At 36.3% G+C, this 60,948-nt stretch overlaps 7 protein-coding genes across 9 annotated transcripts in view; 1 reads left to right on the top strand and 6 right to left on the bottom strand.

Moving 5' to 3' along the window:
• Window positions 1–226: 226 nt before the first annotated feature.
• LOC108330718 (truncated transcription factor CAULIFLOWER A) lies at window positions 227–8,114 on the top strand. Its single transcript, XM_017565232.2, has 8 exons — window positions 227–770; window positions 3,236–3,314; window positions 4,045–4,109; window positions 4,193–4,292; window positions 4,386–4,427; window positions 7,069–7,110; window positions 7,202–7,320; window positions 7,785–8,114. Exons 1-8 carry the CDS (start codon window positions 586–588, stop codon window positions 7,891–7,893), a joined length of 741 nt encoding a protein of 246 aa, XP_017420721.1. The 5' UTR covers window positions 227–585; the 3' UTR covers window positions 7,894–8,114.
• Window positions 8,115–17,633: 9,519 nt separating this feature from the next.
• LOC108330178 (xyloglucan galactosyltransferase MUR3) lies at window positions 17,634–18,149 on the bottom strand. Its single transcript, XM_017564684.2, has one exon. The coding sequence runs from the start codon at window positions 18,147–18,149 to the stop codon at window positions 17,634–17,636; it is 516 nt and encodes a 171-aa protein (XP_017420173.1).
• Window positions 18,150–20,044: 1,895 nt separating this feature from the next.
• LOC108331916 (hexosyltransferase GAUT11) lies at window positions 20,045–24,127 on the bottom strand. Its single transcript, XM_017566924.2, has 2 exons — window positions 23,652–24,127; window positions 20,045–21,868 (listed from the first exon to the last, which is right to left on the bottom strand). The coding sequence occupies exons 1-2, from the start codon at window positions 23,802–23,804 to the stop codon at window positions 20,417–20,419; spliced, it is 1,605 nt and encodes a 534-aa protein (XP_017422413.1). The 5' UTR covers window positions 23,805–24,127; the 3' UTR covers window positions 20,045–20,416.
• Window positions 24,128–28,340: 4,213 nt separating this feature from the next.
• Window positions 28,341–30,725, bottom strand: LOC108330177 (uncharacterized). Its single transcript, XM_017564683.2, has 3 exons — window positions 30,219–30,725; window positions 29,154–30,053; window positions 28,341–29,057 (listed from the first exon to the last, which is right to left on the bottom strand). The coding sequence occupies exons 1-3, from the start codon at window positions 30,723–30,725 to the stop codon at window positions 28,341–28,343; spliced, it is 2,124 nt and encodes a 707-aa protein (XP_017420172.1).
• Window positions 30,726–33,247: 2,522 nt separating this feature from the next.
• On the bottom strand, window positions 33,248–35,194 carry LOC108330176 (uncharacterized). Its single transcript, XM_017564682.2, has 2 exons — window positions 34,667–35,194; window positions 33,248–34,537 (listed from the first exon to the last, which is right to left on the bottom strand). Exons 1-2 carry the CDS (start codon window positions 35,192–35,194, stop codon window positions 33,248–33,250), a joined length of 1,818 nt encoding a protein of 605 aa, XP_017420171.1.
• A 2,564-nt stretch (window positions 35,195–37,758) lies between these two features.
• Window positions 37,759–41,004, bottom strand: LOC108331166 (isoaspartyl peptidase/L-asparaginase). Its single transcript, XM_017565806.2, has 4 exons — window positions 40,759–41,004; window positions 39,774–40,007; window positions 39,196–39,282; window positions 37,759–38,377 (listed from the first exon to the last, which is right to left on the bottom strand). The coding sequence occupies exons 1-4, from the start codon at window positions 40,918–40,920 to the stop codon at window positions 37,895–37,897; spliced, it is 966 nt and encodes a 321-aa protein (XP_017421295.1). The 5' UTR covers window positions 40,921–41,004; the 3' UTR covers window positions 37,759–37,894.
• An 11,891-nt stretch (window positions 41,005–52,895) lies between these two features.
• LOC108331894 (uncharacterized) overlaps window positions 52,896–60,948 on the bottom strand; it is an 11,000-nt gene continuing 2,947 nt past the window's right edge. Inside the window, exons 6-27 of one of the 3 annotated variants that reach the window (XM_017566895.2) lie at window positions 60,691–60,759; window positions 60,017–60,139; window positions 59,783–59,932; window positions 59,528–59,659; window positions 59,370–59,449; window positions 59,169–59,263; window positions 59,012–59,079; window positions 58,700–58,801; window positions 58,525–58,598; window positions 57,620–57,727; window positions 57,365–57,440; window positions 56,670–56,806; window positions 56,413–56,572; window positions 56,144–56,320; window positions 55,886–56,002; window positions 55,643–55,798; window positions 55,129–55,296; window positions 54,917–55,029; window positions 53,834–53,957; window positions 53,507–53,602; window positions 53,274–53,336; window positions 52,896–53,185 (exon numbers count right to left, since the gene is read on the bottom strand). In XM_017566895.2, the coding sequence (XP_017422384.1) occupies window positions 53,162–53,185; window positions 53,274–53,336; window positions 53,507–53,602; window positions 53,834–53,957; window positions 54,917–55,029; window positions 55,129–55,296; window positions 55,643–55,798; window positions 55,886–56,002; window positions 56,144–56,320; window positions 56,413–56,572; window positions 56,670–56,806; window positions 57,365–57,440; window positions 57,620–57,727; window positions 58,525–58,598; window positions 58,700–58,801; window positions 59,012–59,079; window positions 59,169–59,263; window positions 59,370–59,449; window positions 59,528–59,659; window positions 59,783–59,932; window positions 60,017–60,139; window positions 60,691–60,759 (2,412 nt within the window). In that variant the 3' untranslated portion in view covers window positions 52,896–53,161. Of the gene's footprint in view, window positions 53,186–53,273; window positions 53,337–53,506; window positions 53,603–53,833; window positions 53,958–54,916; window positions 55,033–55,128; window positions 55,297–55,642; window positions 55,799–55,885; window positions 56,003–56,143; window positions 56,321–56,412; window positions 56,573–56,669; window positions 56,807–57,364; window positions 57,441–57,619; window positions 57,728–58,524; window positions 58,599–58,699; window positions 58,802–59,011; window positions 59,080–59,168; window positions 59,264–59,369; window positions 59,450–59,527; window positions 59,660–59,782; window positions 59,933–60,016; window positions 60,140–60,690; window positions 60,760–60,948 lie in introns of those variants that run through there. The other 2 variants (XR_008248568.1, XM_017566896.2) reach the window with 2 other exon arrangements.

Here is a 60,948-nt window from a genome sequence, read left to right as displayed (position 1 = left end):
CATGACGACAGGGAGCAACGGACTGTCCCGATAGTGCCTTTGTCCAATCGAAGCTCGACAACGTTTTTGACGAAACCAGTCTGGTTTTTGAAAACCACCTTCCCATCAGGTTTTTTCCTACTTTTACTTTTCCTTTTCTTTCCCTCGAATATAATAATAATAGCCAATGATTTTCCCTCTTTTTAATTTTTATCTTATGTTTCAATGTTAACTTTATGAAAAAAAGGAAGAATGAATCATAGGGAGACTCGTGGTCAAGGCTCATATGTTAATGTTCGTCTCCCACACACACACACCACATAGCTCTCACGTACGTGAATAAAAAGATGTTGATAGCATATTATAAATCACAGAATTCCACACGCAGAAACAAGAACACCAAGAGAGAATCATAAAGAAAAAACATACCGATAGAGGGAAATTGAAGGGTGCTTTGCTGCTACGTCGTCTTTCTTGTGATCAGTTCTTTGATGACTGGAATTGGTGTCGGAATTGTGTTTTTGGTGTTGTGGTGATCGTGAGAGAGAGAGAGAGAGGATAAAAAAAGCAGCAAAATTTTGGAAGTAAGTGCGTGTGTGGTAGAATATGGGGAGAGGAAGGGTGCAGTTGAAGAGGATCGAGAACAAGATCAATAGGCAAGTAACGTTCTCGAAGAGAAGGTCTGGTTTGCTCAAGAAAGCTCATGAGATCTCTGTGCTTTGTGATGCTGAAGTCGCCCTCATAGTCTTCTCCACCAAAGGCAAACTCTTTGAGTACTCCAGCGATCCATGGTATGTTCCTTAACCTCACGTACCTTCAACCCTTTTCATTTCTCTTTCTATAATCCCACTATTTTTTTCTTCCTTTGCTTATGGATCTCTGTCAATTATGTTTACAATATCTATTATGCCTCTTCTTCATGATTCTTTTATCCCCTTTCTGCTAAATGTTATTCTTGTGGTTTATTGCTTTCTAATCCCCCTTTTGGTTCCCCGTAATTAGACTGAATTTGCTGTGATTAGACACTCAATTCTCAAGTTTTCTTTTTGACAAAACTGGTTTTTCAGATTTTCATTATGGTATGATTATCTAGAGCTAACTGTATGTTTATTTTTGTGGTTTGATGATTGGTTTTCTTGTACTGGAAAAGAGTGTCATCTCATCATCATCATCATCATGCAGTGGCATATACTTTTATTTTACTGTGTAGCGTATGTTATTGAGCATGAGTTTATTCTTATTACGGAGTAGTTTGTGGTGTAAGTGAGACTTACATCACTCTCTCCGCATGGCCATATAAAGCGTACGTGATTCGCTATTTGAAAGAAGCAGCCTGATCTGACAAACTCAGCCTCAGACACAAATACGAGAAAGGAGGAACCACAAAAGTGACCGATCACTGGGACACTAGGGTCATCAAAACACACACACACATAAAACAAACATAAAAATATATGTATAAGCAATTCGATTTAAAAATGGTGCTTCCACCTAAAATTCAATGTCACACTCGAGTGTGCACAACCTTTACCTCGCTACCTACTCCAGCATGTTATAATCCTCTAGCCCGTACTCTTGTCGAATTTGTCACATATCATACGTTTGTTATAACCTGGTTCCTCTTTGGTCCCCGAAGAAGATTTTACTGACATTTTTTCTAGGATGAATTAATAGGCGTAGTGTGGATCTTAGGTAGACTTCTGTGTAGCTAGCTGAAGTCTATATATGTAGTCCTATTTGCTATTGAATTTTAAAGCATTTTATATATTATACTAATTTTCAGAATGATGAGTTTAACTCCTTTTAAATATAACTCCTTTTTTTTTTTTTTTACAAAACATGGAGCATACACAAAATAAAATACACTGTGCAGTTGTAGTAATTTTTGTTGTATATGATAGATTTTAACTTACATTTTGAGTTATAAAACAAAACTTATAGAAGGAAACAGGCTGAAGCTCACAACTTGTGCTATATTTTGTGTTTGGATTAGAAACATTAGATTTAATGCCTTGTACATAAATAGAATCATCAGATCTCTTAGATGAGAGGTTCTATATGGTTTCAGAGGTAGAGTTAGTATGAAATCATATTTTTATTCTGCAGTTTTGTTGTGTTCATTATAGGCAGAAATTTCGGATAAAGTTATCCACACCTAACTTCTTTTTTATGGTAGGACTGTAATCAGTGTTAGAATGTTTTTTTAAAACCTTGTATACGGGGTGTACAAACCTTACCTATATATATGGGTCCTTCAAACGAGGGCTTATTTAGATTTTAACTTTGATTCTCCCTCTTGAAGTGCAACTTGTTAGTTTACCAACATTATGTGAATCATTGTTGATATAATATGATGGGAAAGAAGAAAAAAATCTTCTTGGATGACTTTATATGTGAAAACCGAGATATTTATTAAGTTAGAACTTCATATTTTCAGTCCGTTTATGAAATGATATGAATTATTGGAATGAAATACATGTACTTGGATTTTTTTCAACAAAAGAAACAAGTATTTCATTTCATGTTGTTTGGAAAATAATAGAATGAGTAATAACTTTTTAATTGTCATATCGTTATTTTAAATTAAAACACTATTGTTTAAGATAAAATTTAAAAAGATAAAATAGTCATTTTTTTGTTTATAACTTTTTTCAGCAAGAAAATCTTAAATGTAGAGAAAAGAAAATTGAAACTATATATGAAACATAATAGATTATGATCTATTTTTCTTCATTATGTTTATTTCTATTTTTACGTGAAAGAATATTTCCTTCTCTCCATTTTACCTTTAAGCTAACAAATTCAAAGATAGTGTCTAAAGTTTGGAGAAGATGAAAAAGGTACTCAACATAATGAGATGATATTTACCCATGTTCTTACTAACTTGGTTAGTATTTTGGATTTTCCGAAAAGTATGCTCTTTATTATAGATTTGTTCTGACAAATGTGGATTCTTGTTCTTGTCCTGTCCTTAAATGAACGCATAATGCAAATTTGTATGCTATAAACATGATAAAGACCTTTTATAAGGTTGGAGAATTCATTGTCCCATCTCATTATGTTATTTTGTTTTGTTTGATTAAAAAAATATAAAGTTAGAAACACACCCAAATTTCCCAAACCACCATGGGTTCAATACAAGTATTGAAAAATGTGATTTGATGGACGATCCTGGTTGGAACAATTTTCTTAAGACAAAGTTTGAATCTTTTACATGTTAATGGAATATGAAGTTCTCAATTTTCTTTGTCAACAGCATGGAAAGAATTCTTGAACGGTATGAGAGGTATTCATATGCTGAGAGGCAGCTTGTTGTAAGTGATCAACCACAAAGTGTAAGCTATCTAACCTTATAATAACATCAACTCGTTTTATTGATTCAATTTTAATTGATGATAATCTAAGATGAGAAAATTAAGGCTTAAATCCCTTTTTGTCCTTTAGTTTCTTAATGTACAATCTTGATCCCTTTAAAATCTTCATTACAGAATTTGTATTTATGTTTTATAAGTACTTCAATTAGCTCACTATTATTAATGAGTACATAACAATTTTTTTTTTATTAACAATGATATATTAATGGTAGATTAAAAGGGTTTAATTTTTAAAACTAGAAAACTAAATATACAACTAAAACTTCATAAGGATTAAAAGTATATATATATATATATATATATATATATATATATATATATATATATATATATATATATATATATATATTTTATATTTAAGTCAAAATTCACAAATTTTATAGGAATTTAGAAAACTACATGATCAAAAGTAGACTTAAGCTAAAAATTCATTGATATCTTCCCTTTCTTTCTCTAAACCCCGCGTAGGACTTTGTTTTTTTTTTTTTATCAATTTTACTTACTAAATAACTGATTTATTTAATTGTAATTTGTTCATTAATTTTGTTTCAAGGGAAATTTTCAACTTACAAAATCCATGTATTTCCTGTTTTTATCAGTAAGAAAGTAGATATATCTTTGGCAACTTGCCCTTGCTACACAGAACATTGCAAGAATCAGATAACACTAACTTTATTATAAACAATGTTAGGAAAATTGGACTCTTGAACATGCAAAGCTCAAAGCAAGGTTGGAAGTTCTACAGAAAAATCAAAGGTACTGAAATAGTTGGAGCAAGGGCTTTTGTGTTTTGTAATCACTAAAATATAAAACAGTAGAATTGTGTAATTGTTTTGCAGAAATTTTATGGGACAAGATTTGGATGGTCTAAGTATCAAAGAGCTTCAGAATTTGGAGCATCAGCTTGATAGTGCTCTCAAACACATTAGATCACGGAAGGTAAAACCATGCAGTAGTAGTGCATTTTTGTGAAAAAGTTTGAACTGAATATGTTATATAGTCCTTCTAACCATTTAATTATATGATTTGCAGAACCAACTCATGTATGAATCTATTTCAGAGCTTAATAAAAAGGTGAGTCTTCTTGTTTTCATCTTTTTGTTAAGTATATGTTGAAAATAACCATTGCTCAACGAATAAACAAAAGGTGGAAACTATTTTTGAAGAAGTTGGACTCATGGTGACCATCAACAAGGTGATAATGTAGTGTGTTTTGTGAGTTGAGAAGTTAGAAACAAAGATAGTTAACTATTTATATTATCAGAAACACTGGAATTTAAAACTACACTATCCCCTGGATTAGAGTGGAACAGACAAATAGTAGATTAAATAATTAATATTAAAATTATTTAATAGTCAGATGCCATATAGAAGAAGCATATGTTCATATACATTAGTAGTGACACATGCAACATGAATTTGGCTTCCTACCATTATTCCTCGCTCAACAACAAAATTGTATTTGTTGGAAAACTCCATCTTTGTGGACATGTTTAACTTGAAAAACACATATTACTTTCTCTCAGGAAGCATCAAACAATAAATCATAGGATTTCCCATTTATCTTTCCTAAAATTTTCCTTCCCTCTAAATTGTATTGGTAGTAACGATCCAATACAATATTTGGTTTGACACTATAGATATTGACCACCCAAAACAATTCTCCACATTGATTGGGAGAGACAAATAAAGACCAAGTGTTTATTTGTTTCTTATATCAAATAGAATACACATACCTAATATATCGTGTGTATTTTCCAAACACCTCTTCTCATGAGATTGTCTTGTCTCTATAGTATGTAGTCTATTTCTTGACAACTCTGATTAAAGAATGTTGTATTTGGTCGGACATGAATATTTCACTAGTTCTTGTAGACTTTGGTCCAATTGGCTATATAGTTCAAATCGTGTCGAAAATAGACAACCTTACTGTGTATATTTCACTAGGATCATGTTTCCACAGCCACCTATATCTATTAATTGTCTCTTGTCTCTGTGTTTTTTTTAACCTTCAAATCTTGTTTTCCCCTTCTCACACTCTCAAATCACTTATCTTTAAGCAATTTTTTTCTAGTACGTTGTAGAGTCAACTAAACTATATAGTATGGATACTAACATATATAATGAACATGATACATATATAGATGCTTTAACATGTGTAGTATCCAAAGTGTAGGATACAAGAATATGAATTTATATATTAAATAATTATGAATTTTAAATTAATAATTAATATTTATATATTTAAGATTATCTATAAATAAAGTTAATCAAATATAATAATATAAAGATATTGTCATTTAATAAAAATAATGAATACAATCTATCTATTTAACATCCAAAAGAAAGTGAGAAGAGAATATAATTAATTTAAAACCTTTCATTTCCTTCTTTATCATTATCATTGGAAAAGATATTTTATGTGACATTCATTAAAGGCAAATTAATAACTCTAAAAAATTCCAAATTATAAAGCTATAAAAAAAGATTAAATAAAATATTCTCAATAAATATATATATATATATATATATATATATATATATATATATATATATATATATATATATATATATATATATATATATATATATATATATATAATTTGAATATGTGTGATCATATATTTGTTCCTTATTTTTATAATCATAATATATACTTATACAATAAATTTATAAGTTTATGAGTTTTAAGGATATTATTGTATTTATTTTTATTAGCATTATATTGAAGTCATGTTAAAATTGTGTAAAAGAAAAGAAATATTTTTTTTTAAATTGGAGACTAATGTTGTACATATGTGGATCGATGTTTGATTTTGTGGAACACAGGAACACACCATTTGAGAGGTGTGTCCGAGCCTCATAGCTACTAAATCTTTTTATCTAACTTGTAGTATGGAGCTATATATGTATTCGCTCATAGTTTCTTACGTACATCCTCCCTATTCTTTATTCAACTTTTGTGACAGACTAATTCAGACTGTTTTCCTCTTAATAAACCTTTTTAAATTTCCACCAAATTCAGACTGATCCAATCTTTAAATTTAGATACTAGGATTTTGTACCATAATTCTTATTTTGGTATTTCTATTTCCATTTTATAAGAGTACTTCATTAAATGACCTTTAAGTCTTTTACTCCAAGACTTTCATTTTCTCCATTGGACAACACACTAGTTTTCACTTTACACAGTTTATCTTCCTCTCTCCCTGGCTACCCTAAAAGAAATAATTCTAGACCTCATTCAACTTACTAATTATCTTACTTGGTGCCTTCAAAAATTAACTCGTATTTTGTAGCATTTTTCAATGACTGATATCCATATTTTCTCCCTTATATTAGATTTGCCCCGAACTAGTATTCCTCAACTAAGCATAAATTTGCATTTTTACTATCCAATTATGCAAAATATTACCAAAATCTATCTCTTTAGGTAGTAACTTTTGCAACCTCCTAGCTAAGACTTTTGCCACAACCTTACACTTCAAATATAAATTGAAAAAAGCTGCATAGTCTTGATAATGTAAATTATTTTGTACTTATTTTCCGATAAATATTTCTTATAGGTTTTATTCCAGACAGTATATGTAACTTCAACTATTACAATAATCAATTGTAATGGAAAGTATTAATTTTTGTACTAACATAACGGTGATAATTTTGAATTTATTGCACACATGGATGGATTTAACTTGGTTAGGTTCAAATTATGTAGGATAAGGCCCTACAAGAACAAAACAACACTCTCGCAAAGAAGGTACGGAAAAAATTAACGTTGATCATTTACTTCTGATAATGAATACTAAATCTTACTTTATATGACTACAATTGATTTGAGTGAAAACTAGATAAAGGAGAAAGAGAAGGCACTAGCAGCACAACAAGCACAGTTTGAGCGACAAGCTGATGAAATGGATCTAGCCTCCTCTGTCCTCGTACCTCAACCATTGGAGACATCTAATATTAGGTTTGTATATCTAATTTCAAAATTTAACTTATAGTTTTATATCCTATTTAATATGATTATTTTCAAAATATTATTTATATACGTAAAATTTAAATTCATTTCTGTTTAGAGCAATTTGATCTTTAAATTTTAAAAATAAATAAATAAATATAATTCTTCTATTCAACTGCGTGAAAATTTTTTACGTGTTAAACTATGTTTGAGGCTAATGTTAAACTGTTACAACATGACACGTTCTAATTTAAATGTTAATTTAAAACATTATTTAACATGTAAAAAATCATTATCATTATTAGGTTTTTTAGTATTGTTGTTATATTGTGTCTTAAAAATATACTAATATAATTTTAATGTTTTAAAACATATGAATTTTTTATAATAATATTAAAATCAGAAAAGAGTTAACAAAATGAAAGAAGCTGAAGTGGAAAGTGATGCTAATTAAAAAAAGGTATTTGATGCAGAGGGTCGTCACAAGTAGGTGGTGATGAAGGAGACAATGATGGAATGGTAACTCCAAGCCGAGCAAATGCGATTCTTCCACCGTGGATGCTTCGTCCTACAAATGAATAGAAGAATATTAATAACATAAGAAAAAATGAAATATGAATATGGAAAATACAAAGCTTACCTTATGATAAGTTGTAAAACGTTCTGGTGTGTTGATATGTGAACAACACCCGATGATTTCAGTTGGAATGTCATCAGTTTGTAATATGTCTGTCACTACAACATTTCAAGGATGCTCAGTAAATTATATGCTATGGCCTGTCTCATACAAGCTTACAATACTATTTATGAATGTCTGCTTCTCACCAAAAGATAAATATTTTTTTTACAGGATTATTCTTGTTTAGGAAAACGATGCATTGAATCTAACATTAAAGAAAGAAAAAAGTTTAATTCATTATACAAATTAAATTTATAAAATTTGTTTTTATTGTTTTTTTTTTCTAAAGGTAGTATTTGGTTTAAAACATAAAATAAATAAATCCCATGATATTTATAATAAAAAAATTGAGCAAAAATATTAATGAATTGCATCAAAAATCTAAAAATTAAGTTAATATATTTTCACTTTTTGACTCATGAAGTTACTCCTAAATAACAAGTTAACAAACTCTTTTCTAACTATTTCTTTATCTCACCTTGAGATAATACACACATAATTAAGTTACTTCTAAGTTCCTTAAGTATGTGATCTCACTCATGACTTTACAACAAAATGTCTTTGCATGTGATTATAGAAAACTTTCACTATGATATTGTAGTGTTAGATGCAAGGTTGATCGGTTGTTAAGTCCAAGGATGATCTAGTCTTTAACTTAATGTTAGTGGGATCACTATGACGATAATATGAGGTAGTAAATGAGAATTTTAAAGTTGATAGCTCAGGTAATTGTTCAAGGTATGACAAGAGACATAAATTAAATAGAGAAATTTGATGAGCATTGAAAGAAAGGAGAATCCAAGGGATAAGATGAACATAAAGGAGAATCCAAGGGATAAGATGGACATAAAGGAGAACCTTGAGAGAGGAGGAGGACAAAGCATTTTGAGTGCCATAGTTGATCGAACCTTGAACCTTTTGGCTAGAACATCTTGTCGCCCACTGTGAAGCTGATAACGAAGTTCTAAGACAAACTATCAACCTTCATCAGGAATGAACAGTCATTTCCCTTAGACCTTAATTGGGGAGGAGGGCTTATGTTTCTATCACGCCCAATAGTTCCACGTTGTTTAGGAGTCAAGGTCTAAGGCAATTTAAATACTCCTTCCTCCTTCCACCTTTTGAGGTGTCTTTTAAAGACAAAATTGAGCACAAGCTCCAAAAGGCAAACAATATTTCAAATGAGGGGTAATTGACCCTAACAATGTTACTTAACAAACCTGGGATAAAAAACATTGGTGACACCCAAAATGTATTTTTTCTAATGGTATCACAGATATATGGTGACTGGATTACTTGTTCAACATTATGCATTGTGATAATTTTCTATGATCAGATGAGGATAATAATTCAGTTTGATCGTGTGACAATTTAGGATAACCTGAATTCTCCTTTTTCATGATCTCTCCTTTTTCTTCAATTTGATTTTTCGAGATTTGAACACCAAATGTGATAGTCAATTGTTATCTATTTCTTTGTAGTGACATTTGAAGGATGTTTCGTCATTCATCTCATCGAGCATGTTGAAGAATGATGTTTCCTTATGATGTTTTCTTTTTGTTTTGAATTTGGTTTATTGTTCATATATTTCTTCTTGTAATTTCTTTTGTTCCCTTTTACATGATGTTAATTGGTTTTTTAGAAAAATTGAAGATCAACTTAAAAGACAACAACTAGACTTGGGATTATCTATCAAGGTGCTAACCAAGAAAAATTAGTGACCCTTCAAGGTATAAAACCAAAAAATTAAGGTGACCTTTCAAGGCACTGAACTCAAAAATCAAGATGACCTTTCATGGTGCCTAGTGACCTTTCAAGGCACTGAACTCAAAAGTTAAGGTGACATTTCAAAGCACCTAGTGATCTATCAAGACATTAAAAAATATTGGCTACCTTTCAAGACACTCAAGAAGAAATAAATGGAGACTTTTCAAAACGCCTAAAGAAGATGAAAGGGGGTTTGAAGAGGATTGAGAACAACTTTCCAAAGCTTTTCCACCAAAAGCATTTAGGTCACTGACTCAAGAATGACCCTTCAAGGTATCATCCTAAGTATCATCATATCCATAAAAAGATGATCAAGTACCATTCGATCAAGGTATCATCCATCAAGTATCATCATATCCATATTTATCATGTATCATCCTAAAGGAGAAAGATTCATCTAATCTGAAAAAAAGATTATCAAGTATCATCCCAAATGATGATCAAGTACCATTTGATCAAGGTATCATCCATCAAGTATCATTTGATAAACTTAAGATCATAATGTATCATCTTATTAAGCTACAATTAAGGTAATTGCATATCATTTGGTCAAAACAACATAAGTGTGAATTTGAGGCATCTTGGAAAAGATTTGATTTAGAAACATTGAGGTAAGTATTCAGTATTTGATTATAATTTTATATCAATTGCCAATTGACCCAGTTGTCTGTTCAAAAAAGGAAATGGTAACATTTATGGGAAGTGGATATTTGGTAAGTAATTTTATTTATATCTTGTAAAGCGTAACTAAGATTGAAATTTTTTATTGTTGCTTTTAAATGTGGTGGTAGGAAAAATGTTGATAACATCATTAGGCCCAATACTGATTAATAAAGGAGTGATTTCTTTACATTTTTTAGTCTTTTAGACTAAAGGCTAGGGGGCTATGTAGTGTTAGGTCCAAGGTTGATAAATTATTATGTCCAAGATCGATCTAGCCTTTGAACTAATGCTAGTGAAATCGCTATGACGAGAATATGAGATAGTAAATAAGGAGTTTACAATAATTAACTCAAGTACTTATTCAAGGCGTGGCAAGAGACATGAATTAAATAGAGAAATTCAATAAGCATTGAAAGAAAGGAGAATCCAAGAGAGTGGAAATATAGGAATAAAGGAGAACCATAAGGTAATAGGAGGACAAGGCTTTGACTGTGATAGTTGATTGGACCTTGAACCTTTTGGCTTGAACAAATATAATTTATGAACTCACCTTGTATGAGAATAACTTCATGACGTGAATGTTTTAGAAATAAAGTTTAATCTTTTTGAGTCTTAACTATTTGTCATGTAAAAGATTTATGAAAACCTTTTTATGCATAATATATTCACATAAGATCACTTAGAATCCTTAATCATTCCTATGTAGGAAAGCTTTTATATATAGGCATCTTGAATACAATTAGAGCTCACAAACTCAACTATGTACTCATGTCACTAAAGTATGATTTCCTTTTTGTTTGAAACCTTTTCTAGTATTTAATACTCTATGCACATGACAATTTTATCTTTGTAAATTTGTCCAAAGTATTGACATTACCAAAATGAGTATACAATCTAAAAGTTTTAGTCCACTATGTTTGAAACATCTTAGAGATTTGGGTGTAAACACTAATAATGAGTATACGACCAACCATTTTAAATTGTATCTCATGATATCCACATGTACAGTGCATCTAATTCTTATGTTAACATATTCTAGACTTCATCTTATCTTTAAACAACGTCTAGTCTCTTCTTAAGCTTGCAACAAGCTAGACTTTTGACATAACTACTCCTAGCTAAGATTTGAGTATTCTTTGGACTCAAACAATCATGGGTAAACAACTTTTTTACACATAGGGTATGATAAAAGAGATATTAAGTTGCTAAACCAAATAGAATGATGTCTTTAACATTCTTGTCATGATTGTTGTAGAAATTTTTTCCTTTCTTTCTTCATTAAAGATATTTTCTTTAAAAATAATTGAGAAGAAAAAAGTTGTTGCAGATTCTTTGGAATCATTGTGAGATAAACACTAATATAAAAACAGTTTTTCACATCACTGAATTTACGTATGACAAGTTGGCAACAGACATAAAAAATGCATAATGATATTTTTGTAAATAAATGGTAAAATTTATATCTAACCTGTAAAGGACAAACTTAATAAAGGGTTTTTACTTCTGACCATTACAGGATAAACATAAATTTATGTCTATGTTTGACATGTATTGCACAAATGTAAATTTACATTTGTTATGTAAGGATCATACGTGAAAACCCTCTTTTACATATGTTTTTTACAAGTCAGACATAAGTGTTTTTAAAAGAACTTTTAACCCATTTCTTCCTCACTTTTCTCCCGGCGCAAAGCTTTCTCTCAACATTGACAATGCTTTTTTGCAAGTAAGGACTTTGGTTGCTAACTAGAAGTCATATTTTTTGGCATTCTCATTTGTAGTTCACTGAGAAATATATTTCCCTCGTATTATTTCTTGCATTGGGGTTAGTTTCCTATGTTTCTCGCTACTTTATGCGTGTGACTATTTTTGGAGGAACTCGATAATAATTATGGATGAATGACCTTCTTATTTGTCTTGAATGTGAGTTTTATGAATTTGGGCAATGAACACATTATTTTAGCCAACAATGACAGTGATATCGTGAAGGAATATCGATAAGGAGGTAGAGGGAAGGTGTGAGGTTGAGTTAAGTATCAACATTTCAGAGAGTGAAATTTGAAATTGATGGCAATGATTGTGATTTTGGAGTTGTGGAGAAAGATGAAGTAGTTGGCAAACTCAATGGTTAGGATGAGATGGCTCAAACCTAGACTTGAAATGACAGCCATGTGTATGAATTTTGACATCTCCATGAAACCGATTTGAGTAACATTGAAAAAGAAACTCCAAAATTTATGTTTGTTGTCTCTTCAACAAATGTAAATTTACATATGTTATACCTTTAACAAACGTAAATTTACGTCAAAAATTTTAACAAACGTAAATTTACATATTCAAGAATTACATCTGACCTATAACAAACGTTAGAAAACCTAAAATAACATATATAAAATGTCATTTTTGCTTTAGTGAAACTAAAGTTTTTCTTCTTTTACTAATGTATGTCCACTTGGAGCTTAGTGACTCATTAAATGTTTTTTACTTAACAATAATTGCACATTTTTTCTTTAAGCAACACTTTGATACACATAACATTTATTAGGCTAGGTAAGATAACTTTTTCTTAAAGAGAGAAAAATAAGATCATGCACGGTTGAAAGCCATTTTAGAATCGTCTTCTTGATACATTAAAGGAGTTGTCATTATGGACCAACTTTAAACACATTCTTCAAAAGATTTTGGTGTTGACACTTCAAAAGAAAATCCTCTTTAAAAGAATGAAGAAGCAAACATTCCATATATATATATATATATAATAACCATTAAAATACTTAACATGTACCATAAATGCTTAGAACTACATATTTTTTCTTTTAGCTTTTCAAACAACATTATATGAACACGTTACTGTGTGTATGAAACAAACAAAGTACTTACATCTAATATAATATTTTTAAATAAGTTCATGTTAGACATTGTTGACATTTCCTTTCAGAGATCTAAATTATCTAACTAGGGCATTGGTTTGATTATAATACAATAAAGTCGTATCCAAAAAGATTTAGTTTGATAAAACAATAATCTATGATATATTCGTGAACAGTGAAATAAGATGTTGGGATTGAACTTGACTACTCTTCCTTTAATGCATTGTCTTTGATTCACTACAAGCTATGTTCTTGACTTTAATGTTCCTGGAAGTACTTTTTCTGGTAATTTTAAACCTATCCTTGGCATTTAGAACCTAAGGTTAAATCACCCTAATTGAATTACTGATAACAGTTGAAAAACTGTTATTTTCATGCTTAAAATTGATATTAAAAGCAACCTTTAGACTTAGAAACTAGCTTGAAATCATACTTTTATCCATATTTTCAGAAATAAGAGAGCTGGACAAGTTTATGCTTGATTTCAGTGTTTTTGTGCAGGTTTTAAGGTGAATTTAGTGAAAGAAGTGAAGAAGGAGAGAGATAGAATCAGAAAAGGAATCGAAGAGTGCAAAAAGAAGAAGTCGAAGTCACCGCTCAGCGGCATTTTACCGCTGAGCGGCACTTAAGAGGTTGCGGGAGGTCCGCTGAGGGGAGAAAACGAGACGCGCAATCACCGCTGAGCGGCACTTTAATGGGCTTGGGCTTGACTTTTTGTAATTTACGAATGGTATTTAAGCCTTAGGGTTTCCTAGGGTTAGGCATCTTTGGCAGAAACGAGGCAAACACTCTCTCTTCCACCCCTTTGAAGGAGGATTTTGGATGCTCAGGCTACCTCTTCACCTTTTTAGGGTTTATTCTTTCATACTTTCATTGTAATTCATCTAGGTTCACCATGAATATGGTGAACTAAACTTTGTATGTTTGTTGGGGAATCAATGTAATCTCTTGAAGCTCTCATATATGGAATTTATGCTTGCATCTTAATCTAAGATTTATGCTTTCTTTCATCATTAGTTAGGGTTTTTCCTCTTTGCTTAATGCTTGCATAGTTTAACTCATTCAATGCATGATCATTGGTTTTGTCGATACGGGAACGTACGGGGAAGTCTAGATCCGGGGAATTTCTCCCAATATTATATTGGTTGTCGTTAAGCTCCTGCACTTATGAACTAATCATTAGGAATGCTAGGAATTGTATGAACTCGTGATTAGGGAGAAGCCATCTAGAATGGTACTTTAGAGAGTGGCATTAACAATGATGATTTGAATGTTGAATTCCTAAAATGTATGAGAGTGGATGAGATGAAATTGACCCCCAACAACATATTTATTCATATATTTCATTGAAAGTGTTTATCTTTTGTCTTTGCCATTGATCAAACTTCATGCATACATGTTTATTTCATGTTTATTTTTTGTCTTGCATATTAAAATCCAAATATTTCGTTTGTAAGTCCTAGCTAATCAACAAATCACATAACTAAACTAGGCCGTGAGTCCTTTGGGAAGAACGATACTTGGTCTTACCAAGTTTATTACTTGAACGATTCGGTCATACTTGCCGATTGTGAAACAAGTTTGTGACATCATATTTTGGTGCTTACAAATTTGTCCATCAATTACTCTTTGCATTAATGAATAGGATTCTTTAAATCATCTAGAGCCTTATATCCATTCTTGGCATCTAATAAGCATTAAGAAATTTGATTGGATCTAAACTTAAATCTATTCCTTTACATTTAAGTTGATGAGGTAAGAAGATTGATCAAGTCATCAAAATAATAAAAGCAAATCAAATAAGCATCACATAAAACAAAAACATATAATATATTAAATCAAATTCAATGCAAAGAATTAGAGAAGCTACATCCAACCCTAATAAGGAAGAATTTAGTTGCCCATAATAATCTCTAATACAAGCATAAAGAGTTGTGTTCCTCCTCCTATAGTTCTCTCTAAGTGTATTACAATAAGTTCTTATGAACTCTAGGAATAAATTACAAAATCAGTTTTCAGTATACAAAGAACATAGGCATGCTCTATTTTTATAGAAAAATAATATGCTACATCAACTTCCAAGACGTTGGTCAGTAACAAGGTTTTGTCCTTAGGTGGGTTTCCTTTATGGTTAAGCTTCTAGTTTGGTGGTCAGTAATAGAGATTTCCTTTCTAAGTAGGTTTTCTCTTAAGGCTCAAGTGTAAAATATTTTGGAGCTTGATGTCTCTTTGCAACAAAGGTTTCTTCATGTGTGACTCAATGCCAATATTGTTATTTAGCCGCATGACTCATGTTTGAATCTTCAACACCAACTTCTTAATTTCCTTCAATCTACTTGCAAAAACAATACAAACATATCAATTTTCACTTTTTATAACTTTTCTACTCTTGATTCTGAAATTAAAGGCCAAAAAGGTTGTTTTACTAAGATTTACATCAAATTCATGCAAGATAAGTATTTAAATAATACGTAATTATAAATAAACTAGAGACTTCTTAGGCAATCAATGCCAAAAACGTGAAAAATTTGTTAAAAAAATAAAAGGAAAAAGGACAGAAAAACATGGAGCACCACACTAAATTGATAAAAATTTGAAATCAAATCTTTGACAATGACACCAAAAACTTGATAACATCTGTGAAGAGAGCAATCACAATAATGTTAGTTCAATTGTAGTACCTAGTGTTGTATCCATAGGGATTTGATCAATCTTTATAAAAAAACTATACTTTAATTTAGATGTGTGACTAAACAAATTGGTTGTAAAATAATAAATGATTCAGAACTCAAAATTAAGATTTAAAAACTTAACAAAATGAAGCGTTGTGATTAAACTGCACAACTCTATTCTTAAACATAGTTACTATTTCATTAAATTAATAAGTTTCATTCATTGTTCTTCGAAGTACATTAAAATAATCTTATTTCCATATTTGTAGTCTGGCTCAAGGTGAATTTTCTACTGATTAAAAGGTTTTTGCATTAAGATTAAAACTTTTCTTATCAGCATATAGATTGATGCATACCACCAAACAACAATTCTATTGGATCTATGAAACAAAATAGTTTTTGCCTAATTTGAGTTATATATACAAGGTTTAATACCCAATTTTGTCCCCAGTTTGGTTCGAAAATCTCAATTTAGTCCCTTATTAGAAAAGTAATTGTAATGGATCCTTACTTGTATATTTGTGAGTCAAGTTAGTCCCTTCCGTTAAATATAAGCAAACGGCGTTAATGAGATAATGATGTGGCAATAGTTAGTGGTTAGGTGTCAAAACACAATAGTGTACGTGCTTACGTGGTGTTGAATTAGAGAAGTTTGGATTTTATTAGAAATTGAATTTATTTTAATTGGGGATAAATTGGCAGCTGAACTCATGTGGGAACGATGGGGTACCTTGCACCTGAACTCACACGAACGGGGAAACCCACCACAGTTCTGATGTTTACGCTTTCGGAGTGTTATTGGAGGTGGTGTGCGGGAGGAGGCCCATTGAGGTGAAGGCATTGCCGGAGGAGCTGGTGCTGGTGGACTGGGTCTGGGAGCGGTGGCGCATGGGGGCGCCGCTGGCGGTGGTGGACCTTAGGTTGGGTGGGGCGTTTGATGAGGTGGAAGTTTTGGTAGTGATTAAAGTGGGGTTGTACTGTTCCGCGGAGGCACCAGAGAAGAGGCCCAGCATGAGGCAGGTGGTGAGGTATTTGGAGAGGGAGGTGTAAAGGAAATCAGAATACTCTCATCTGTCAACTGAATTAAAGAGTAGATTTCATTGTGCGCCCAATTTTTGTTTCTAATTCTGAATAACACAACAATAAGGGATCAGAAACAAGAGTTTTTCAAATCAGAATAAAAAAATAACCGTAGTTTTCATTAGATGCATGCTTTATCGGGCCATGTAATTAACCAATCAAACAGATGAAGGCCTGAAACAGTATATTAATACCACCCAACATGTTTGCATCATTTGGCTAAAAAAAATAGATAAACAACTGGTAAAATATAGCAACCGAAAACATTTTTTTTCACGGTTATCAAAATAGAGTAATCTATTGACCACAATCCAAATAAGGCCACTAACAATGTAGGCAACTCTGATAATGCAGCTGCCAAATGATATTATCATTCATTGAACACTTCCGCTCATTGACATAATTTTGTTTATATTTCCTATATGAATCAAGGGGAGAAAATATAAAGTAACAAAGAAATTATTAATTTAGGAAAATACATCTAGAAATACATGCTTTGGAGTAAGATCGTAGCAACAATCCAGCAATTATTTTATAGCTTTAATTCTTCCCTAATTCAGGGAAACCATTTGAGTCAATAATAAAACACATCTAAGAACCTACAGATGCAATTTTTACCTCCCCTGCCCGAATATCGTCCTTTGGAATGAACACCGAGTACTTAGTATAATTCTTGGGAAGGTGCCAAGTGTATTGAGTGTAAGCCGAACCCGGATGAAAAAACACAGGTATACACCCAGCTAGCATTGAATCAAAAGCAGATCGTCGGGTATAGGAATCCCCTTGAGGCTGAAGGCAGAAAAGTGACCCTTGAAACATCTGCATTATGCTGCTTGGGGAATGACACTTACTCTCACCAAAATCACACTCCAACAACTTACCCACCTTGGATCTCTTACACTGATCAATAATCTGCCCCCGAATCGATTTTGGGTTATCCGGACGCGGAGCCCCGACGAAAGAAAACAACCACTTCCTCTCCAACCTCTGCATCCTCTCCTGCCAAATGAAGACATCATCATCCTTAGCAGGGTGAAAATAGGTGGGATAAGGAATCCCAAAATCATTCGCATTCCAGGGACTCGAGTCCACCACAAGCATGGACATGTTCCGCGTCGCAGATAGAAACAAAAGCTTGTTCCCTCAATTCCATTAGTAGACTATTGCGTTTTGACACCTAACCACTAACTATTGCCACATCATCATCCATTAACGCCGTTTGCTTATATTTAACGGAAGGGACTAACTTGACTCACAAATGTACAAGTAAGGATCCATTACAATTACTTTTCTAATAAATGACTAAATTGAGATTTCCAAATCAAACTGGGGACAAAATTGGGTATTAAACCTATATACAAAGGATGAGTGATTAATTTATCACATGTATAAAGTAACAAAATGGTACTAATACAGAAGTAAAGAGTACTACATCTAGTCCCAACACAAGAAGATTCAGCGATTCTTGTTGATTCTAACATTCAATCAACTGGTGTAACGGATGATACTTTTCACCGATTCAGAATAAGGACGATGCGTAGTACCTCTATAACATTTAGACTTAGAAAATCGATGGATGTTTACACATTGCATCTGTGACCCAACAGTTCGCGACCTCCCTTGGACCACACTCTCGTTAGAAAACCCTTTGGATTGGATTGCCTGCTTTCGGTTCCACCGTTATCTGAAATAACTGATCCCCAGTCTCGACTTCCTCTCAACGATCGTGCCCTAACTCCTCTGCCACCCCTTCGATGTGCAAAACACATAGCTTGCAAGCGGTTGTCTGGGTTTAAAGTGTGAACATGCCTCCGAATCTCCCGAGTATTATTTCTCTACACTTCCCGTTTGATTCAAGTCCTTGAGCTCCTAATAGGGATTCTCAGTCTGACAGCCTCCGTATCTCCCAATCAACTCACGTTTCAACTTTGCCAAACGCAGCTTCATTTCCTGAGTTGAACCCTGAACCTCGAAATAAGTCTCTGCCCTGGTATTCCATCCTACTGGATCGGTTTCGTCAAATAGAGGCAATTTTACCCTCTTCGCAGCCATCCTATCCTCTGGTAACGCTTCTGCTTCCAAAAATGTCGAATTCTAACTTTCTCCCTTGCGTGTCATATGTAATATGACAAATTCCTCCAACATTGATTGGTGGAACTCCACCAACGATTGATGCATCGAAACCTCCATTGTTGTCAAACGTTCCTCCAGCGCATCCACTCTATCTGACATTTTCCGGACCATGAAAAATGGATAGTTATGCTTTTTCTCCTCAAAATGATCCGACAGGTCGGACCAATGATAGAAGTCAGTCCAAAACATAATAGAATATGATAAAGTATGAAAAACTGTATTATTGAATATCCGTGAAGTGAGTAAGAAATATGCTATCTTTTCCAGAGTCTGTGACTCCTCCATGGAGATAACTCTCCTCATCCTATTCCATAGCAAACTCTCCTCAACAACATTCTCTTTCGTCGTCCCTCAAATACCTGAATTCTCACTAGTTTGAGATCCTTTATCACATCACTACGCTTCTAACTAATTATCATTCCCTGGACATACTTTCTTTCTTCTAGAATAAGTCTTCCAGTTAGCACGGTCTTCTCCACCGCTCCCTTTTTTTCCTTGCTGTCTCAGCCCATCCTCTAATTCTATCAGTTTCTCTTTAGTTCGTACAAACCAACATATTTGTTTCACTACTAAATTGAACATAAAACGCGGCATTTTACACGCTCACCTGGTTGTGTAATTAAAAATATCGAAAGATTAAAACATGAAAACCTTGGCTGACATTGTCATATTATAGGTAATTTATTTTTCTGACTAAGTTGTTCCCTTGATCCTTTTATTGCTTCTCTAGTTGCTACAAATCAATATCTCACATGCACATTGGATACACATTTTAGTTTCTTTTTTAAGATGCATAGTTCCTAAAGGACTGTCAAACCAAATAGAGTATGGCTGGCAAATTAACAAACATTTTCTCATAAAGAATTAACTTGAAGAAGGGTAAAACATTGCTTCCATTCATTACATCGCTATTTGAAAGAGCTTATAATTATTACAAATAGTTACTAAAGACAAATAGATCTACAACTTTGAGAATGAGAAAAGATAGCCCCAAAGGCCAAAAATGAACTCCCCCACCTCTTCACCTAACGCATTTTAAACTTTAGTGTATAAAGTAATCATTTTCTATTTCAATACACTGATTGAAATATAAAAGGGAAAAAAGGAAAACAAAACAAAATTCCTAGCAAAGTCAAAACTTTCTACTTCTGACTCTACAATAAGGGCCAACGCAATCGCAGATCAACAGATCAAAATAATCTGAGAATGCATAATCATTAGCAATTGAGAAGTAGTGCATTTTAACCGGTAGCACAATCTTGTAGATGAGGGTGACTTTGATTTATGTACCTGTGCCATAATGGCTTATACCTGCCTATAGCTAACTTCAGCCATGGTTTCATGTTCCCATTGAAGTGAATAACTGCTGCACTTTCAATCAGGCGGCTGTCAATATTTAGGTCATAACCCAATCCTAATACATGCCATCTTCTGTCAAGTGGTTCTGTCAAGCCATAAAAGCTTAGAAGAGCAGGCGGAAGTGTACCAAGCTTCCAGAGTGTCCCATCAGCATTCTGCTCTTGCCAATAATGATACTTCGCGGTGACATTTGCTTTCCTCCATGCACCCAGGTCAAAAATATTCAGACCAAAGGCCCATCCACATGCCTGTGGATCAAACTTTGAGCTTATAATCGAATTTGAAAAGTTGAGATACTTGTAGTACCTGTGAAATGCTTCTAGACATGTTTCAACGGCACCATTCACATTTCCATGCAAATCTAATGAGAAAAGTGGGCTTAGGTCCTTCTGAACAACAACATCATCATCAAGGAAAACAATCTTCTCAAGTAATGGATAAATCTCGGGGATGTAAAACCGAAGATGATTTAGTAAAGACACAAACTTGGGATTCTGCAATTTTGGCTCAACATTTACACCTTGATAAGGCCCAAAGTAAAAGGCTCGTGATTCTGGATTGTGTAGCTGTCTGACCATTGGAGCATAAGATTCATTCAACCAATAAAATTCCTCAATATTCTGCACCTCTATGGTAGCCCCTTTTAAGTCATTACTGAGGAACCATGCTTTCATTGCTCCATAATTAATACCATCGGTAACAATATGAAAGACGAAGCGTTTTGGATGGTTTGCATTGATGACTGTAGAGTTAACAACTACAGATGTTGCCAGTACATTATCTGAAAAAATGCAGAAGTGATATAGATTATTATCTGTGAGCTGGGGAGAGATTCTACTCTCATGTGAAAATTTTTGCCGGGATGTCACCTTTAGCCAATCAGCCATAAGTTTCACATTTAAGCAATGAAGACTCTTGGGTAGTGCTTCAGCTGATACTTGAGCAAACACGGTGCTTTGAATTGTTGCTTTATTTGCACGTTCTTCAAGTGCTTGAATATATGATTTCATTGTTACTATAGTGGTTGCAATGTCGTAATGGACATCCTGTGCCTTGAAAATTAGAGAAGACAGGCTTTTAATAACTGGCCCAGCTTCCTCCATGGTCACAGGCTCCCCAGTCATGGCAGCTTTTGAAAGCAAAAGCTGGCAACTTCTAATTTTTGAGCTAAGCTCCCAAGCAAGGTGAAGATTATTGTGCTCTTTGGCAATAATCACATAAGCCTTGGCCAGAACCATTTGCTCTGATAGTTGCCGTGAGAAGGATGTTGCACTTAAAATTTCTTCAGTAAAATTCAATCTCTTAGCAGAATTTTCTACTTTAGCATTTCTCTCCTACAATTCACGTAAGTAGCTTGCTCAATAAGTACTCAGAGGGGTTGAGGGATGGAAACAATTATAACAACAGATAGTAATGTCACTTAAAACATAACATCCCTTCAGCAATATGGAGCACAAAAATAGCTGTACAATGATATGAAATTGTTCTAGCATAAACATTTATAATTACATCACACTGAATGGTCTATACAAAATGGATAGGTTTCCTGTATCCCCTGTCCTTCATATCAACAGATATTTGGATTGTTTTCCTCATACATTAGAAGAAGAATCACAAGCAAGGTCTGACACTTAACATTTTGCACATCACATGACAACAAATTACTTAATTCTGTTTATAATATCATTCCAAAATCTAGAGAGCAAAATGCTTTCTTTTTAATACCATTTATTGGTCTAATTAACACCATAATCATAAAAATAAAAAAACTTGCACACAAAAAGCACATGTTCAGACGTTTTCTTCAATGTTTAAAGGTAAATTGTCCGAGAATCATAGCATCTATCACTAGAAACTGGTGAAATGAACTAAATGAGTGTTAGATTATTATTTAAGAGCATAATGATTATAGAATTAGTCACAAATTCACAATCACTGATGACACAAGAAGTGATGATTGCCTTCTACAAGGAATTGGCAATGTTAAAACAATTTCTGCAAAAGAGGCAGTGCGCAAGTGAACAGTTGCAATGGAATCGTGAGAGTAAACAGTAACTGCATGTTTGATTCAATGGTCACTACTTTAAGCGCGTGGATAAGACACTATAAACTATTATTTCTAGGTAAATGAATACATTGGATGTTAGGTTGTTATCTTATGTGTGTACTAGACATTTGTCCATAGACACACACTAAACCAATAGTAAATGAGTTTTATTACACTGTGTCAATATCTGTTCTTCAGTTATTTTTTTCGTTTAAGGCCAAAAAGAAATATTAAAACAGTTTCCCTTTCCAATAGGGAAAGAGTCTAAGAGGGTTGCTAACATCCAATACAATAGCTCATCCATAACAAAGTAAAATTGGAAAATCGTAACGTAATATGCCAAAAAATAAGCCAAATCATAATTCATATTGAGGGATAATGAAGTAAGAAGTCCTCCTTTAGCTTATATAGCACTACTTATAATGGAATTAACTTTAATGCCACTCCAACTACTAGACTATTACCTCAATATCAACCATAGCCTTATACAGTAACATCACAAACAACAGGAAGATCTATCTAAACTCAGGTTAAGCTTCAACTGAACAACAAGTAAAAGGTGATTTGTCACATCTGAATCACATAAAAGTAACCACCTAAATAATTCAATTATGGAAGCAACGACCTAAATTTAGCTCACAGTGTTTATACACTATACAGAAGATCAGAAATAAGAAATAATTTCCGGAGCAGTAACCCTGACGTAAAATTCCCCGCTCAAAAGAATTAAAAAGGGAAACAAACACCACTGATATGAAAAATCATGAAGCCTACGACCAGAGTCCAAGCAAGATTATTAACATACGAACAAAAGCAATGAAATAAACAGTAGACACATTCAACCGTGCATATGAAAAAAGAATAAAAAAAGGACACCGCTTTGAGATTCGAGATCGAACACGACGCGCATTGACAATTGCCTAAAAATATTCAAACAAAAAATTAAGATCTTCACGCGGCAGCTAATGTTAATGGAAATAAAACACTAAGATAATTACAAAAACAGAACCATTAACAGAGATGGATTGATTCGTTGACAACAGGGGAAGGAGGGTGCCAGGTCGTTTTACCAGAAAGGGGCTATGTACGCGATAATCGCGGTGATGATGTTGCAGGAAGAACAAAACAAGACCGGCAAGAGAGAAGGCGCCGAGAAGCAACCAGATCCAATAAGCGAACCGCCGCCGAACCGGGCGCCGAAAATCGGCGGCCCGTCGCCGCATTTTTCACAACAACTTTTCACCACCGAATCGGAGAAGCAGAGGCGTCCATTTCTGGGATTGGATCGCAGCACGAGGGTCTCGTGGGAAGCAAAAGCGAGGGCCACAGTCACTCCGCGCCACGTGACATGCACGTGCCTCCGGGCGAGAATGAGAAGAAGGGAAGGCGCACCCAGTTGATGGTATGAGTGATCTAATATTATTATTAATGATTATTGATGTGTTTGGAGTGACAGTAAAAGCGAGTGAAGAATCTTGAGACCGACAATGGGAGAGGAGTAACAGAAGAGAAAGTTGAAAGTTAGCTGCTTGGGTTGGGTTAAAAATATTGAAAGGACCGCCTAATAAATAAATATATTCTGTGACACTTTTCACTTCACTGGTTATTCTTTTCTTCTCCAACCAGATTACCATGTTATACACTATACAATTTTTTATATTCAATATATTTAATAAGAAAATATAAAAATTCATTATATTTTTATTTGGAACTTTTATATTGTAGGTTGAAATTAATTTAATTTTTAATGATATATTAATCAATTATATTTAAAGATAGAAAAACAATTAATTATTTGACCATTGATAATTTTTAAAAATATAAAACCTGTTAAAGCTTATTCTAAATTTATTATTTTTTGTAAGTAATAACCATAAACAAATATGTTTTTTAAATGTTCATTTTAATTGTAGTAAAAGTTGTTTTCTTTCTATATTATTAATTTCATAATGAATATCATTGTGGACAAATGTTATTATTATTTACTCTTTTTATTTTTATATTCATTATTATCGTTATTATTAATAATATTTTTTTAATAATACTTACTGTTCCGGTTATGGGGACTGAGTTATCAAATATTTTTACATTGTTTTGTTGTCGTTCGGTTTCGCTCCAATCTCCTTGTTCGCTCTAGTCATCCGGGGGAAAATCTGTCAAAGATTCTTCGATGCCAAAGTCAGTATCAGAGCAATGGCGATTTCAATGGAATAGTAATAAATGCGTAGTGAATGCAACCTATCTACCACTCACCTTTGACCTGTATTTATAGTTTTTGCTATGGGCTTGGGATTAGTGAAAAGTTAATCACGGTCCAAGTTCAGCCCAATAGCTCTTAATAGTCACTTACCTTAATCTTAATCCTAATCTAGTTAATTGGCGATACGGCCGGTCGACCCTGCTGTTAGGGTTGACAACCGGCCGACCATAATCTAATTAATTGATAATCTGATGAATTGTTATTCATCCGGATGATGAGTGGCAAGGTCGTGCAGTTTAGGCAATGTCTACGAAAACACAGACGTCCGGTCGACTAACATTGTACGTCCGCCCGGTCCTTATGGTACACAAGCCCCCCAAGCCCTAGTACACTTAGTGTACGTTGGGTTTAAGTGCGGCGTCCGTCCTGGTTGCTGAGTAGCAAGGGACATTGGACTGGGTGTTGGGCCGGATCCAATGGGCTTTTGGGCCATCAAATTTCGAACTTGGATTTGGGCGGGAATACACGTGTCGTGCTCGTAGAGGCGGAAGTTGGAGCGGTTTCGCATCTGGAGCATTGATCATGCAGGATTTCGACGGTGCAGATGTCGTGACGGTTACGAAAGTTTTTTCTATAAATAAGGAGAGGCGGCGCTGTCATTTTCACTTTCCCTGTTTTTCTTCAAGCTCGGTATTGAGTCTTCTTTCGAGTCGTCAAGCGGAAGCGGCAGGAGTTCGGCGGGCGGTGATGGCAAGCGCGGCGCTTCTTCAAGTTCGATGTCGTCCTCGTTTTTGGAAGGGTTTGTCCGGTCTCCTGAAGGGGAATGCGGCTCTCCTAACGTCGTGGGTACTCGGATCATCAATGGGATTCCCATCTTCTTGCTCAAGGGCGGCATCCGTATCGATGGCTCCCCTTTTGAGCCGGATGGTGACGACATTGTGGTGATGGAGTATGACTGGACTCCTTATGGTGCGAGCTTGTTTGCCTCGGCATACGGTGCCAGCGAGCTGCTAACCTGGAAGGTCAACCGTCTTCATATCGTCCGAGATGTGGAGGACTCTAGGTTGATCTGGGCGGGGTTTAGTCTAAGGAATGAACGAGTCTACGATAGGAAGAGGTCGAGCCCGGACGACTTCTTCTACATGTATGCTAATGTCTTCGAGCAACTCTCCGTTCGGGTTCCCTTCACCGAGTTTCAGATGGCCGTTCTTCGGGAAGCAAACGTTGCCTCGGCACAGCTGCATCCTAACTCCTGGGCGGCCATTCAGGCATTTCTTGCAATGTGTTTTGCCGTGGGTGTTACTCCGACCATCACCGTCTTCTTCCACTATTTCGAGGTCCGTCCGCTCCCTAATGGCGGCTGGGTGTCTCTGACCTCTGTCCGGGATAGGACATTCTTCCGTCCGTTCTCCGATTCGTTCAAAAACTTCAAGCATCATTATTTCAAGATCATCATCGATGAAGCCGGTCGTCATGAGTTCCATGATGCTGCTGGGAATCCGTTGTTCCCTTTTTATTGGACAAGGAAACCCTGAAAAATAAAAGCATTTCCCGTGGGAGTGATGAATTGCCCTCCCCCGTCACGTTTCTGCCCGTCACTTAGTCGAATGCCTCCGTCATGAGGATTGTGAACGAAAGGCGTTCGGTATGGTATTCTTATGTTGAATTCGTCTTTCTTTAGTATGTCGACATTAACGTAGCTGAGTTTCTTTGTTTTTTCCAGATCTCATGACTGCTCCTCCCCCCGTCAATCCAACTTCATGGCCTCCAAGAGGAGAGCTGGTGCAAGTTTGTCGTTTGCCCGGGCGAAGGTACCTACGTCCGCTCTTCGTCCTCCCGTTGTCCGGCGGTCAAACTCGGCCAGCCTAATACCAAAGATTACTGCGGACCCACAACCTACCCCTCTTGTCGAAGCGGCTGGATGACCTGTCCCTGTCGTCCGAGAGCCTACCCCGAACCTGGTTGCTGATTTCGTGGATCCGTCGTCAGAGGCGGCGATCACTTCTGCTATCCCCTTGGTGAGAAAGAGAAAAGACCCTGGGTCGAGGGTCGCAAGGACAAGGAAGTGTCATCGTCCCAGTCGGCTTCAAAGAAAGCTCGCAAGGGCAAGGGGAAGTCCTCCTCGCGGCCTCTACCGGGCGGGGTATTTAGTCTGGCGTTCAGCATGAGCGACCAAACCAAATTCCACATGAGCTCCTCGCAGCGAACTCTGATCGAACCATTGTCGGAGGCAGAGCTAACCAACGCTATGTTAGAGATGTCAACTCGGGCGGCTTCCCTCGCCTGGTATCTGAGGGGAATTCGCTGAATGCTGAGGGGTTGACACCCTTCGGGCTGAACTCCTGGCCAAAAAGAAGAATTTTGAGGGTCTTCAGGTGACTCTGGATCAGATGCTTCTTACTCATGACGACTATGATAAGAAGATCGAGCAGCTAGAAGCTGATCTGGAGAAGGCGAAGAAGGAGTCGGCCAACTCTTCCGGTCGTTTGACCCTTGCCCGCAAGGATAATGCCCGACTGCTGGAGGAGTGTGAACAATTAAAGGTGACGGCCTCCCGCCTAAAAAAATCAGAGGGAGGGCTCCTTCGGGCTAATCGTGCTTTGGCGGATGACCTGTCAAAGGCTAATCAGAAGATATCCGAGCTAGAGGCGGGTATCATTTTCGAGCACGAGGAGGGTTTCAACAAGACCCTTCGCCTTGGGCTTCGACATTGAGAAAGATGTCTTTGATGGCGTCTTGGTCGACCTCAACAGTCCGGCTGCCGATGAAGAATTGCCAGAGACGCAAGACCTTCCCGGCGCCGTAGCGGTTGATGAGAGGGTGGAGGTTGAAGATGTTGAGGAGGCTAACGATGCCGATGATTAAATGTTTGTCTTTACTTAGGTGTTTTCATTTTGTTTTTAAAACCTTTTGATATGAGGCCAGCCGTCCAACACCTTGATTTGTTAAGGTGTTGGCCGGGACGTCCTACTGCCAACTATGGCACCTTTTGTATACCCTTTACATGCTTAATACAATTTTACTTTTCCCATTTGCTTTGTGGATCGTTTGTTTCTGCCTGTATGCTTTAATATTGCTTTTACTTTGATGTCTCACGCGTCGATCGTTTTATTTCTAAGACTGTGCGGGTCGACCAAGTTGGCAGTGGTTCTTCGGGAAGAACTCTCCGTTCATCGTCCGGCCAAGTTGACAGTGGTTTCCGGGAAAACTCTCTATTCGCCAACTTGGTTATGACGCTTTGGGCGACAATAGTTCTTCGGAAAGAACTCTCCGTTCACCGCCCGACCAAGTTGATAGTGGTTCCCGGGGGAACTCTCTGTTCATCAACTTGGTTATGGCACTTTGGGCGGCAGTGGTTCTTCGGAAAGAACTTTTCGTTCACCGCCCGACCAAGTTGATAGTGGTTCTCTGGAGAACTCTCTGTTCATCAACTTGATTTGGTTTGTCCCATTTCCTTTGTTCTTTATACTTGTTAAAATAAGTTGTGGATTGGCGAAAGGGACGGACGTCCTGTCATTGTATTTATCATCAAAAAACAACGCACAAGTAATATATTCATTTAACTAAAATAAGACTTTAAATGAGTGGCGTTCCACGTGTTTGGAATTGGTCGTCCGTCTGCCTGTAATAATCTGTAAGCCCCATTTCCCAGCGCTTCGGTTACTCGGAAGGGGCCCTCCCATTTAGCTGCATGTTGTCCATGAGTGGCCGTTCGGCGGGCTTCCCCAGTCTTCCTCCACACCAGATCGCCTTCCTGGAAGTTTCTCGGTCTGACCTTGGAATTGTATTTTCTCTCCACCATGCGTTTGCATGCTTCGGCTCGTAATGTTGCCCGGTCTCTCAGTTCTTCAAGGGAGTCGAGTTCCACTCGAAGCTCTCCTTCATTCAGTTGAAGGTTGTTCACTTGGCGTCGCAACGAAGGTTCTCCCAATTCGACCAGTAGCATAGCATCAGTGCCATATGTCAAATTGAAGGGGCTCTCGCCGGTTGTTCTGTGCGGTGTGCACCGGTAAGCCCATAATACCTCTGGAAGTTCGTCCACCCATGTTCCCTTCTTCTCGCCCAACCGCTTCTTCAGTTCGGTTACTATGGTTTTATTCATAGATTCTACCTGGTTGTTCGTTTGAGGGTGTTCCACCGAACTGGTGACGTGCTTAATGCCCAAACTCGTGTAGAACTCCGCCAGCTTTCTGTCGATGAATTGCCGACCGTTATCAGTAATGATTGTACGAGGGAGCCCGAACCGACATATCAACTTCCAGCAGACTTTTTGCACCTGGGATGCCGTAATGGTCGTTAAAGGTTCGGCCTCTACTCACTTGGTGAAGTAGTCTATAGCTACAAGGAGGAATTTCTTCTACGCCCGCCCTACTGGGAATGGGCCAACAATATCCATACCCCACTGCGCGAATGACCAAGGCGAGGTTATTGTATGCAGGGTGTTGGGTGGCAAGTGAGTGTTGTTGGCGTGGGCCTGGCATCCGAGGCACTTCTGGACGAATATCTTCGTATCCTCTTCCATCGTCGGCCAGTAATATCTTGCTCTTAATATCCGGGCCTTCAAGGTCCGACGCCCGGTGTGGAAACCACAGATTCCGTTGTGGACTTCGTCCATCACATAGCATGCTTCCTCTTTCCCCAAGCATTTGAGGAAGGGGGTGGAGAATCCTCTACTGTATAGGTCGTCCCCCACTAATAGGTAGCGAGCAATTTTCCTCGCATCTGTCGGTTTAACGGGCTGTCCGGCGTCCTGCTTGGTCATCAGCCTTCGGATCTCCGACCGCCAATCCCTTTCCTCGACATCTGCCACCGACATGCACTCAACCGACGGTTGCAGCAATACTTGGTGTATAATTGTCGTTAGTTGCTCTTTCTCCTTGCTTGAGCTCAGTTTCGACAAAATGTCCACTCGGGTGTTGTTTTCACGAGGGATGTGTCGAATGTTGATTCTGTCAAACAACTTGGCCAGGGTTGTCGCTTTATAGAAGTACCGGAGCAATTGCTCCTCTTTCACTTGAAACTCCCCATTCATTTGTCCCACCACCAGCTGGGAGTCCGTCCGGCACACCACCCTCCGGGCTCCCATGTCTCTTGCTAGTTCCTGGCCGGCTACCAAGACTTCATATTCCGCCTGGTTGTTGGATACCTTGAACTTGAATATCAAGGAATGTTCCAACAAAAATTCGTTCGGGCCTTCAAGGACTATGCTAGATCCGCTTATTGTTCTCCCGGACGCTCCGTCGACGTAAAGATTCCATTCTTCGTTGACTTCCTGAGGCAATTTGGCAGCAAAGTCGGCCAGATGTTATCCTTTTATTGATCCCCTGGGTTCGTAACGTAGGCCGAACTCCGATAATTCCATGGTCCACGTGGCCATTCGCCCCGCAAGGTCCAGTTTCCTCAGAATCTTGGATATGGGGTAGTCGATTCTTACTACCACTTGGTGGCTTTGAAAGTACGGCCGGAGCCTACGGGATGCGTTCAGAAAAGCCAAAGCAACCTTCTCCACTTGTTGATATCGGGACTCAGCGTCCTGAAGTGTTCGGCTGATGAAGTATACGAGCTTGGGCTCGGGCCACTCTTGCGTCAATACCGCGCTGATCGTCGAATCTGATACGCCCATAAAGATCTGCAAGTCTTCGCCTAGCGTAGGACGGTTCATTACAGGCAGGTTCATCAGGATGGCTTTAACGTCCTGAAACGCTTGTTCGCACTCGGCATCCCATTTGACGACAAGTCCTTTCTTCATTTTCCGTAAGACCGGACGAACCCTTTCAACTAGCCTTGGGATAAACTGCGACAACGTTGTGAGTCGGCCTGACAGTCGTTGGATCTCCTTAAGGGTGGTGGGGCTTTGCATCTTTAACACAGTCTCGCACTTATCGGGGTTGGCCTCGATGCCCCGAGAGGTGAGCATGAACCCAAGGAATTTTCCAGCCGCCATCCCGAATGTGCACTTGGTCGGATTCAAGCGCATCCCAAATTTTCGCACTTGCCGAAACACCTCTAACAAGTCCTCTATATGAGACCGTCCGTCAACAGAATGGACGACATGTCATCTACATAAATGTCCATGCACCGACCGATCTTTTTTTCGAAGATCCTATCCATCAAGCGCTGATAGGTGGCCCCAGCGTTCTTCAGACCGAAAGGCGTTACTTCATAGCAGAAACTGGCCTTCTCGATGATGAAGGTCGTCTTATCCCGATCCGGCTCGTACATGGGTATCTGGTTATACCCTGAGTAGGCGTCCAGGAAGCTCAGCATTCTTTGTCCTGACGCTCCATCCACCAAAGCGTCTATACTCGACAGGGGGTGAGAATCTTCCAGGCAGGCTTTATTCATATCCGTGTAGTCGGTGCACATATGCCATTTCCCACTGGCCTTCTTCACCATGGCCACATTTGTAACACCCAAATATTTTAAAGGGTATTACTGATAGTAGACACTAAATTAATTTAATATCTCATATAAACAATCAAACTTTATTTCAATTACTCCAAAGTACAATACCAAACATACAAACTTTAAACAATATAGTCTTCACCATTGAAATTTCAACTTATAAGTTTTACACAACATAATCTTCCCAATACAAATTTATTCTTTTTACAAAAATTCCTGAAAGTTTTTCCCCGCATCTCTCTCATCTCTAAGCTTTTTCAACCGCATCTGCAACATTATCTAATCACATATAACATGAGTTATATGATCATAGTACAAACAAATAAGGGTAAGCCAACCATATCATAAAATCATTAAACTTGTAATAAAAATATTATAATCATGTATTTTTGCAATTGATAAAATATCATTATTCCGATGTCATTAATTCATCATTATCAAAATCATCTTCCTCATTCCCATAAATCTTACAAGTGTACCATGCTTACTCATGAAGCCTTATGGTCAGACCGCTCTCTGCCTGCTTCCTTAAGCCTCACTTATATACTATGTCTTACTTTCTGAAGCCTTATGGTCAGACCCCTCTCTGCCTGCTTCTATAAACCTCAATGTTACTTTGTTCATACCAAACTCTCATGGTATAACTCGATCATACTACTCCCGGTAGTAACATCATTTCATAAGTAATGAATTTCTCATATCCACCCCAACATTTCATAAAACCAACAATTCATACCCTCTTATCCACCTAACTCAATCATGTTCATTCTTTAATCATGAATTCATAATAACCCGTTTTGGTATCAATAAATTAAACATATTGCCAAATATCATGCTTCATATTATAAACTCATTTTGCCCATAACGAGTATAACTCAACATATTTTCACCAAACAAAGATTATGGATCAACAAAAATATATCAACATCACAATTTACAACTATCACACTCGGATATCAACACAAAAGCATACTCTCATTTAAATTCAAGATCATACATAAACAAAATATTCCATATTCAAGATTTAAGATCAAACAAAAGCAAAATATAGCATATTCAAGACTCAAGATAATATAAAAGGAATTACTCAAAGTTAGCTCCCCTTACCTCTATTCCAGACTTAGTTTCCTCTTCTCAAACCGTTCTCTGGAAACTTCCAGAATTTCCCCTCTTCAACTAGAATTTCCTCCAACTCTCTTCTCTCACAATTTCTCTAGAATTTTGGTGTAAATCTTCAGCCTCCCCCCTTGGCTATTTATAGCCAAAAATTTTACTATTCATTTTTACTATTCATTTCTACTATTCACTTTTACTATTCATTTTTACTATTCAAAAATTATTTTTTATTCACCATTCTTATCTCTGAATGATTAATTCTACGTGGAGTGTTCTCTTCCACAATTTATTTTAATATTTTTTTTTAACCATTCACTATTCACTATTCACTATTCACTATTTACTATTTACTATTTACTATTTACTATTTACTATTCACTATTCACTTTTCTAAAAAAATCCTAAATAAGTTATCAAAATTTTGAAGCTCTCCCTCTAGAATTACTATAATTTTATATCCAAAAATTTACATTTTTCTATCCATTAAAATTATTATTACTAATAAAATGCTAAAAATTACTATTAGAAATATATATATATATATATATATATATATATATATATATATATTTTTATGGGTCTTACAACATTGGCAAGCCAAGTGGTATACGTCACTTCTCTAACGAACCCGGCTTCCCTCAGCTTCTTCACCTCCTCCTCTACCGCCCTTCTCTTCTCTTCACCCATCCGTCTCTTCTTCTTGGCAACCGGCCGTGCGTGTTTGAAGATAGCTAATTTATGAGACATGATAGAGGGGTGGATCCCCGGCATGTCAGCGGCTGTCCACGCGAAGAGGTCGCGGTTTTCCCACAGGATGGACCGAAGTACCTGCTCCGCCTCGGGTGCTAGTCCTTAGGCCATAGCTACCTCTGATCCGGTCGTTCATCGTTTCACTTGGCGAGTGTGGATTTTTAACCCCACGGCATAACACTCCCTGGCAGTCTTCTAATCTGCCCGAACGGTGCAGATTGTTCCTCTGTCTGAAGGATATTTCATGCTGAGGTGGGGGGTTGATACAATAGCTCCAAAGGCATTGAGGCACGGGCGGCCTAGCAATACGTTGTAAGAAGTATTAGCCTCCACCAGAAGATACCTAACCCTCTTCTCTTCGCTGTGTCGTCCGGTTCCCAACCTCGTGCGTAGATCGACATATCCTCGGGTGTCTACCCTCTCGCCTGCAAAACCCACAATCTGCTCGTTGTAGGGGACGATCAGGTCTTCTGAAATATCCATCTGCTGCAACGTTTTCCAGTAGACGATGTTCACCGAGCTTCCATGATCCACTAGGACTTTGCTCACGTCGTATCGGGCTATTTCGGCCGTTATCACCATTGGGTCATCCTGGTCGGGGTCAGGCGAGTCGAAGTCTTCGTTTGAAAACGTGATGGGAGGCATCGTTCGCCAGGGCTTCGCCACTGAGTGAACAGACTGTAAGGCCCGTACGTGACGCTTCCGGGCTGATGCAGACGATCCTCTCCCCACAAAACCACCTGATATGGTATTGATGTGTCCCCGCAGGGGACGATCGTGACTTCTGCTTCTACTTCGGCTTCTCCGCCTTTCCGAGCGCTGTCGGTTGGACTGCTCGTTCCGGGATCCCCTACGTCTTTCCGGTTTTCGGGGACTAGCCCGTCGGGGGCTGGGCCGATCTACAGGCGCTTGGGGGCAATCTACCCGTACGTACTTCTTCAGTTGTCCTGCACGGATAAGCTCTTCGATCTTATCCTTTAACGTCACACATTCCTCCGTTGTATGCCCCATGTTTTTATGGTACATACAGTGTTTGTTTCCATCTGCTCCCGGCGGGGTAGGCCGCTTCAGAGGGACTGGAATTAACTCCGCACTGAGTGCCTCTTGGAGGATTTTGGCTCGGGGGGCGTTCAGTGGGGTGTACTGTTGAAACCGCGGCCCCCGGGGCGGTTCTCTTTGCTTGAACCCCCCAGGCTTTCCTGAATGACCGCCCGATTTATTATCGCCATCGGTTCTATCTCCTTTATTCTCTTGACTCTCCTTCTTGTAGGACAGTTTCATCTCCTCCACCCTTATCTCGTCCGCCGCCCTTTCTCGCAACTCTTCCATGGTTTTGGGGGCCCTTCGACAGACGTTGTCCTTAAACGGTCTAGGTTTCAGGGCGGGTAGGATGTAATGTAATGACAATTCTGGACTCAAGCCCTTCACTCGTCGTACAGTGTTTCGGTAGCGATCCATGAACTCTCTCAATGTTTCGTCCTTTCCCTGTTTCAAGTTGACCAACTCAAAGACAGTTAGGTCTTGAGTGTTGCTATCGGCGAACTGTCGGGTGAAGGAATGTTATAGCCCGGCGAAATTCTCGATGGAATTTGGGGGGAGCGAGTTGAACCATACGAGCGCCTCGCCTTCTAATGACAAAGAGAACGCCCGGCACCAAATGGCGTCATTGCCCGTTCTGAACGCCATCGCGTTAGAAAAGGTTTTGATGTGGGCCTCCGGATCCGTCGACCCATCGTATATCTTAAACTGTGGCGGAACGAATTGTTCCGATATCTGGACGTCCATTATTGCTTGGATAAAGGGAAGTGATAATGTGGACGAAGGCTCAGGCTTTACCACCATCCGCCTATCCTCCGCGGCGCTCTCTGTGTGTATTGATTTGGCTTTGCTCCCTGCAGCCTCAGACTCTGCTGGTTTCCAGGTCTTGTCCTGTCCACTAGTGTGCTCGGTGTGATCCTCCACAGCAGCTTTTCCCTTCTCCTTCGCCTGTTCTCCTTCTCCTTTACCTCCAGTGACCTCCCGGGCAATGCGTGCCGCACACTCGGCCTTGACAACCACAAGTTCAGCCTCATGGCACTGCTGCATCTCGTCCATCTTTTGTTGTAGCATCCTGATCATCTCCACGGGGTCGTCCATGCTCATGTTTCTCGTGGTTACCATTGGGTTTGAAAAGCAACTCGGCCCCACGGTGGGCGCCAAAATATTTTGGTTATGGGGACTAAGTTACCAAATACTTTCACATTGTCTTGCTGCCGTCCGGTTCCGCTCCAATCTCCTTGTTCGCTCTAGTCGTCCGGAGGAGGGGGGAACCTGTCAAAGATTCTCCGATGCCAAAGTCAGTATCAAAGCAATGGCGATTTCAATGGAACAGTAATAAATGCGCAGTGAATGCAACCTATCTACCACTCACCTTTGACCTGTATTTATAGTTTTTGCTATGGGCTTGAGATTAGTGAAAAGTTAATCACGGCCCAAGTTCAGCCCAATAGCTCTTAATAGTCACTTACCTTAATCTTAATCCTAATCTAGTTAATTGGTGATATGGTCGACCGGCCCTGCTGTTAGGGTTGACAATCGGCTGGCCATAATCTGGTTAATTGATAATCTGATGAATTGTTATTCATCCGAATGACGAGTAGCAAGGTCGCGCAGTTTAGACAATGTCTACGAAAACACGGACGTCTGGTCGACTAACATTGTTCGTCCGCCCGATCCTTATGGTACACTTACTATTATTATTTTTAAATTGTAAGTTCGTTTGTTACCTTTAAAAAGGTTCATTATTTATAAAAGCTATCTTTTTAGTTATTTAATCATTAATATTACATGTTTGATGATAATAGTAATATTAATGATAAAAGAATTATAAAAATATTATTTATATATACTTTTAATATTTGTAATACGTTACTAACTATTATATTTTACTTTATCTTATTATTATTTTTCATTCTAAATAAATTCATTAACAGCATATCATAATATAATAATAATAAATATCAACTATAGTTTTGTTTAGGTTTAATCATTTTGAATGTCTCTATTTTTTAGAATCTTCTCAAATTAGGTTCTTGTATTGTTTTTTTATCTTAATTAGGTCCCTGATTAAAATTGAGTCAATTGAAACCTTATCGTTAATTTCAGTGGACGGTGTTAAATTTATTGTCTCGTGACATACTGCTGTGTAATGGTTAAACACGTAGCAGTGTAACTTCACACTCCTGTCACTCAAATCCCCAAAATGTTCAATCCTCAAACCTCGCCACCACTACTGTTAGTCATGACTCTGTCGGCAACCTCGTTCTCTCCATTGAGCAATATGACAGTTTTTTCAAATCTGTCCACATCATCGACCTTTCCGACACCGAGGACGACGATGATTGTGCGGGAAGCCCTTACAGAGGGAATGTGCAAAGGTGAGAAGGAGAAAGAAGATAAGGGTAATAATGTTGATAGGCATGGGAGTGGCTGGCTTATGCCTTTTGGCGTTGTGTGGTTGTGGATATGTTTACAGCCTCTTGAGGTGGCGGAAAAAGCTTCGAGAAGGGGTGACGGGTGTGAAAGTGGGTCTCCTCTGCACAGCAACAGATCCTTTTGATCGACCGTCAATGTCAGACGTTGCTTCCATGCTCCAAGGTTGCCGAGTCGGACCGGGTCAAACTCGTCAGCGGTGGCGGCCGACCATGTGGCGTTGTCGTAGTTTCCAACGTAGGTGCAGCGCTTCCAAAGCCACCTAGCGCAGCCCAGCACGAAGATGCACTCCACCACCCCACATGAGGCCGACATGGATGGGACTAGGGGGTTTGATGTAATGGGTGTCTCAAGAGGAGTGAAAATTGGGGACTTTGGGAGTAGGTGATGAAAGGTGAGAGTTTGCGTGTGATGGTGTATTAGAGAGAAAAGAAGAAGAAGAAGCTTAATTGGGGTTTACTTCTCCCACTAATACCTTTGATTATTCCATGTATGCAAAATGGAAGATTCGCGTGAGGCTCTACAGAATATAGTATATAGCTACACAGAGAGGAATAAGAGATTGAGATTATGACATTTTCACGCCTTCTCTTTTTTTCTACCATCGTCACTTTCCTCTTCAAGGTTTTTATAAATTGTCCAATTTTAGCCTTAAAATACCAACTTTCCATCATTTCAAATTTAGATGTTGAAATCCCATCATCGGCCGATCCCACACTATTGGAAGTCGAAGATTTGTCGTTCCATTCTGGCCCCAGTGGTTTTGGATTGGTAAGGTAAAGCTACGTGTGAGGCGGTGATTTCTATGGGAAGGAGTTCTATTTTTTTTTTTTCAGATTGATTTGTACTGTTGATTTGCAAGGAGAAGATGATGCGTTGAAGTTAGTGACCGCAAGGAAGCGCGTCATGATTCATGACGATGCCGGATTTAGAACCGTGAGGAAGATGATTTTAGGGTTTTGCGACGGCATGATTCATTGTCACATTATTTTAATGCCATCAAGTCATTTGCCACGTGTTTAACCATTATACAGTCAACCACGTGATAGTAAATTTAACACCGTCACTCATAGACCTAAATGAGATAAAAAAACAATACGATAACCTAATTGAGTACAAAAATAAGAATGATTAAACCTTTTTATTACTAACTACTACTTGTCTAAGTTAGACCTCGGTTCTAATTTTAACTTCAATTCTAAAATAACAGCACTCAAATAATGTCCAATACCAACTACAATGAACGAGAGAATGATGATTATTAGCATTCAAAATGTAGACAGAAAATGTTGTCTGTTTGCAATTAAACAAAAAGATTGAAATATGGAACAAATGAAGCATAGAAAACAGATAGGTGACTTAAGAGAAAATCTAGGAAGCAGACCAAATTGCAACCTCTGAATATCCATCTTGTGTGGCACATGCTCGGAACATGCCCGTGGTGTTGTAAGGCATGGCAACTTCTCCTCCAGCAGACACAGCAACCAAGCCCACAGTACCTTTTGGTGTGCGTTCATGCACAACACAGTTAGCAGCTTCCTTGAGAGAAACCCCCTTGAATTCCATTAATGCAGCAACATCTCTTGCAACAGTGGCACGTAGTATTGCTTCACCTTTGCCTGTTGCAGAGACTGCACAGAGCTCGTTAGCATATGTGCCACCACCTATGATGGGTGAGTCACCAATTCGACCAACCATTTTGTTCACTAGTCCACCAGTGGATGTAGCAGAGGCTAGGTTCCCATTACTATCAACAGCTACACACCCCACTGTTCCTAGTTGACTGTCCCCGTTAGCCACACTTGGTTCTTCTTTTTTGGTTCCTTTTTGGAGGGGTTGTGTACTGTAATCAATCTATACATTGTGAAGCACAACAAATATCCATATCATAAGCATATCATAAGGAGGAAAATAAAAAAATACTAAATAAGTTTTTATTTTTTAAATTTAAAAATGATTAAATATAACTATTTTACCTCAATTAAATTAAATTTATTAGACATGTTAAACATTTAACGTTAAAACAAGAATATTTCAAACAATAATAAATAATTCAAACAATAATAAATAATTCAAATAATATAAATAATTCAAATGTTAGCCTACATATTAAAATTTAATGTAATTAAGTTAAAAGAATTATATTATTTATTTTTTAAGTTTAAAAATTAAAATATATCATTATATAAAGATAAATTTAATTTTATGTTAAATTTTAACGACTAAAAATATATTTAAATATTGACCTAATAACAAAAATCATATGGGATGAAACTACATAATTTTTTGTATTATTCATTAGCCATAATTGAAAACTTACTTAGATAATAACGTGGTATGATTTAAATTTAGAGGTCTCACTAACATAAAATTCTAGGATAGAATAGAAAACACATAAGACTTTGTATATAACTTTCATAAGTTTCCTAGGGTGAATCTTTGAGAATACGAAGTGAATTCTTTCCTGAGTTAAAATTCACTTTCGCATTAATTTACAAAAACTTTATCTTAAGTTAGTTTTCCAAATTCTTATTTTTAATTTTGACACATACTGATTTTTTAGATTAGGTAAAAAACTCATTTTATTATTTATCTTTTCTTCTGAAAGTGTTTATTTGTTCAAATAAATCTAAGCCTACTTCTCAATCATGCAACTAGACAAAATAAAATACCTGGACTATGTTGGCTTTTTGTGCATGCTGTAGTCTCTCAACATTTTCTGCAGTAACAAAATGGCTTGAATCTACAGTCTCAACACCCTGAAAATAGGAATGTTGAGATGATTGATTTATTTGATGAGGAGGAAGATGAGCACAAGTAACAACTATTCAATTTAAAACTAACGACCCAGTAATAAGTAAGGTGAGAACCCTTATTGTTGTAGTTGTTGAATGTGAGTTACAGAGCATAAAATATTATTCTTAGTAATATGCATTATGGTTCATAAGTAGAGAAACTCCCATAGTACAACCATTTACCTCAAATTATAGATGGTTGAAACTGGGATTCAAAGTTAAATTAATTTGGCAGCACTTACATAGCTGAATGAAGCAAGAATTGTAAGTCCAATAACAAAAACCACACGCACTCTGGCTCTAAAAGTTTTCAATGTTTAGACTCATCATAGAAATTACTATCTATAATTTTTTCTTCTCTTCATAGAAAGAATAGCATAACATAATGTTAAACTTTGAAAAAAAGTTGGACAAAAGGAAAGAGTTTATAGATTGAAAGCATAAACGAAACTCACTTGTTCTTTTGCAAATTCCTCTGCTCCATCAAAACCCAGATATATGTGAGGAGTCTTTTCCATAACCAATCTTGCTAAAGAAATGGCATTGACAACTGTTTTGAGCCCAGAAACAGCACCACATTTTTTGGTCCTACCATCCATAATAGAAGCTTCCATTTCAATTGTACCTTTGTTCGTCAGCACAGATCCCTTACCCGCATTAAAGTGTGGAATATTTTCTAATTCACGAACCTACATATATAGAAGAGGAAATTTACAAAGAAACATACTTAAGAGGGAAAATCAAAGGAGTGCAATATTAAGAATTATAAAAGAAAAGAAAAGAAAACTACGGAATCTTTCAGGCAATCATTCAGCCGCTGAGTTAGATGTTATTCTTTTTAAGACTCACGATCTTTTTCAATAAGATTCTCCATAAGAAAGAAAAATAAAAACAAAAACCAAATAATTGCTCTGTAAACTAATTCATAAATTAGAAATTAAAGCTAATTCTAATTTTTTTTTAAGAAAAATCTTTCAACTTTTCTCATCTAAAAGTATAACTAAAGAAAACATGGGTATCCATTACTAAATAAATTAGTAATAGATCAATAACTGTGTTATTTTTATATCATGGTAAAATATTTTCAATTTCATTTTAACATTTGAATATTTTTAAGATTGGTTTATTTTTTAAAAACGAGTAAATATAATTTTTCTCCTAATTTAATGAACACGGCATAACGAGAATAATAAGAAAGTGACATGAAAAAACAAATAACATGTTATTAATTAAAGGCGATATGTTGTGTGCGAACATGTTATTGTCAATGTAGTATCGTCTTCCTCATGAATTTCGTATAAGAAATTAAACCATAAACCCTAAAATGGAATGAAATGGGAACTTGTAAAATGATTGGATGAAAAAGTGGTTATGAAACCATTAGTTATTTATCTAAAAAGGAAATGAAAAAAATAGAATAAAATTCAGTTATAATCTTACCACAAGCTCTACTACATCCAATGGATGCTTCTTGGCTTGAAGAGCCTCAACCCCGATCTGCAGGCAGTGCTGGAGGGCCTCTTCTCGAGGTTGGCGCTGCTCCGGCGGTAGCGAAAGTGGGATGTCGCCGGCGCCGCCGTGTATAGCTATAGCCCAACCCATCTCCGCTCACTACGCAATCACTCTTTGGCTGCAGCTCCAAAGCGCCATTACTCGCAGGAAACGGATAGATTCCTCTTATTCATAATAATATTATAAAAAAAAGAATTATCATGTAATATTAAAATCACTTGGCACATGCATTATAAACACGCCAGTTCTTACTAGTATTGTTTTCACATCCAACCAAATTTTATATGCATTTTATATCCATTATTTTATTTTTTAATCTCTTTCATTTTTTCCAACTATAAAAATTATTTTTTTAATGATTAAAATATCTCTAAACATGAATTGGTACAAATAATGTCAAACAAACATGTTCCTTTTCATAATAGTTCTAAGGTTTGAGTAAGATGATTCTCTTAAAAATTGTTTAATATTTATTTAAAGTATATATTTTAAATATAGATATATCAGATCTGTATTAATATATATATATATATATATATATATATATACATATATCTATATATGTATATATGTATGTATATATATATATATATATATATGTATATGTATATATATAATATAATCAATAAAGAATTTTACTGATTATGTATGTCTGACATTTACTTTTGAGAAAAATTATAACGAAACCCTTGAAATTGTACGAATTATATTTAGTTTTTGTGTGGATAAACTTTTTAGTATAAACTTTTATAGGGAGAAATAAAAATACGAGTCTAGATTTTTTTTTCTCATTTTTTTACTGTCTCTTTGTTATTACTTTATAATATATTAATGTTGACATATTAAAAAGGATTGTAATATATTTTAAAATATTAAAATTTATATATATTATTGTATTTTGAAGATACAAGTATAAGACACAAAAATTCAATAAAAAAAGCCAAATTCGGAAAGACTTATTAAAATTAATGATGTCAGTGTAATTTACTTTTTATTTTTTAAAATAAAGAATATATTAGCACAAATAATCCAAAATACTTCAGCTTTTAATTTAAATGATTTTAAACTAATGTAAGATTAGATGCTAATCAAACGATTTACACGCAAGAGTATAAGAAATAAACAATAAATATAAAATTAAATATTGTTTCCAACAGATCTACTTGTGCATCATGCATGTGGCCTGGTATGGAGTTATAAACTGGTGCAGATATAACTATTAATAATTGAAAAAAAAAATTGTTTCCAATCTTTGTTTCAGATATATAAAAAAAAGGTGAAATGGTGAAGATGTCAAGTTATTGCAAAAGTAATATTCGCTAACTTTTATGTGTCATTGTCTTAACTAATATAACCATTAAGTATTTTTAGTTGAAAAAAAACATAATTATATATACGATTTCAATTAAGTGTGTTGAAAACAAGATTGAATTATAATGCATAAGTAATGATAATTTTTTATATTAAAAATAAATAAAATTTATAAAGATGAATAAAGTTCAATTTTACTTTTTAGCATATTTTTTTATACTTATATTAATAATTGAATGGTTATTTTTTTATTTATTTTTTACTTTACGTAATCTTATATTTTTAAAAAAAAGTCAGTATCGTTTTTTTGTGTCAGATTAATATAGGTATTATCTCTTGTTATTGTTATCACAATGGTCATTGGTGAATCTATTTATGAGGTATTTATTAGAGAGATTATATAAACATGATATAGTTTAAATAAGGAATTGACCATATTTTTAACCAATAAATTAGACACATTGAATTTATGATTTTTTTTATATGGCATTTATGTTGATCGTTTTTATCTAATATGAAACTTAACTCAATTGGATTATTCCAACATACATGTTGATATAACATAAGAATGTATTTTTGAAAAATATAAAAGGCACATTGAGTAAAAATAATAGATAAAAAATTGAATAATTGGATTTGAAGTATGTCTTAGATAAAATGTCATGTTAGTAATAATAAAGTTATGTTTATTATTTTTATTTTATTGTCATATTTATTGAATTTATATCATCGGGTTCTTCATTAAAATTAAAGACTTGTTATTATAAGAGAGATTATAATAACAAGAAATAAGTCTCTTCATTAAAATTAAAGACTTGTTATTATAAGAGAGATTATAATAACAAGAAATAAGTCTCGTATAATTTTAATTTAAATTATTCTTGATCATAAAATTATTGAGGATAAGAAACCATTAATCTGATTGATATATCAATCAACATGTCTTCTGGTATGAGATAAAATTTAGAAGATCTTTTTTTAAATTACACATATAAATTATACATACAGAACTACGATCATTGAACTAACTCAAAGAAGGTTTTCTAATGATTACTTTGAATTGTCAAATGACTTTTTAAGAAATATATAATTTTTTTAGACTTGATATTATCATGGAAATTAAAAATTAATTTGTTATACTTGAAATTTGTTATACTTTGATATAAGATATCTAACATTTCATGTTGTTAGTGTAATGAATGACTTGTGAATTAAATTCAATAAGCTTACCCTGTGTTATTTCCTTGTGTTGTCGTTCGTCCATGAACGTTCGTCTTGTCTATGCAATGATCATCCATGTGGATGTGAGCAGACGGAAAGGCGTTGCTTGAAGAAACGCTGGAAGAAGAAAATTTGGAGGACGCCAATCTGGTCGAAGTAGAGGTTAAAGCCGAGCCCTAGAGCGCTCGTTAAGTTGTAGACTTTATTTTTCTGTTAGCTTTTGGACGTTCGGTTAAAGTTTGTAAAACCGTTCGTCTTTAAACTTTGAAATACTGCTGTATGGTATTTTATCTCTGTACGTAAGCACGTTCGGTTTTGGAATTTTATGTTTAGTGTAAAACTGCATGTTTTAACTGTTAATTGTAATTAATTCTAATTTATGGTAATTACTATATTTTGGGATGTTACATTAGTGGTATCAGAGCAATTTTGTTCTCTTAAAGGACACTGTAGGTTATGAGTGCACTGTGTTTTTGCTGTGTGCTTAATATGTGTTTAAATGAGTTATTTCTCAACTCTTTGAACATGACTAACGTTCGTTTTCTCTGTGTCCAGAGAACAAATGGCACCTAGACTCCCTCCGCCACCTCAACCTAACGAGCCTGATACGTCCAACAGCACTAGGTTGTTGGAGACGGTAATTGATAGACTGCAGCAACAGAATAATACGTTGATGGAGCAGAACGCTACTCTGATGCATCAGAATCAGAACGCCATGCAGAGTTTGGAAGCCTCTCGAGCCAACTCTGAGACGACTCAGCGGCAGTTGATGGAAATACTTGCTGCTACTAGGGGCGCGGCAGGAGCGTCCTCTTCCAACGCTGCCCAGCCTACTGCTGAATGGAGTTTAGAAAGCTTTCTCCAACACCATCCGGCCAAGTTCAGTGGAAAAGGTCTTCCGGATGAAGCGGATCAGTGGCTCAGAGATATGGAGCGGATCTACAACGCTAAGAGGTGTCCGGATGACAACCGATTAGCCTTTACTGAATACTTGCTGACTGGTGAAGCAAGTCACTGGTGGACGAGCATGAAAGCAATCTTGACGGACGCTCAGAGTCCCGTAACTTAGGCAGTTTTCAGAGCAAAATTTTACGAAGAATATATTCCGGACAGCGTGCGCTTTGCTAAAGAAGTTGAGTTTCTACAGTTGGTACAGGGGGGAATGTCCGTCTCGGAGTATACAAATAGATTCAAGCATCTGGTCCATTTTAACACCATGGCTACGAGCGAAGAATGGCAATGCAGGAAGTTTGAAAACGGGCTGAGGATCGACTTGAAGGTATTGATATCCAGCTTGTGCATTAGGTCATTCCCTGCTATGGTTGAGATGGCTAAAGTGTTAGAGAAGAATGTGGCTGAGGCCGAGCAACAGAAGAAGCAACAATTGAGTAGGGGGCCGGTTTTATCAAGGAATACTTCTACTGTGAGAAGACCCCCGTACGTTCGTCCAACCCAACCCTCGGGTGGATCCCAAGCCTTGGCTACTGTCGGCCAATCTGGACAGCCAAGGAGTTTGACATGTTTCCAGTGTGGAGGACCGCACCATAGGTGGGCTTGTCCTCAACTGACTAGTGGAAAATATTGCACTAAGTGTAGAAGGAGCAGACACTCGGATCAGGAGTGTAACATGGGAGGCCGTGCGGTAGCAAGACCGTCGAACGCTGGAAGAACACAGCAAGGGAGAGGGGGACGTGCGCAGGCAGTTGGAAGAGTGTATGCTATCACGGGTGCTGAAGCTGCTAGTTCAGGTACACTCATCATCGGTAATTGTTTGCTGTTTGGAAAACCTTGCTGCGTGTTATATGATTCGGGGGCAACTCATTCCTTCATCTCGAAGGCGTGCGTTGAGAAGCTAGGGTTAGTGGAGAGTGAATTACAGTTCGACTTGGTGGTGTCAACCCCAGCGGCTGGTGGGATTAGAACATCTACGGGTTGCTTTAGATGTCCTATAGAAGTTGAGGGACGTAGATTCAAAGTTAATCTCATCTGCTTGCCTCTTCAAGGTTTAGAGGTAATTTTGGGGATGGATTGGTTGGCTACCAATGGCATTCTCATAGATTGTGGTAAGAAAGAGTTAGTCTTTCCAGATGAAGGAGAAGAGGAGTTCTCAGTTACGCTCGGTCAGCTGAAGGAGGATATAGTAGAGGGCGCCTACTGTTTCCTGATAATGACGCATTCAGATGAAGAATTGGTAGGAGTAAAGTGGGGACGATCGTCACAAGATGAGTCGAATGGAGGACGATCGGTAATTGAAGAGTTTCCTGAAGTCTTTCCAGACGAGATACCTGGACTGCCTCCTGTTCGTGAGGTTGAATTTACGATCGACCTGGTGACGACAGCAGCACCAATATCGGTTCAACCATACAGAATGTCGCTTGCTGAGTTGGTTGAGCTCAAGAAGCAGATTGAAGAATTAATGGACAAGCAGTTTATCAGGCCGAGCGTATCGCCTTGGGGAGCGCCTGTGTTGTTAGTAAAGAAGAAGGATGGCAGCTCTAGACTTTGCATTGACTATCGTCAGCTTAATAAGCTTACCATCAAGAACAAGTATCCACTTCCTCGGATTGACGACCTACTGGATCAGTTGCAGGGAGCGAGCGTATTCTCAAAGATTGACTTACACTCGGGCTATCATTAGATTCGGGTGAAGGAAGGGGACATTCAGAAGACGGCCTTTAGGTCTCGTTATGGGCATTATGAGTATGTGGTAATGCCGTTCGGGGTGACGAACGCGCCAGCAATCTTCATGGACTACATGAACCGGATATTCCGACCCTACCTGGACAAGTTCGTAGTGGTCTTCATTGATGATATCCTGATTTACTCCAAGAGCCATGAAGAGCATGAGGAACATTTGCAGATTGTGCTTGGCGTGTTGAAGGAGAAGGAACTGTACGCCAAGTTGTCAAAGTGTGAATTTTGGATGAAGAGCGTGCAGTTCTTGGGACATGTTGTGTCAGCCGAAGGAATTTCTGTGGACCCGGCAAAAGTACGAGCGGTTTTGGAGTGGGCGAGTTCGCGTTCGGTTACAGAAGTGCGGAGCTTCGTTGGTCTTGCAGGCTACTATAGGCGTTTTATTTAAGGTTTTTCCAAGATAGTAGCACCACTAACACAGCTCACGCGCAAGGATCACCCGTTCGCTTGGACCGATCGGTGTGAAGAGAGTTTTCAGGAGCTTAAGCAGAAGTTGACGAGCGCTCCGGTTTTAGTGATTCCGGACACTGCCAAACCATTTGAAGTCTACTGTGACGCCTCTCATCAAGGTTTGGGTTGTGTACTGATGCAAGAGAGACGAGCAGTGGCGTACGCTTCTCGACAATTGAAAATTCACGAGAGGAACTATCCGACACACGACCTGGAGCTGGCAGCGGTCATTTTTGCTTTGAAAATTTGGAGACATCATCTGTACGGAGCTACCTTTCAGGTTTTCAGCGATCACAAGAGTCTCAAGTACCTCTTCGATCAAAAGGAGTTAAACATGAGGCAGAGGAGGTGGCTTGAGTTTCTAAAGGATTATGAGTTTGAGTTACTCTACCATCCGGGGAAAGCTAACGTAGTGGCGGACGCACTAAGCAGGAAGTCGGTTCATGTTTCAGTTATGATGGTGAGAGAACTCAATCTGGTGGAGAGCTTTAGAGACCTAAGGTTACAGTTCGAGTTGGAGCCGAACAGCATTAGATGCTGCAACCTCAGGATAGCAAGTGACGTGTTCGACCGGATCAGGATGAAGCAAAGGGAGGATGAAGATTTGGTGTTGATCTTAAACGCGCTCGGTACAGATAAGGCTAAGCATTTCAACACCGGGACGGACGGTCTTCTACGTTATATGGATAGGACGTGCGTCCCGAATGATGGCGAACTAAAGAGAATTATCCTGGAGGAAGGACATCACAGATGTCTTAGCATGCACCCTAGCATGACTAAGATGTATCAAGACCTCAGGAAGTTGTTTTGGTGGCCTGGGATGAAGAGTGATGTCGCTCGCTTCGTGGCGTCATGCTTAACTTGTCAGCGAGCGAAAGCTGAATACCAACGACCAGGCGGTTTGTTGCAGCAGCTGGAGATTCCAGAGTGGAAGTGGGACAACATCTCCATGGATTTCGTGACTCACCTACCACGTACAGTCAGAAACCATGACTCAATTTGGGTAATCGTGGATAGGTTGACAAAGAGCGCTCACTTCTTGGCCGTTAACTTGAAGATGTCAATGACTAACTTGGCGAAGCTTTACATCCGAGAGATCGTTCGTCTACATGGAGTGCCTTCAAGCATAATTTCTGACCGAGACACGAGGTTCACTTCTCGGTTCTGGCAATCTCTGCAAGGTGAATTGGGGAGCAAGTTACAAATGAGTTCAGCGTATCATCCGCAGACAGACGGTCAATCTGAGAGGACCATCCAGACGCTCGAGGACTTACTGAGAACGTGCGTCCTAGATCACATGGGCGCCTGGGATGAGGTACTGCCGTTAGTAGAGTTCACTTACAACAACAGCTTCCAGTCCAGCATTGGAATGGCTCCTTTCGAAGCTCTTTATGGACGTAAGTGTCGCACACCACTTTGCTGGTTTCAAGAAGGAGAGAACGTATTGACTGGACCCGAACTCATACAACAAACGACGGAAAAGGTGAAGTTAATTCAAGAGAGATTGAAGACGTCAAGGAGCAGACAGAAATCCTATGCAGACAAGAGGAGGAGACCGTTAGAATTTCAATCTGGCGATCATGTATTCCTTAGGCTTAATCCAACCACAGGAGTCGGCAGAGCTATGCGACCAAAGAAGTTATCCCCGAAGTTCGTCGGACCCTATCAAATACTAAGGAAGATTGGCCCAGTAGCGTACGAGCTAGCTTTGCCTCCTCAATTGTCCAATCTTCATCCGGTATTTCACGTTTCCCAACTCCGGAAATACATAGCAAATCCCTCGCACATATTGGAGCTCGAGGACGTTCGTCTTCGTCAAGACCGAACGTTCGAAATGAAGCCAGTTCGTGTTGAAGACGTTCGTACTAAGTATTACAAGGGAAAAGTCGTTCGTCTAGTGAAGATAGTTTGGGATGAGAAGACGGGCGACACTACCTGGGAAATAGAAGACGCCATGAAGGACTTGTACCCTCACCTATTTCCTGGTAAGCTTTGATTTTCGAGGACGAAAATTTTTTTTAGTTAGGGAGAATGTAAGGTCTCGAAAATTTAAATCACCTCCACCTGTCAAATCACGTCATTAATGCTCTAAAATCCTGTCTAGAAATTTTATTAAGAAACGCACCACACCCTCTCGTTCTGAGCACCATTTAATGCACCCTCGCCACACGTGCAGTGCCATTAAAACGCACTCACACTCATTCTGCATGCAGCTGCCAAGTGTCACTTTGGAACATTCGAAAACGTTAGTGGAATCCAAGTGGCAGCAGGTGAATGGACGTTCGTCCTACGTGGGGAGAGAAATTACTTTTCTGAAAAACACTCTCCCACTTCTCTGCATGCTTCGTCTTCTTCCCTAAACCTTTGATTTCCAAATTCTCTGCCTTCTCTCTAGAACCTCCGATCTTCTCTCTACCATAACTTACCTTCTTCTTCTCCGATCCAATTTCAGAGACCGTAGAAGCAATCCAGACGTCATAAGCTTTCCAGCAAACCGAACAAGTTCAAGTTTTGAATTCTGGTAAGTTCGTCCCTTAGCTGTTCATTATTAGGGTTCATGCAAAACCAAATCTGGTTATATGCATTCTCTTTATCTGAATCAAGTTTTGATTCTGGAATTTGTTTTAGTTTGCAAGAAGTTGAGTGGTCTGAGGATAGAAGTGATAGTTGGGTGAATCCGGGATTTCGCGTTAGGACGTTCGTTCACTACTGATCCAGGTAAGGGAAGCTTATTAAGTTTAATTCATGTGTATGTGTTGTGCTGTACGAAGTATGTGGAATTATGAAGTATGAAATTTGTATGATTAATCTTTGATGTAAGATCTGGATGATGAGATGATATGTGAAATTTATGAAATGTACTATGATATGCGTAGTTAAATGCATGAAGGTTTATACTGAAAAATGAGTTACTGTAATTGAGACTGGAAATATGAAATACTATGAAAATGAACGTTCGTTATCGAACGGTCTTTGACCGTTCGGTATTTTGTACTTTCCTTGAAAACAGAATTCTTTCATTTGGAAAGAATACTGTGTTAGGACGAACGCCCTCTTGTATTAGTCTTACGTTTGAGCGTTCGGCCAAACGTAGATACTCTGAGTGTTATGCGAGAAAGTGAGAAGCATAGAAAAACACAACCTTATATACTTAGTCATTCATAAATAATTCTATTCACTATGATTACCTTATAAATTTCTGTTTCTATTAATATTCTGCATCAGCGATGGGTCTCGACCCAAAGCGTTCGTTATAAGTGGCGCTCGGTCTTATACCGAACGCTCGTCCTTACACTTGAATTCCCAACGTATGAAAATAGCGTTCGTCCAAACAGTAAATAAATATCCTTTTCGCGTTCGGTCATTGACTGGCGGTTAATATCTTTTATAAATTCGTATCCGTTATCAATATCTAAAAGCCTTGCGATGTCTTTATTCATTTGGATTCGATCTAAAGTCCTTGAATTTAAATTATTCTAAGTATCAGTTGAATCGTTCTAGAGTCAGTCCATTTAACTGATTCCAGTGGTCATGACGTCCGTCCTTGGAAAGACGTTCGTTTTCTTTCTTTCAGAAACGAGTATCTCTCGGTATCATGTTAACGTTCGTCCTCATTATGAAGGGGGCTGAACGCTCGTCTTTTTATGAAAGTGGAACTAAGAATGAAAATGTGATTTAGAGGGAATTGTATAATGTGTGAACGGTATATGAGATGAAACTATGATTATGGAATTTGAACGAGCGTTCCAAGGAGGAACGTCTCTATGATTTGAATATGAGAAGTTGTGTAGTATGACCATGGTAAATCTGTTGATGGCAGTTCATCCTGATGTTCCGTGAGTGCTCGTCCTCAAGTAGAGGGGAGTAGGTCATGTGTGGGAACGGCAGGAGGTTCTAGTCCTAATGAGTACTTTGGACTGATAGGACTAACCTCGGGTGGCAGCTGTTGAATGTTTCCAGTTATCACATCACCCGGGTGCACGAACGCCTGTAGATACATGGATTCATACAGTCCGGACGGTCTGTCTTATGAGAGTTTAAACTGATTTTATGTGTTGTGATATTTTATAAATGTTAAAATGCTATGTGTATGAATGACTTGTGAATTAAATTCAATAAGCTTACCCTGTGTTATTTCCTTGTGTTGTCGTTCGTCCATGAACGTTCGTCTTGTCTATGCAATGATCATCCATGTGGATGTGAGCAGACGGAAAGGCGTTGCTTGAAGAAACGCTGGAAGAAGAAAATTTGGAGGACGCCAATCTGGTCGAAGTAGAGGTTAAAGCCGAGCCCTAGAGCGCTCGTTAAGTTGTAGACTTTATTTTTCTGTTAGCTTCGGTTAAAGTTTGTAAAATCGTTCGTCTTTAAACTTTGAAATACTGCTGTATGGTATTTTATCTCTGTACGTAAGCACGTTCGGTTTTGGAATTTTATGTTTAGTGTAAAACTGCATGTTTTAACTGTTAATTGTAATTAATTCTAATTTATGGTAATTACTATATTTTGGGATGTTACAGTTAGTTGAATGATTATTAGGTATGATTAAATTTTTGTGAAATTAATGATTAATCACAAAAAATTTATAAACTTCTGGTAACAAGTTTGAGTTTTATATAAACAAAATCTTAATCAGGGTATTATAAATAAAAGAAGAAATAAGTTTATTAAGTCATTAATAATGTATTAACTTATTAAAACTTAACAACTTTATCATATTTTAGAATTAACATAAAGATGTAAAGGTGAAAAAAAATATTACATTAATTTTCTAATGATTTTAAAGGAAAATGATTTTTAAGATCATCATAATCATTCCTAAAAACTTTTTTTTTCGTCTTTATTGCTTAATATGCATGATTGGTTCAATTATTTCCGTTGAGGATCATTACTACAATATATGATATTTATATCCGAAATTGGAATTGAATGTAGGTAAACCCAAGAGTTCCATAATGATCATCACTGACCACTGATTTTAGGTGTCCAAAATTGGTTAATTCAATCACCAAACAAACTTGTTATTTTTTTCCCTAATGTTTGGCTTTTGGGTTCTGAAAATGTGTTTCTAGAATCAGAATAAAATGGTATAATGAGTAGCTCCGTTTAGTGCATCTACAGTGTGGAGCATGTCGTTAATGGGATTTTATACAATCTTACAATAAACTTCAGTCAGTTTTTATCATTCACATATATACCTCTTTACATCTATTTATGTTACTGTGTTGCTGTGAGTTTTTCTCAATCCATTATTCTGACGAGTTTTCACATGTGAGAGATCAAACATTATATGAACGTGGAAACATAAGCTGTTTAACCACTACACCAACTCATTGATTTTACGTTTACATTCATTAGTGCAAACTTCATATTTCACGTTACCATTTACATGGATTTGGAGAAAAATCAATAAAAAAAATGGAAATAAGCAAAATTTACTTATCGGCGACAACACCCACAGAGGCAACCACACCCACAGGTTTATTTTTTTTCTTCAATTTGCTTTCTAATCTTCGATTTCGTGAGCAAAATTCTTGAAAACATTATAATAATTCAAAACCAGGTGATTCTAAACGGGCATTAAAGCATTCATTTGTACACAAAATTAGAGTAAATATTTCGCATGTTCAATAGAAATTAAAGAACTTGTACAAGATACCGAGATAATTGAAAAATGCATATGTTTATATTTTATTTAAAAAATTTATTATTTAATTATTTTTTCAATTATATTGGTTATTATATTTTATAATGATTTATGATAATTTATTGAGAAGATATGTTTCTTTTTCCAAATAAATGAAAGGAAATGTTGCAATTAAAGTTTAACATGTGATGTTTTATTTTCTATACGTATATTTGACTATTGATTGAATGTGTTTATATTTTTATTTTTTTTTTAGGTTGCTATATTTCATCTAATCTGTTATTATGACCTATTTGGTAACTTGATAAGGCTTTTTTTCTTTTCAAATCTGACATTTTGTTTTGTTTTTATATTCTTTAATGATGGAAAGAGAGAATAGATATTTAATAAAATAAAAAATTTAGAATAAGCAATTAAAAGTTAAAAATTGCAAACACCAATCCAAATAAAATCGCGAAAATTGGTTTAATTTAGTTTATATTTGTTATATATTTTTTATATTTATTTCGAATAACAACACCTCAAACTATATATATATATATATATATATATATATATATATATATATATATATATATATATATATATATATATATAAACAAAATGTCATTAAAGCATTGTCATTATTTTATAGTTCAATGAAATATGTTATAATGAATCCAGTAAGAGCAAATTGCAATCATACCTAAATTAAATTTTATAATTGTTTAATATTTTTAGGAGCTAACATTTTTCTTAAAACATTTGAAATAGGCACTTTATTTATTTCTTAACATTTCACATTCAATGCAATTTATTTTAACATTCAACTTTCCTAACTAACCAGACAATAAGAACAAGTTCTAAAGAAAAATTAGCTTAAAGCAAATAAAGGCATGTGCGCCTTTAATTTATAGTGCTTTGAATCCTAATTCACTAAAATTGAAGAGTAAAACTTTATATAGACGAAAACTTCATTGGTGCTTTTTCCTTAACATGCCTTCAAATTAGCCAAGCACATGTTTTGAATTACTAGTTTCCCGCATCCAGAATACCCTGAAAGAACAACTTTCCCCAATCATCAAGGTGGAAATTGGAATGTAATTATCCACTTAAATCATGCCATGAAGTTCAATCAAGTAACCTTTATGATCATGATGGCTGCATCCTTGTGCAAAACCTCGTTATATTCATGGCAAACAAAGCTCTACAATATGCAAAAAACTTTAGGAACACTAGATGCCAAATTAGGATGCAATTTAAAAAGAAATATCAATAAATGGTCAAATAATTTTTTTCTGACCAAAAATAGCTAACAGGAGCAAATTGAAAAAAAAAATGTCGAACTAATCATTGAAAAGTAAAAACGATCCAGACCTGAACACAATTAGGGCAACCCGCTTCCGCTGAGCAGCAGCAACATGTGAGAAGCTCTAGTGCGGCTTCCAGGAACTTTGTAAAATAGGGTTGAACCTGTACAAAATTCCAAAAATATCATGAGGTGAAAGTCTCCTCATTGATTGGTACTTGGGAAAATTGTTAAACCAGAAAGTAGTACGACAAATCTATTAAAACAGGATAGTTTAATAACCAAAACCAGAACAGAAAGGTATTGTTGAAAATATCAGGCTTCAGATAAGTACTGATGAAAATATAGCGCAAGTTAAATATCATCTAAATGGTTAGACAGCTCAAGTTATTCACCCGCACTGAAATTCCACATCCTCCGGGATGTTGATCATATATTAGAATTCTTTCGGGGTAAAATCGGGCATCATGAGGGTTTGGACATTCAGGAGCCAAGTCAGACAAGTTGCAAGTGATGTGTCTGCAAGCAAATGCATGTAATAATATTACACATAAATTAATAGGAATTACTCGGGACGAAAAATTGTAACAGTGTCATGCAGTAGAAAGAGGAAAAGGTTTTAATGTCTTGATATGCCAGACTAGCAAATTTTCACTTTCCATGTTAAGTTTCACTAATACAGGGTCCAGAGTGCAGAAAAAGTAAACTCCAACATCTCAATTAAGAGAAATTCATAGCCACGTCATTCCTTACTTCAAAAACATAGATAAACAAACTCAAAAATGGCAAGCATCTAAATAGAAATTGACAATCAATTATATAATAATTATCTTTTATGAGCAAACTCAAGGGGCAATTAATGAGCAACAAACAACTTGCTAAGATGAAAAGTGGCACTAAAATGATAAGAACTCCTTTACCAATAGTTTTATATATTTCCAGACAGATTTCAAAAGATTGGGAGCATTTGTTGAGAACTTTTACAAAACTTCTATATCTGCTGAAATAATATTAGTAATAACAAAGAACATCTTTAGATTTGGTCCAAATTACACCTGTCTTTATTTCTTTCAAAAATTACACTAACTTCCCATGATTGTCAAACACCTTGTTCAGCATTGTCAATAAGAAAAATCCCCATTGTAGCTTTACATACAGGTGAAAGATAAATGGAGATCATTGTATGAAAAAGTGATGAGCTGAGTATAATTGAGGACAATAAACCCAGGATAGTTGGTGTGACTGACTCTATCAATGATAGTATTGTTAATGGTAATTTATGTGAATGGGTGAGAAGGAAAATGATATAATTCTAAATATACGATATTTAAAGCAAAAACAAATAAAATAGAGCTCAGCATAATCTGCCACATACAACAAAGTTCATGATTAACGGTACGCAGAACTTGGATGAAAAGAATAGGACTACTGTATATCATGCTGATGCCAAAGCTTAAAGATTAACACAAGAAACTTACAAAGGCACTACGTGTAAAATTGCATGTGAAGCAGCATGCAGACCTCCACGGAAATCATAAGTTTGCTTGACTACTGCTTCTTTTATAGACAGTGGCACAGGAACCCAAACTGCCTACTTAGAGGCATAGAACATATTGATGTCAAAACAAACACATGCCACACGAGAATTATTAAAGTCATTAAAAAAAACACCTAAAAGTGCTCAAATTACCTGTGACTCGTATGAGTAATGAGGAAGTGCGAGGTCAACAGCATCAAAGATTTGATTGCTTCCTCTCCAAATACGATAAAAGCCAAACCAAGTAGTTGTTACTTTGCATATATCAGCCCGGGCATTTGATTTTGGAAAGTTGTTCGTTTCTACTTTGAGCGGATAAGCCTGCAAGACACATGATCTTTGAAAGACCTAAATATCCCAGTTCCTAATTTCTGGAATTATGTAAAGTATATATTACTCTACATGATTTAGCAGTACATTAAGCTTGTTAAGCTTGTAGGTTTTTACTTTGCTGAAATTAGATACATCTAATTCTTACTTGATGCAGTCAGGCCAGAGCAAGAAGTAAACAGTAACCATGATTTTCTAAAGAATCAGTGAACATGATCTAGCACAACACAAGTCTAAAGAACAAGAATCAATAATGTCCAAATATTAACAATAGTCGTACACTATAAAATTCATGAAGATAATCCAAAGGATCTCGAGCAAGCAGGAGAATACATACAACATTACCCCCAATGACATGAATATCAGTGTAATCTCGAGTCTTTGTATAATACTTTAGATCAGCCTCTTTGCAGAAAGCAGTTTTATTAGACAGATCTAATTTTTCAACCAAATAGGTTTTCCCCTGGCACATGTACACAGCACCTTCATATACCTGAATCAAGTTATATACACTTAATGAGACATAGATAAGAAAAAGAAGCCAAATTACTCTTTTCATCTAGGAAGTAAAAGTCACAACCTGAAAGAATGCCTTGCTTTCCTCTATCTCTTCAAGGACTTTATTTTTTTTCTGATCTATGACACTGTATCTTACAGTTTCTATTGCTCGGATATTGACTGCATGTGAGGGTAATTTCTGGAACATAGAAGGAACCACAGACAAACAAGAAAAAATAGTAATCTTAGAATCTGCAAATATTTTATAGAGCTCAAAAATTATTAATCAACTAGAAAAGACAGACATGAAACCTAATTTTTTCAAAAAATAAATCACAACCTCGGGACCAATGTAGTTCCATATTCTAGAAGAATCAGATGATAGAATAGAACTCAAGTATCCTGCAGCTTTTAGAGAAATTATAACACTCTCCAAGCAAGGACCAAAATATTGTTCATCGTAGTTCACACTTAGAGGGTGTTCATGAGCAGCACAGACCAAATGTTGCTCAAGAATCTGAACAAAGTCTGCCATAATTAGCATAAACTTCCATTTGTTCAAACTCAAAATAGTAGATCCAAAAAAAGAATAGGCCAAAGTTAAAGAACCTTTTTGTTTTGAGAATCAACATGACAACATTCAATTGGTCTTCCAAAAAGTTTATTGGGATGTCTCATGAAGTATTGATCAAGAGGTCCCCCAAATGCAACATAGACAGCAAGCGATGGTTTATCTCTCCTCCCACCTCTACCAGCTTGTTGCCATAAGCTAAAAGTGTAATTGATTTAAAGTACATAAATCCACACATATAAAGCTATTAAATATGTTTAATAAGTCATGGATGTTAAAACAACTGGGCAAATACCTTGCGATACTACCAGGAAATCCTAGATGCAGAGTGGCATCAATTTCTCCAACATCAATGCCCAACTCAAGAGCATTAGTTGCAGCAACACCACATATTTTACCACCAAAAAATGAACTCTCTATTTTTCTTCTTTCCTGTCAATGTGCAGCAACCAGTACTGAGTCTAGGAGAACCATATGATGTCCAAAAAATCATCAGCCCATTAATTAAGAAAAACAAGAGTTAGCCTGCAAATAAATCAAAATGAGAAATGGACCAAAAAAAGAATCATATGTACGTAGAGAGGTTCACTACTTTTCAACAAAACTTCATTAGTGCTACTTCTCTCTATATATACATACATATATATAAATAAATAGAACTAATGGTAAATATAGAATCTGATAAACAATAATAAGTTTCAAATCAAAAAATATAAAATAAACTGTAACCAAGAACGAAAGATACAATATCAAGCTGATAGTGTAAAAAGGTAGAAATCCTTTCAACAACAAGAAGCAAGTCCAAATAGTCAGACGCAGTTAGACTCAATAACTCAAGCGATAGGCTCTATCAAATAACCAAAATTTCAGTAGCAGCTTATATCTAACTTTTGTTCTTCATCTTATATTTTCCAACATGTAAATATCATCATTTTATCTTCACCAAATCTATGTTTTGATATGATTTCAAACCAGAAAAAAAAATGAGACCTCTGCAATGTAGCCACCACGATATGCACATATGGAATCAACCAGATGCGGGGCTGTCTCATGAAGAATCTCACGGCTGTCATTTACAGCAATTCAAATTGCATGAGCATCTACCTTTAAAACCTTAAATAACCATTAACTTTAATATGAAAACAGATATTAAATAACAAAATCATAATGTAAGAAAAGTAAATTATCAAATCACAATATTGATTATACTAAACTACACAAGAACATGAAATTGATTTGACATACGTGTAGGATAAAACAAGCTCACAAAGTTTCCTTGATTTACAAAATGCAATACAGCGAAGACCATGCTGAACCATTTCTGCAAAAAGACGTGAAGCATCCACAATTGGGCTGCAAAGAAAACCAAGAGGACACACAAAAAGCATTCAAATTAAAGATACTTTAGAATACTGCAAAGCCTAATATTTATACAAATCATAAAAATATTAAATATTCAAGACTCTTCATTTTATACAGCACGTTGAGTTGCTTTATTGGTATACATTAAATCTAATATGAAGAAAATTGCAAATTATAGGGAACTCTAATTGTTTACTACTATAAATCTGAATATGTTGCTTTGTTAAATCTCAAACAAAAAAATATATATTTAAAAAAATTATTCCTCTTTTGTGATGTCTACTAATACACTAAACTTGTCCAGAGCATGGACAGGTGTCGGGTTCCTATCATTTGTTTCCCACCAGAAAGTTCTATCAGTTCGACATTTTATTAAATTGAGATTGAATTGAACTGTTTCTCTCTGCTCTATGCCTTGGCCACTTTTTCCAGTTAGGTATAAAGCAATTGCAAGGCTTTCACATAACAGCTTAAGCTTCAAGTAATGTTTATGATGAACATGGTATTGGAATTAAATATCATTCTTCAATTTTCTTAATTAAATTAAATATCAGTCCAAGGTCAGACAATCCTAAGAGCATGCCTTAAGCCCAATAGGCCCTTGCATGTGGTAAGACATAGGAGGTACAAATCATTCTAGGGAATCCATCCATACAATTATAATAACACATTACTCAAGCTAAAACTGCATTAGCAGTGCTTAAAGCATGCAGCTCAACTAAGCATAAGGTTGCATACATCAAAAGCAATAGTTGCAAAGTTTTTTCCTTACATATAAGGATTATCACCTTGAACGAACAAAATTAGCACTTTCATCAGCCAACTCATCAGTTCCCATAGCAAACTGAGCTTTTTTAATGAACTGTAGTCATGTAGCAACATAATTTATCTCATAGATATATGTCTTTGGTTAACAATATAAGAACTATTCAACTTCATAAATACATTAAAATTTCAACTTACAGATTTTGGACGCACAGCAGGGTTCCAAAGGACAAAAAGTTTCCTTGTAGATGGACTTCCATCATTCTGAAATAGCTCCAGCGTAGATAAATTTGCAAGTTCCTAGGACACAGACAATTCATGGCTTAATCAAAGTATGGAAGTAAAGCAATTCCGAGAAGAATATCAAATAACCATAGAATTCTAAAAAAAAAAATACAAAGTAAAACATGCATGCATTAAAAAAAGTCAGGTCCGTCTGACTGACAACATGCTAAAGAAATATGTAAAACCAAGTGTATAAAAGTGTAACTACTTCCAAGAATTATTTACCATAGAATGCTCCCGGGGATTTGCAGAAGTTGCAGTAGAAAAAACGAAAGAAGGAACAGATCCATATACTGCAAGTAGAACCAAATTGTTGACTCACAGTTCCCTTTAAAATTTAAATACACAAGTTTATAAGGAAATGTTTTGCAAAGCTCTAAACCATGTGAACAGAGTCGTTTTAGCCTCCTCAAAATAAGGGCGGTGTGACTTCCAAACGCTCCCTTGTAAGTATGAGTTTCATCAATTACCACAAACCTAATTGATTAAGATAGAATAAACCAAAACACAATAACAATCCATTAGAAAATATTCCATACAAATACCAAACCAATATGGTTGATCATATACCAAACCAATATACCTTAGGTTTGATAAAATTCGACTAAACTGTTGATGATGGGGTAAGATTGATATGTGTAACATATCTGGATTTGTGATCAACTGCATCGGTATAATATCAAATGAGGACATTTTATTGGAATCTGCTTGGTCCAGAGGAAACATTAGTTAATAAATTACCAATCTAGAATTATCACGGAGCCACATCCTCTCACTCTGAGAAGTATCACCATCATATATACCAATATTAAAGTCATTATCAAATCCTTTTGTCATGTGTAACAAAGCTCTTAGTTGATCTTGAGCTAATGCCTGCATAATAAAATATTTTAGCTATCTAAACAACAATCCCCACAGAACAGAAAAAGAGATATTATGATTATGTGGAGGCATTTAGACTTTAGAATTCAGAAATAAATGATAGACTGCAACAACCTTCGTGGGAAATATGTACAAAGCACATGAAGATGAATTTGTAGACAAAACTTCTAGAACTGGTAGATTATAGCAAAGGGATTTGCCACTTGATGTCATTGTAGCCACAACAACATTTTCACCATGAAGAGAAGCTTGTATAGACTCTGCCTATGTAAACCACACAGCAGAAAATTTTGATTGAGTGAGAAACTATTAGTTTGGAAAATGCAGTTCCAAATATTCATTTTGTACCTGGTGACTGTAAAATTTGGAAACTCCAATACACTTCAGTGCAGATCTCATTTTCTCTGATAGATCAATAGGGATCTCGCTGTAAATTGCTTTCCTGGCACATATGTCTTCAATATGCACAATCTGCATTAACCAAACATTCATAATGCAGCCTTCAGCACTAGTACGAATTGTTGGGTAGAAGGAATTTTTTTCCATACCCCAGAATCATGATTCATGAATCCTGAGAATTAAGATTCCCTGGAATTACTAAATATTGTTTGGTAGGTGAAAAGTATTTCCTAGGAATATTTACAGAAGATTTTTTGAAATCAAAACGTAATGAATTATTTTTATCAAAATCTTTAAGTTTTTTAACACTTTAAATGACTTAATGAAAATAACATGGTAAGTTTTCCAGTAAAAAATTTATTTTAACTCAGGAAAGTTAGTTTCCACCTCTCCTATAGGAATGTCTTTGTGGGAAACTTGGCTAAAATCCATTCCTGGGAAACCTTTCCAATTGCCAATCGACACCGTACATATTCATGAGCGAAAAACGAACATTAAATTTATCAATAAATATTATTGTTGAGTATTTGATATTGCTGTTGTCAATATGCAAATCATGGTTTGAAGATTTCATGTTATAGTTCCAAAAGCCCAAAAAACTATTGCAACAAAATAGCAAAGACCTGCCCTTCTGATCCAATTCCTTTCTTAAGATGATCAATCATCTCCACAGCCATTAATGACTTTGTGTCCTGCCAAAAGAGAACAAGTGATGTAAAGCACCGCACTGCTATATGATCTACCCTAATTGTAGAATTTTCAGCAATATATAAACATCTTTTTCATCAATATATTTCAAGATGCAATAATTGCTAGTAACCATCTCTTTAAAATTCAAACCAAAATTCTATTGAAAATTTCAGCTTCAGACACACACCAAA

Source organism: Vigna angularis, chromosome 4 (assembly GCF_016808095.1).
Source record: "Vigna angularis cultivar LongXiaoDou No.4 chromosome 4, ASM1680809v1, whole genome shotgun sequence".
In the NCBI taxonomy this organism is placed as follows: domain Eukaryota; kingdom Viridiplantae; phylum Streptophyta; class Magnoliopsida; order Fabales; family Fabaceae; genus Vigna; species Vigna angularis.
The sequence above is the reverse complement of the archived record's forward strand: the minus strand, read 5'-3'. Positions and strand labels throughout refer to the sequence as shown.

What these genes read in the sequence shown, in the direction of transcription:
- LOC108331916 (XM_017566924.2), bottom strand. Translation starts at nt 23,804, where the DNA reads ATGCGGCGACGGGCCGCCGATTTTCGGCGCCCGGTTCGGCGGCGGTTC. An exon ending in GCGTACATAGCCCCTTTCTG is followed by an intron (nt 21,869 to 23,651) that starts GTAAAACGACCT and finishes CGTGAATTGTAG; the next exon opens with GAGAGAAATGCTAAAGTAGA.
- LOC108330177 (XM_017564683.2), bottom strand. Translation starts at nt 30,725, where the DNA reads ATGGCGGCTGGAAAATTCCTTGGGTTCATGCTCACCTCTCGGGGCATC. An exon ending in ACTTTCAAAGCCACCAAGTG is followed by an intron (nt 30,054 to 30,218) that starts GTAGTAAGAATC and finishes AAATTGCCTCAG; the next exon opens with GAAGTCAACGAAGAATGGAA. An exon ending in ATATTGTTGGCCCATTCCCA is followed by an intron (nt 29,058 to 29,153) that starts GTAGGGCGGGCG and finishes ACGGCATCCCAG; the next exon opens with GTGCAAAAAGTCTGCTGGAA.
- LOC108330718 (XM_017565232.2), top strand. Translation starts at nt 586, where the DNA reads ATGGGGAGAGGAAGGGTGCAGTTGAAGAGGATCGAGAACAAGATCAAT. An exon ending in GAGTACTCCAGCGATCCATG is followed by an intron (nt 771 to 3,235) that starts GTATGTTCCTTA and finishes CTTTGTCAACAG; the next exon opens with CATGGAAAGAATTCTTGAAC. An exon ending in GTTCTACAGAAAAATCAAAG is followed by an intron (nt 4,110 to 4,192) that starts GTACTGAAATAG and finishes ATTGTTTTGCAG; the next exon opens with AAATTTTATGGGACAAGATT.
- LOC108331166 (XM_017565806.2), bottom strand. Translation starts at nt 40,920, where the DNA reads ATGGGTTGGGCTATAGCTATACACGGCGGCGCCGGCGACATCCCACTT. An exon ending in AGGAATTTGCAAAAGAACAA is followed by an intron (nt 39,283 to 39,773) that starts GTGAGTTTCGTT and finishes TCCTATTTTCAG; the next exon opens with GGTGTTGAGACTGTAGATTC. An exon ending in AAAAAGCCAACATAGTCCAG is followed by an intron (nt 38,378 to 39,195) that starts GTATTTTATTTT and finishes CACAATGTATAG; the next exon opens with ATTGATTACAGTACACAACC.
- LOC108330178 (XM_017564684.2), bottom strand. Translation starts at nt 18,149, where the DNA reads ATGTCCATGCTTGTGGTGGACTCGAGTCCCTGGAATGCGAATGATTTT.
- LOC108330176 (XM_017564682.2), bottom strand. Translation starts at nt 35,194, where the DNA reads ATGAGCATGGACGACCCCGTGGAGATGATCAGGATGCTACAACAAAAG. An exon ending in CATTAGAAGGCGAGGCGCTC is followed by an intron (nt 34,538 to 34,666) that starts GTATGGTTCAAC and finishes AACTTGAAACAG; the next exon opens with GGAAAGGACGAAACATTGAG.